Below are 72,089 nucleotides of genomic sequence, written 5' to 3'. Positions count from 1 at the left end.
TCGGTCCAACCCTGATTCTAGTCAAAGCCAGTGCTTTTTTTCTTAAAAAATGTTTCGGGGTACTTGCATTTGGACTCCAGAAAATCACCAGGAAAGGAAGTGAAGCCACCATCGGATTCACAAAATGTTTAGGGGTATGTGCACACCCTGCGTACCCCCAGAAAAAAAGCATTGGTCAAAGCCATTTCAAATTCTTTAAAAATCTGAAAAGTACTGTATTTTTCCGTGGATAAGATGAGTTTTTTTACCCCCAAAATTATGTTTAAAATTGGGGCTCGTCTTATACATGGGTAGTGCATTTGGTGGACGGGTGAATGGTTGTCACTGCGAGCAGGAGATTGCAAGTGGTGATTGGGCGGGTGTTAGGTTACCGCGACAAGTGCTGCTTGCAATTGGCTCCCACTGCGGCAATTGGGAGGGGATTTGTGGCTGCTGGCTGTGACAATAGGTCATTTCGGGGGCATCTTATACAAGAGGGCGTGTTATACACGGGAAAATACGGTAATATAACTGAGTGCCATATGTGAACTTCATCTCAGAACCAGAGCACTTGGGCATCTGATGCAAAAGAGGGAAATACTCTCCCCCTCTTCTCCATCTCCACCCCAAAAGATGCAGTGGAAGAGGCTGAAGGTCTGTCCTCTTGAACCTGCTGCCAAGAGCACCGGCTCCTTGCCACTTCAAGGTTAGGCCAACCCTTCTTCTTTGGAGTTATTATGAGCGTGGAATATGAATTCTCTTGGCACAGAAAAGGGCTCCTTTTGGCAGACCTGTGAATGGCAGAGAGTTCGGTGTGGTCTTCAGGCATTCTTGTACAGCAGATAATAATAATTATACCATCTGTCATTTAAGATTGCTTTTACATGACAGATCTCTCCCTCTCTGGGCGTCAGTGGCTTGGCAAAAGACCTTGCTGAAGACATTCTTGTACACAACTGTGTTCCCACTGGAGCGACTCCTAATTTTAGCAGATGGACAGAATGTACCAGTTTGCAGTCCAATTCAATATTTTGGGATCTACCCTGTTCCCTGCTGTCAGGGGTTCAGGAGCAGAAGGGACGGATGGAGAGGAATCGGAGGGAGAAGTTAGCGACGAGAGCCGACCAAGGTCCCTAAGTCTCTCCAGCGAATCGGAGGATTCACAGAAAGGGGCTCCCGTGGGCAGAGCTGGGGGGTTGCCAAGAGGGGCACCTCAGGAAGGAGGGACCAGAGGGGATTCAGAGAGCAGCAGCTGGAGATCCGGACCAGCTACCCCACCGGAGAGCAGCAGCTGGAAATCCGGACCAGCTACGCCACCAGAGAGCAGCAGGGGGGAGGAGTTCCAGGCACCAGCGACAGGCAGCTCTCCGGCAGCAGCCACGCCTGCGTCGGAGAGCGAGGAAACGGTAGGGAGGAGGGTCGGAGACAGCGCGCGCGCGCCAAGTTCAAATGTAACAGAGGGAGGCGCAATGAGCAGCCCGGAAAGGGAGCCAGGTCCTAAAGCCCGCCGAAGGGAGGGGGAGGAATCCGAAGGGTCCGCATCCGAGGCATCCAGGAAGGAAGGAACCCCGGGGGGTGGTAGGACCCAGAGGCGAAAGGAGAGACGCAAAAGGTGGAGCAAGGCTAGGGTCTTGAACTGGTGTACAGGAGGCGGAGATTCAGATGGGACTTCGCCGATCTAGGGAATAGACGTAGAGACGCACGCTAAGATTTGGAAATGGAAACTATACTTCAATAAAGACTTTATACCGTTCTACCGGCTAGCGTTGGTCCTTTGTGAGCCGGGACCTAGAGGCAGTCTCTGACAGTAAGTCCCATCTCCCAAAGTTTTCATCAGTTCTCTTTGACTCAAGCGACGTGTGGGGAGCGAAGCAGGGAGGAAAGAGGACTGGTGCCTTGGGAGCTCACAAGAGTCAAGCGACATGTCTACTGAAGAGCAAATTGCTTCCCTGCAAGAAGCGGTAACGCAGCTCAGCGCAGAGATACTCGCCTCCAGGAAAAGAGAGGATGAAGCGGCTGCTGCATGCCGAGATCTCCAAGCCAGGTTGGACGTGCTTACTAAGCAGGCACAAGCGGGGTCCAGATCCGAGGGGATCGGGTTGGGGAGGAGAGGAGGCAGCATTGTATCTCACTTCGATGGGAATTTACAGCAGTACCCCAATTTCCGAGCAGACGTGCAGTTTGCGCTGAAACTGCTGGAAAAAGAGTTTAGAGATGAGCAGGAAAAAGTGGGGTTTATCTTGTCTCATTTGCATGGAGACGCGAAAGCATGTCTGCGCAATCTGTGGAGAGATATGGACCCAGCGCTCCAGAGTTCAGCTGCATTCATTAAAGCGATGGATTCTTGCTTTCTATCGAAAATAGACATTGACATTGCCCGTAAGGACATATTTGGGCTGAGACAAGGGAAAGCCAGCGTGAGGCAGTATCACTCCCGCTTTTTTGCATTGGTCAATGCCTTGGGGTGGGACAAGGATTTCCCCCCCGTTAGAGATCTTTATTGGGAAGGATTGAACCCCCAAATCAAGGATGAGATAGCGCGGGGGGAGAGACCCAAAAGCACCCAGGAAGTGGTGGACAGATCGCTCGCAGTGGGGGTGAGGCTGGAGGACCGCCCATGGGACAGAGAAGAAGGGCGTTGGGGACGCACACCAGCCAGAGCGCCCTCCCTCTTGCCCAGGGATGTCGCGCGTGCGCAATCAACGCCTCCGCAAGCAGGGGGGGAGGAGCCAATGGAGATCGGCGGTGCTAGAGCTCAATCAGCCACCAGAGCCTTAACACCGGGAGCAGTCAAAACAAAGCAGCCTAGAGGGAACAGGAAGTGTTACATCTGTGAAAGTCCTAAGCACATGGCGAAAGAGTGTCCCCAGAGGCTCCACAAGCACACTGCAGCTTCAATGACAGTAATGGGAGCAACTCAGCAAAGTGAACCACAGCAGGGAAACGAAGGAGTCTGGCTGGAAACAGAAGCACTGGGGGCCAGCCAGGCGAGTCAGTAAAGAAGTCCCCAGAGATTTTGAAGCCCACGGATCCCCTCCCGCCCAAACCAGTGGTGCAGCTCACCGCATCGCTCCAGCTGCCCAGTGGTCTCACTTTAGAAGTGCCGATTACGATTGACTCTGGCAGTAATGCGGACTTTATCGCACTGGAATTCCTTCAACAACACAACATAGCGCTACTGCCAGCCACACTGCCCCTGAACGTTGTCACAGTGGATGGCAGGGAACTGCTAGGGGGGCAGGTGGTACAGCAGACACCACCTATGGTGATGCAAATTGGGAATCACCGAGAAGTAATCAGCTTCAACGTCACCCAATTGTCGGACACGCCAGTAGTTCTGGGAATGAGTTGGCTACACAGGCACAGCCCAGCATTGGCATGGTACCAACGCCAACTGACTTTTGGCTCCTCCTACTGTGCGGAACACTGCATTCTGCCTAGACCAGAAGGGGAGGAGGATGACCCACAGTTACATTTGGGCACGCTGCAAGCAGTACCTCTCAAGTATTCTGAATTTTTGGAGGTGTTCTGCGAGAAGGAAGCGGACAAGCTACCCCCCCACAGACCCTATGACTGCAAGATTGATCTCCTGCCGGGGGCGACGCTGCCAACAGGGAAACTGTATTCCATGTCTGAGGATGAACTGCAGGAACTTAGGGAGTTCATAGACCACAATTTGAAGCGCGGGTTCATCCGGGAGTCGAAAGCTGTAGGGGGCAGCCCAGTATTCTTTGTGAAGAAGCGAGACACGCCCCAGAAGAGGCTTGTAGTGGACTTTCGAATTTTGAACTCGAAAACCAAGCCCTCGTCCTTCCCCATGCCCAAAATAGACGACCTGCTCGCGACGGTAAGGAAAGGACGCGTTTTCACCAAGTTGGATCTGCGAGGCGCGTACAACCTGATTCGTGTGCGGGAGGGCGACGAGTGGAAGACGGCCATGTTCACACCACTGGGCACCTACGAATACAGAGTTATGCCCTTCGGATTACAAAATGGCTCTCACTGTTTTCAAGCCTTTATGCATCACGTGTTGGCGGGACTCCTTTACAAGAAGTGCGTATGCTTCCTGGACGACATCCTGATATTTTCTGAGTCGCGAGAGGCGCACGAGAGGGATGTCAGGGAAGTTCTGCAGAGACTAAAGGAGCACAGGCTGTACGCCAAGCTGGAGAAGTGCCAGTTCGACGTGACGGAGGTGGATTTCCTGGGCTATAAACTGTCGGACAAGGGGCTCGCCATGGACAGCGCCAAGGTTCGCTCAGTATTGGACTGGAAAAGCCCGCGCAATCGGAAGGAAGTCCAGCGGTTTGTCGGCTTTGCCAACTTTTATCGCAAGTTCATCAAGGGGTTCGCTATGCAAACGGCGGCCATCACCGACACGCTCAGCTCCAAGAAGAAGAAGTTTCTCTGGACGGAGGAAGCGGAGCAGTCCTTTCAGAAACTCAAGCGTCTCTTCGCGTCCGAGGAGCAGCTGCTGCATGTGAATCCCAGCAGACCAATGAGGGTGGAGACAGACGCCTCAGACAGAGCCGTGGGAGCTGTACTGTTGCAACAAGACCAGCAGGGGGACTGGAGGCCGTGCGCCTTCTACTCAAGGAAGCTCAGCAAGTCGGAGCAGAATTACACCATCTGGGACAGGGAGTTGCTAGCCATCCATGCAGCGTTCAAGGCGTGGCGGCACTTCCTTATCGGAGCCAGACACACAGTGCAGGTCCGCACGGACCACAAGAATCTAGAGTACTGGCGCACGGCGAGGTTCCTGAATCAGAGGCACATTAGATGGGCAGAGTTCTTCGCGGACTTCGACTTCAGGATAGAGTACATCCCGGGTGACAACAACATCATGGCGGATGCCTTGTCCAGAAAGCCGCAATACCTCGAGGAGGAGGCACCGTCGGCAGCCAAGCACATTTTCGCACCGGAAGCGTGGGCTTGCGCTTCGGCGACCGTGGATCTGGACGCCGTACGTCGAGCGTTGCAGGAGGACCCCTTCGCGCAAGCCAAGATGGAGGAGGTGCACAAGGGCACGGTGAAGGACGACGAGTTCCAGATCAGAGACGGGTTGCTCATCCGCAAGGGAGCACTCTACGTGCCGGGGAATGACCTCCGCGCGAGGGTGCTGCAGCAGCTACACGACGCCCCCACTGCCGGGCACTTTGGCAGAGAAAAGACTGTAGAACTAGTGACCAGAGACTTTTGGTGGCCCAAGATGCGGGGGGAAGTAGCGGATTACGTCTCGAGATGCGACACCTGCCAAAGAGCCAAGTCAGTGCACAAACCGCCGGCGGGATTGCTGGAACCGTTGCAGACGCCGTCTGAGCCGTGGGAACGGGTGGCCCTGGACTTTGTCACGGATCTGCCCAGTTCGAGGGGAAAGACGGCAGTGCTTGTGGTGGTGGACATGTTTACCAAGATGGCACACTTCATCCCGTGTGCGAAGGTGGCCACGGCAGAACAGACCGCCAGGCTGTTCATAGACCACGTGTTTAAGGTCCACGGTCTGCCACGATCTATTCTATCCGACCGGGGGCGGCAGTTCATCTCGAACTTCTGGCAAAAGTTGATGGGCATCCTGAACGTCAAGATCAATCTAGCGTCGGCGAGACACCCGCAGACCAACGGACAAGCGGAGAGGGTCAACGCCATCATGCAGCAGTACCTGAGATGCTACGCCAATCAGCAGCCTAACACGTGGGTGGACTACCTGCCCCTCGCAGAGTTCGCTTACAACAATACGAAGCACGTGTCGACGGGGGTGACGCCGTTCTTCGCCAACAACGGGAGGCATCCCAGAACCTTCCCAGGTTTAGAGAGAGTGGGGGAGGGGGAGCCGCAGGCAGCGGAAGACTTAGCGTCAGAGTTGCAGGAAGTCCACGAACAGCTTAGGAGGCAGTTGGAACTGGCCAAGCACGCATACAAACTGCAGGCTGACAGACACAGGAGAGTAGGGGAAGACATACAGGTGGGAGATTGGGTCTGGTTAGCAGCGCAAGCAGTGCCGACCAAATCGTTGGCCAAGAAGAAGCTAGGGCATAAGCAGCTAGGGCCTTACCAAGTCCAGGCACAGGTCAATCCAGTGGCCTTCCGGTTAGCGCTTCCGGAGGGTTCCAGAATGCATCCGGTGTTCCATAGATCGGTGCTCACGCCCTACAAAGCACCGCATAGATTTCAGGAGCCAGGCACAGCACCAGATCCGCCCAGAGAAGGACCCAGGGAAGGGGGGTCGCCAAGAGGGGAGCGCATCAACGAAGCCACAGAGATTTTAGACTCGAGATGGGGGGAAGAGGGAGTAGAATACCTTCTTGCCAGAGAGGATACCCCGGCCAGCGCCAACAGTTGGGTGCCGGGCTATGCCTTGGACGAGCCCCTTCTCAAGGAAGAGTTCCATGCCATTTTCCCACACAGGCCCATGCCAGCCGAGTATTTCGACGACTGGCTCTTCACACCCACACTTTCAGGCAGCACGTTCCAGGGGTTCGACTCGGACGAGGAGACGGCACCACACATACGCTCTCCGGAGGGTTCAACCTCGGGTTCTGCCTCAGACCGCTCCTATTGGTGGGATACTCAACCAGAGGAGCAGTGGCGCAGGAAGTGGCTGGGGGGTCCCTGGCAGGCATCACCCTCAGAGGGGAACGGGGGAGAGATGGACATGGACGTGTTGGGGGAGGACGTGGGATTTGAACACGAAGGCAGGGAGATGGAAGCAGAGGAGATCGACGTCGACGAGCGCACGGAGGACGAGCCAGACCTGCCCGATGTGATGTACGACACGGGGGAAGAACTGTATCCGGCACTCACCCCCGCCACGACGGAGCACCCAGAACCCACACCGGAAGGAGGGGAGGGGGGAAGGGGGGGCTTCGAGGGGGGGATGGATGTCAGGGGTTCAGGAGCAGAAGGGACGGATGGAGAGGAATCGGAGGGAGAAGTTAGCGACGAGAGCCGACCAAGGTCCCTAAGTCTCTCCAGCGAATCGGAGGATTCACAGAAAGGGGCTCCCGTGGGCAGAGCTGGGGGGTTGCCAAGAGGGGCACCTCAGGAAGGAGGGACCAGAGGGGATTCAGAGAGCAGCAGCTGGAGATCCGGACCAGCTACCCCACCGGAGAGCAGCAGCTGGAAATCCGGACCAGCTACGCCACCAGAGAGCAGCAGGGGGGAGGAGTTCCAGGCACCAGCGACAGGCAGCTCTCCGGCAGCAGCCACGCCTGCGTCGGAGAGCGAGGAAACGGTAGGGAGGAGGGTCGGAGACAGCGCGCGCGCGCCAAGTTCAAATGTAACAGAGGGAGGCGCAATGAGCAGCCCGGAAAGGGAGCCAGGTCCTAAAGCCCGCCGAAGGGAGGGGGAGGAATCCGAAGGGTCCGCATCCGAGGCATCCAGGAAGGAAGGAACCCCGGGGGGTGGTAGGACCCAGAGGCGAAAGGAGAGACGCAAAAGGTGGAGCAAGGCTAGGGTCTTGAACTGGTGTACAGGAGGCGGAGATTCAGATGGGACTTCGCCGATCTAGGGAATAGACGTAGAGACGCACGCTAAGATTTGGAAATGGAAACTATACTTCAATAAAGACTTTATACCGTTCTACCGGCTAGCGTTGGTCCTTTGTGAGCCGGGACCTAGAGGCAGTCTCTGACACCTGCTTTACTCAGAATTGTCCTGGCGGAATCCATTCTTCATTTTCCTACACCTCTTCTTACTTGCTCACCTCCTCATCCTCCTCCTCCGTTCCCTTTTCCATTTAGGAATGTAAGAAGCTGCCTTATAGTGAGACAAGCCACAAGTCCATATGCTACAGCTTTGTATACAATGCAGCAGTTTAAGACTAGGGGCAGAGGAGGCTGGCACATTAGGGCAAAGGGGATGCACCTCCACCAGCCTCAGCCAGCCAGCCAGCCACCTTCCTACTTAGAACCAATCCAGAGGTGAGCAATGGACAAATCGACCCATTTTTTGTTCTCCCTGGTTCTCATTTTTTCCATCTTAAATTCACTTCTTCACATTTCTCCAGCAATTTGTGTGTGGAGTTAAAAAAATAATAATCTTAGCATTTTAGTGTTAATTTCTCCTAATAATCACATTGATTAACTTATGTATTTTCACAACCAATTTTCCTTAAATAATGCCTTTTGTATGTTATTTTCACTAATATATGCACACTCTCCCCTAATATATACATTTTGGCATGCATTGCTTGGCTGCAAAATTTGACAAAGCGTGAATTTCGAAAGGTGGCTATGTTTCGTCTAGCATATTATTTCACACACTGCAAATACGAAAAGCTCACCTTTAAATGTGAACTGAGTTGAATTCCCACCACCATCCCTACCAGAGGGCTGCACTGGCTGTCAGCTTCCTCCTTCTCCTTGGTCTCAAAGTTGTATTTGTTGCACTTAATATGGGGGACAACGGGAACAAAACTAAAATTAGTTTGCTCTGCCTGCCATTGACTCTGGCCACATTCCCACCATACATTAAAAGCACTGTGATACCACTTTAAGCAGTCATGGCTTCCCCCAAAGAATTATAGGAGCTGTAGTTTGTTGTGGGTGCTGAGAGTTGTTAGGAGACACCCCCTTCCCCTCACAGAGCTGCAATTCCCAGAGATTCCTGGGAAGAGGTATTGGTTGTCGCTCTGTGAAGCACCTGCAGCCCTTTGAGGGGAATAGGGACTTCCTAACAAATCTTAGCATCCTTAACAAACTGCAGCTTCCAGAATTCTTTGGGGACTTCATAGCGGCATTAAATGTAAAGGTAAAGTGGCCCCTGACCATTAGGTCCAGTCGTGACCGACTCTGGGGTTGCGGCGCTCATCTCGCTTTATTGGCCGAGGGAGCCGGCGTACAGCTTCCAGGTCATGTGGCCAGCATGACTAAGCCGCTTCTGGCAAACCAGAGCAGCACACGGAAACGCCGTTTACCTTCCCGCCAAAGTGGTACCTATTTATCTACTTGCACTTTGACGTGCTTTGAAACTGCTAGGTTGGCAGGAGCAGGGACCAAGCAACAGGATCTCACCCCGTTGTGGGGATTCGAACCGCCGTCCTTCTGATCGGCAAGTCCTAGGCTCTGTGGTTTAACCCACAGCACCACCCTCATAGCGGCATTACAGTGCTTTAAATGTATGGGGAGAATGTGGCCTCTGGCTTCACCCACTGTTGGCCTCCCTGCCTTCTGCCCTATCAGTCTCAATGGGTTCCGGCCCCCCTGAATCATTTCTGCTTGGTCCTTATTGGAGACCGCTTACTCTTGGTTAAATAACACACACACACTCACACACCCCAAACAATCAAGTCTGTTAGAACCATAGAATCATAGTTGTCAGATATCTGTGGACTATAAAGGTAAAAAGGTCAGATGAAGCAGCAGCAGTTCAGCACTCGCTTGTGTAATATGCTCTTGAGGTTTGACACTTCCACTGACCTTTTGCAAAATCTCTCCTCCTGCAAAACGTCATATCGCAAAAATATGAAGCTTCATGTTGCTCCAGGGCTAATAATCCAATAAACCCAAATCTCCATCTTGCTTCCTGGTTGGCATCTGATTTTTCTGAACGGAAAGCAGAAGGGTTTAGAGAAAGCATGAAGCATGTGGGATCTCTTTTCAAATTTAAGTACCAAAAAAGGAGAATTATTACTAAGCATTTCTTCGCTTTCAGAATTAATCAAATAACTTTGACAATAAGTAGTAAGCATTTGACCAGGCTTCCTCAACCTCGGCCCTCCAGATGTTTTTTGGTCCACAACTCCCATGATCCCTAGCTAGCAGGATCAGTGGTCAGGGATGATGGGAATTGTAGTCTCAAAACATCTGGAGGGCCGAGGTTGAGGAAGCCTGCATTTGACAATACTCATAATAGTAATATTGCACACTGTTTAATGTTCTTATTCTTAAAGTTGCACAAAAATCACTCTAAGAGCATTGCAAATAAACAGCCTAGATTTTCTAGAGGATGTGCACTACTGTGCAAAATAATAATAAAGGCTTTCCAGTTCTCTGTGAAACTATTTTCACTTCTGTCTACCTTCAGATGCATCATAGTAGGAGAAATTGCTTGAAAAACACTTTCCTACCTAGGCAAAAATTCATACAAAAATGAGAAGTGTATTCTAAAATGCTGGCAAATTTTGTGGTTACTTTTAAAGAAAAATTAACAAACTGATGCAGAAATGGGACAAAATCAGCTTAAGACAGGAAAATAAAAATAAGAACTCAGAGAAATTAAAATTTGTAGGTCTAGCAGATTTGTAGGTCACCTGTGGCCCACCAGATGTTGCTAGACTACCATTCCTACCTCCCTGGCCATTGGTCATGTTGGCTGGGACTGATGGGAGTTGGAGTCCAACAACATCTGGAGGGCCTGTCTTCACCTATATCTAACTCTTATGTAACTAGGATGTTCTGCCAGAATGGCACATTCATACAACTTTGATTCCCATTCGATTATTATCGGAATGTGACTGTCTCCAATATTTTGCATAAAGAAGTCTGGCAGCAAGAAATGTAGAAGATAATTAAATAAATGCTAAGCATACTTACAAGGAAGCAATGCCTAGTGAATTCAATGACATGTAGGCTGCAATCCTGGCCCCACTTACCTGGGTGAAAGCCCCATGGACTCCAATAGGGCTTCTGAGTAGATGTGGTTAGGATAGTGCTGTGGCATCTCAGTAACCACACTGAGGGATGCAAAGTAACTGTCTTAATTATACAAATGCTTTTTTGTGTAAGTCAATCAAAGCAAGACTGGATCTAGTTCTATTTGCACTTCTCCTTGTCTTTTTATTGCGTCTCTTATTTGGTTCCAGAATTGCTTTGCCTTCTTGCACACCCACCAAATGTGAAAAATATGAATGCATTATAATTCTTATGATTATTACTATGGTTACATATCAGAACTTTGCAACCAAAAAACTGGACTGTGTGAGGTCACTGCCAGCCAAAATAGATAGCACTGGACCAATTATCTGATCCTACAGAAGGTGGCTCCATATATTCAGATGATTGCCACAGTCCCCATATCAACAGGAGTTATCAGGCAAGTTGATTCAAGTGCATATCAGTGGCTACTAACTTACCACTATGCCTATGCTGACCTCAGTATCTGTGTTCCAGATCCAATGACAGAGGTTTTTTCCAGAAGATACCCAAGAGTACATAGTACCAGCACCTCTTTTTTGTTGTTAAAAAGTGTGGCACTTACTATAAAAACTTCATTGTGAGTGCCATTTTTCTAGAAAAAAGCATTGGTCAGAAGCAATATGCTTCTGGAATTCCAGGTCCTGCTTCCAGGCTTGCCACAGACACCTGCTTGACCACCATGAGAACTGAATGCTGGATTAGAGAAGCCACTGGCTCGATCCAGTGTGTTCTTAATGTTATTCAGTGTACCCAGGATCAGGATACATATTGGCTGGGGTTGGCATTCTAGCTACTGGTGTGCGCTCACCACATTGCACACTATAAAAGAACCTGTGAGCCACACAACTCCACAACCCCCTGCGAACACCCAACCCACCATTCTTACAAGTGATATCACGGATGGGTTATGGGTAGTTGCCATTGTACTAATTCCCCATTATCATCTGGGCTTGTTTTCCATGGCTATATTAAGCAGGAGGCAACATGTCCTTGGATCTTGTTTTTGCTGCTTGGGTTGTTCCATCAATAAATGTTTCCAGATTATGAAATTTGGTCGCATTTCAGAACTCCCCACATGAATTTGCTTCTTATTGGGGTTTATACTTTCCTTACTAGTGGTCAGCCTCAAAAGGCACATTTAAAACAAAGCCCTCTGTTATGTGTTATGCCTCTTTCTTTTCCTTGATGCCTGGGGGGTGAATTGGGCCCTCAAAAACCTTGTATCTGGCCTGTGGAACTCTTCCTAGGCCAAATACCTTACCTGCCCTGATTGCACCCTCCTTGAATGTTTTGTTACAGCTGGTATGCTTCCTTGGAACTCTGATACTGCTTCTTACTTGTCTGGGTGGAGTTTAGAGAACGGCGTGTGCAGAAACTAGCCTATTATGCAAAAGTAAAATCCATACTAATTGCCTCTGGCCCTGCCCAACACTGGCCTACGGCCCCCAGAATATTGCCCAGAAGGGAAAGTGGCCCTCAGGTGGAGAAGGGTTCCTTATCCTTGCTTTAAGTATCTTTATGAAATGCATTGATGACATTCATTCGTTCCTTCATTTAGAAGTCCATTAACACAAGAAAGTCACCATCATGCAAAAAGTCAGTCTTCAGCATTATGGTAGCTATACGATTGATACCAGTGTGTTTTATCTTCTTTGGCAGTTCCTAAAATGTTCAGTGAAGGGAAACATTGACGTGCTTCCTTCTTTGTTCAAGCACAACTTTGACCTGGGAGTAAATCATAATCTTCTTTTGTTTTGAGATATCCAATAACCTGAGAAAGTGGGTGGAGAACGGAGGGGTGTCTCCTTTTCTCCTAACACTAGAACTCACAGACTTCCAGTGAAGCTGAATGTTGGAGGATTCAGCACAGATTTTAAAAAATGTACTTCTTCACTCATGGTTAAACTATGGAACTCACTCCCACAAGAAGCACTGATGGCCACCAACTTAGATGACTTTAAAAAAGGATTGGACATATTCAGGGAGCAGAAGGCTGTCATTGACTAGTAGCTGTGATGGCCATACTCTACCTCCATGATTGGAGGTATTAATGCTTCTGAATATCAGTTGCTGGAAAGTGCAGGAGGGGAGAGGGCTGTTGTGCTCAAATCCTGCTTCTTGGCTTCTCATAGGCATCTCTTTGACCACTGTGAGAACAAGATGCTGAACTAGATGGGTCCCTGGCCTGATTCAGGAGGCTTTTCTTATGCTCTTAAGCTTAAGAAGAGTATCTGGAAGACCAGCTCCTGGATTTAAAAATGGGACACCTAAATGAAACAAAAAAATATATGAGGGGGGGGAATCCAATGCATGGTGAAACTATGTTTAGATCCCAAGGAATCAAAGCCATCTTGAACTCAACACAGCCCTGACATTGAACCAAGGCTGCCTTGGGGCTCCAGTAAGATGAAAGATGGGACATAAACTTAAACTATAAATAAAGTAATAAATTTTGCTTATTGAGCACAAATAACCATGAGCTCTGTTGCATCTTGACAGGGTCTTATGACAGACAAAGGGCTATTCTGATATGGCACATCAAAGGATGCAAGGTCATGTTTCCTTTGAGCACAGGAAAGCATACTGTAGTTTGATATGTACTTTTTACTGTATGTTTATTGTATTGTTTCAGTGTAAGTTTTGTACCCTGTTCTGGGATTGCCTGTGACTATGGAGAACAAGTAACAATTAAAAAAAGAAACACCAATAAATGAAATGAAATGAAATACGTGCCTGCAATATGTCAGGCTGCAAGCAATGCTTTTGACCCCTGGAGACCAGAACACCTGTTTGTCCAGCTTAATTTAATCCCAGTTTGATGATATGAATCCTCTAACTGCCTTGGGGGTGTGTTGGTCAGAGCAAGAATGGTCCCAGTCTCAGATGAGCAATGCAGCAAAAGCCAACAGGTGCTACAAGAAGTTGCTTAGAAAAGCAGGTCTTCTGAACTATTGCAAAGGAAATCCCTAAATCTTACAGTTCCACTGGCATCTGCAAAAGGGCACAAAACAACTTAAGGAATACAGGGCTCTGGAAAGATAGCTTGCATAAGGAAGACAGAGCAGCCTCCGAGAATGAGACTTCGCCAAGAATGTCAATGCAGACCATTTCTCATTTTTCCAATTTACATTTTAGTTTGCTACAACTCTTCATTGGGGTGGAGGGAGAATAAAGACCTTATAAAATGCATCACATTTTTCCTATATCTTTTGCAAACCATCTCCCCTAATATAATGCATTTGTTTTCACCATCATATGCATTTTTATGCACCCTTTCCCATCATGTCCTTTCGGGTCAAAGAACCGCACCGCAAAATTCAGGGAAGTGCCACTTTCAAAGGATAGCTGCATTTTGGCTTGCTTTTTGTTTCAGGAAATGCAAATTAGGTCAGAAAATGCAAACCAAATTTCTCCCCATCCCTACCTCAAAGCATACTAAAGGGCTGATTTGTGCCAAAGTTGACTTGTACCATTGCAAGATAAGATTTCGATGGGATTACATAGGCCTAACAGCATGAAATCAAACCAGGCAGGCAAGGACACAGGGCTTTGGAGGCGGCAGTAATCAAGTGATGAGTGGTGCTTGCAAACCCTGTTTTTGGCAAAGAGCCCCTTTTTAAAGATACAAAACTGCTTCATGGATTGGAGAAGGTTTCTTCATGACATCATTGCAAAGGAGGCAATCGCCTAGCATCACACCTGCCCCCTCACCGCAATGCATTTGCTTCAAACTTGCAAAAGTTTGTTTTCTTTTGCTGTTGTTTTCCCAGACCTGGGCTCCAGAGAAGAAAGGGGTGACTGGGATTGCACTGCTGCTGGAAAATATTACAATTCTTTTCATCCATACAATGCCAATGCCACCCTCTTACATCAGAGTTCAGCACTCTACCCCACTAAATACAGCTGGGTTATTCAGGATTGCAGAGTGGCTGTGACTGAAATAGTCTTGCTGAATTCTTTACTGCCAAAAACAATCCCACAAAACAGTTAAGAGGCCCTCCAAAATAAACCTGATGTCAGGACGCTACCTTTTTGACTGAGGTAACCAACCAAGCTTGACATGACTCATTCAGGAGGGGCTTTCCCCCTAGTTTAATCGGGGAAGGGGAGAGAACTAGGGAGAGAGAAATTTCAAATATTTTCCAAAAGCAAGTAAAAGACTGCCAAGGAGTCTGTAACCCTGCATGCCATTTCACGCTTTGTCAAGTGTGCAAAAAATATTTTGTGGGTATATTTCTAGAGGACAACAAGGACCAGGCAGAACAACAACAAAAAAAAACACCTCTCCCTCTCTTTAATTAATGAAGCTTTAAAAAGTGTAGTGGTCCTCTACTCCTGTACTATTTGAAACAAGGTGATATTTGTTGAAATAGCACTTCATCCAATTTTGGAAGCATGCAAACATGAAAAAATGTCATTTATGAGGGGGTAGTGTTAGAAAAATAATGTATGCAAACAAGAAAATATATATAGCAATTTAGAATCAGTCATGGATTGCATCCAGCTAAATTTTATTCAGTGTAGACCCATTGAAATTAATGGACATGACTAACATAGGTTCATTAAATTCAATAGATATATCCTGAGTACAACTTAATTGGATACTAGCCTATTTTTAAAATTATTTTAATCCAACTTTGTGCAATTCACATTGCAATCCTATACATAAGGTAAAGGTAAAGGTAAAGGTAAAGGTAAAGGGACCCCTGACCATTAGGTCCAGTTGTGACTGACTCTGGGGTTGCGGTGCTCATCTCGCTTTACTGGCCGAGGGAGCCAGCGTACAGCTTCCAGGTCATGTGGCCAGCATGACTAAGCCACTTTTGGCGAACCAGAGTAGCGCACGGAAATGCCGTTTACCTTCCCGCTGGAGCGGTACCTATTTATCTACTTGCACTTTGACGAACTGCTAGGTTGGCAGGAGCAACAGGAGCTCATCCCATCGCGAGGATTTGAACCGCCAACCTTCTGATCGGCAAGCCCTAGGCTTTGTGGTTTAACGCACTGCGCCACCCACGTCCCTTATCCTATACATTTCTATCCAGAATTAAGTCCCATTGAGTTCAATGGGATTCATTCCTAGGTATGAGTGTATTTCACTATTGCCCTAGGATGATTATCACTTGGGGTGAGACCATAGCTCAGTGCTAGAACATCTGCTTTGCATGTGGAAGGTTCCAGATTCACTCATTGGCAGATAGGGCTGGGAGAGAATCCTGCCTGAAATCCTGGACAGCCATTGCCAATCAGTGTCAAAAATATTGAGCAAGATGGGACAGTGGTATGACTTGGTTAAGGCAGATTCCTGTGTAAGCTCCAAATGACTTGGGAACTGTTATTGCCCAGCATACTTACATGAATGGGTGCTCCTTTAAAAAAAATATGACTTGGCAAAATCCCTCCTCCTTTCCTCAGAGGCCTAAACTTTGGTTCTAGAGCAGCTTGTTGGCATGGCAAACACAAGGGCAAATTTGTACAGATGTTAAAAGCAAAACACCCTTCTCTCCCCCCACTCCACCCCTGTTCTGAAAGTGATTGGGTGCCAAGCTGCAGAAAGAAATCTGAATGCTGTTGCCTTTTCTAAAGCAATGTGTGAACCAAGACATAGCTATCCTTTGAAATTTGCAATTCTCCGAATTTTGCAACCCCACAAAGTGTGGTTGGATTATTGGAGGGAAATGTGCATGAAAATGCAGGCCTTAGGGAAAATAACAAACAAACTTGAATAGTTTTAGGGGAAGCGGATTACACAAATGTGTATATAGACAAAACTGCACACCAAAATGCATTTATTAGGGGAGAGGTTTTAGCAATTTTTCTAACTCTATTGGAGGTTATTCTAAGATTTTTGATCCTTTACCCATGCTTGCTTGGTTTCCTTGATGTACTTCTGCTCCTCCTGTGCCATTTGACTAAATTATTATTCTTAGGATCCCCAGAAAATTGGGAATCTCCCATGTGGGGAGATGTAGTCATTCCCTCAACCTCCACAGACCAAATTTGACAAGTGGGCAGCACTGCCTACTAGACAATCACCTGACACCACAATAATGTCAGGTGACCCATTTTTGCCCACATGGTTTGACACCAACAGACAAAGACACAGTTTGCAAGGCACCAATGATCCACTGGCCAAGTTTTGCAAAGCCTGCTGCACAGAACCCCAAAAACACTATAGATGAAACTCGTCTCCCCCACCACTGCATAGTGCTTTGCAAAGCCTGATAGCTAATCGTCAGGTATTGGGCAAGTTGACCATGGCCGAAATTGGCCTTGCAGGCTGGAGGTTCCCCATCACTGCAATACAGTGAAAGAACTGCCCTTCAAACTATTTTGAACTGCTAGAATAGGCGAGGCATTTAAGAGGACAGAGTCTGTGTTGGCAGCATTACCTGGTTCATATTTCAGGGGGGAAATTGAAAGCACACATTGAGGTAGGGCTGCCAATCAGCACTGGAAGGAGGTTCTTCGTAATGCAAACCATATTCTCCTCTTCCTCTTCTGAAGCTGCTCCATGACTTCACTTCTGCCCCATAGGTGACTCAGAAGGGATAGGAATCAAGAAGAGAATTTTAAGCATGCACTAGCAAAATCTGGAATTAAACAAATTGAAAAAGGAACAGATCTCCTGTCCCCACAAGTCCAAAATCTAAGGCATTTTGCTGTATCTTTTCAGGAATATTACAAGCCACAAGTAAAGTTCATGAAAAAAAGGTGTAAAGAAATGGCTCAAGGCAGAATCATACACAGAATGTATGAAGGGCCATGCTGGATCAGGCCAAAGGTCCATCTAGGTCAGCAGTCTGTTCTCACAGTGGCCAACCAGATGCCCACAAGCAGAACTTCACCACTTGTGTAACCAGGCAACTGACAGTAGAGGTAGAGCATAGCCATCATGGCTAATAGTTAGGTAGCCTAACTCACCATGAATTTGTCTAATCCTCTTTTAGAGGCATCCAAGTTGCTGGCCATCATTACCTTTTGTGGGAGCAAGTTCCATAGTTTATGTGCTATGTGAAGAAGTCCTGAATCTTCCAATATTCAGCTTCGTTGCATGGTCTTATTGGGTTCTAGTATTATGAAAGAGGGAGAAATAACCTCAGTCACATATAGCCTGAGACAACTACATACTCACTTTCTCAATTGCAGGGGGAGGCTGGAGACAATTTTGAAGGTGGTGCTGTTGAGGCTTCACTGTCTCTGATGTAGGAAATAGTAATTTTTAACTAACTACATACATACATACATACATACATACATACATACATGATTAGGTTTTGCAGGTATTTGGTGCAACTTTCCTAAACTGTTAAACTACACATAACAGTGAGATTAGTGTAAACACTGTGGGCTTTGCCCTATCACTTTGGAGGTACTGTCTGTCTACAAACCAAAGCCTGAAAGCGCAGTTTCATTATTTTGTTACACCTTGGGAATTTGAGGGTTACATACTGGTGTGGATAAAGTCACTAAGTAACCAACAAGACTTGGCAATATAATGGCATCTTAAAGTCAGTTCAGACTGAGGTCAATGCGAGTAGGATCACCAGTGCCCTCACTCTGAAGGACAGATTTTCTACCCTGTTTTTCCATTTCTGGTATCTAAAACTCATTGCAAATTGAGCAGTCCAAGCACTCTGCCCCACTGAGCTATGGCCCTTTTCCAAAAGGCAAAAAAGCGGGGGATGAAAAATGGGGGCAGTGATTTAACCAGAGACAACTCCTACAGAATAGTGACAAGTCAGAAGACAGGCTGCTACACAGGTCAGTCCCTCTTTAGCACGGTGCTAATATCCTCATATAAAAGGGGCAATCCAGGGTTGCAATGCGTATGGCAGATCTTCCTTCATTACCTAAGAACCTCTGGACTAAAACAAAAGGAGAGCCACGTGCCGTGGCAGCCCTTTCCTTATAAAACTAATAATCCAAAGACAAATGGAAGTTGTTGTTTTTTAATAGGGAAACATCTGTCCAACAGCTGCATCCGTAGAGCTGATTTCTGGAGTTTATATAATTTGCAAAAGGTTCATAAAAAACAAAACGAGAAAATAATTACCCTTCATATTTATCAGCACCATCACCATCATCAGTTTGGAGAGAAGGGGGAATGAAAAAGACGCTTCTTGGCTTCTTTGAGATTTGGCCTCTCGCATCCTTTTGCACTCCAGGGAGATCAAAGAGACAGCTGAGAAAAAGCAGATGCTGCTCAGTTCTGTTTCCCTGCCTCACAAAGCTGTGCCATTTCTGTGCCCTCTTCCAATGGAAACAGGAAAGCAGCACCTATCAAAGCTTGCAGAAAGGGTAGGTGGCCCCTTTCCAGCCTTCTCCCAACATGCAAATGATCCAGCTCCTTTCAGTGCAACATTCAGATCTCTTCATTAGCATCCATGGCAGCAAGAAAGGAAAGTCTTGCAGAGTTTCTTTTCTCTTAACACAAGGGTGGGAAACCTTTTCCAGCCAGAGGGCCACATTCCCATCTGGACATCCTTCCAGGGACCACATGGCAGTGCTGGATGGCACCAGTGACATGGGGAAATGTAGTAGCCAAACATAGGTTGCTAGGTAAGATTCTTGTAGTGCAAAAGCTTGTTCTTGCCATGCAGTCTGACGTGCAACAATATTTGGTTGTGCACTTTTGTTTGCTTTGCACGTCAACATCCCATCAGCGCAACAAGTATAAAGCAAAGACTTTAGCTTAGGGTACAGCCTATTGCCTTCAGGAGAGGGTGACCTGTTTCCCTCTATCATACTAAACAACCTGGGGTCCCCCCCCCAGCTTTCCCCCTTCTGGTGTTCTTTTTTGTCTGCTAGTCTGTTATTGAATAGTGGCCAGCAGGTCTTGGGTCACAGCCACACCATATATTCAAAGTGTTCTTACAACTCTTTAACAGTCATGCAAAATATCAAGGATCACTGGTTGCCTTACTATTTCACCATGGGCATCTATGCTTATGAATTAGCACATGCATGCTTTATACAGATGTGTCCTTTGTCCTGTTCTTTGTTGTCTTTCCTGGCTTTCCTATCTGCAATCCCTTTTTTAAAAAATAAATAAATAAACAGTTGTGGGAACATAAGACATTGCTTCATACCACTGGCAGTGGCTCTTCAAGATTACAGGCAAGGGTCCTTCCTATCCCTACCTGGAGATGCCAGGAATTGAACCTGAGACCTTCCACATGCAAAGCTAATGTTCCAACCACCAAACTTTCAGTGACTCTCCAGGGACTTTCCCAGCCATACATGGATGAAGATTGAACCTGGGACCTTCTGCGTGCTGCAGTCCTTTGCCACCTCATTTGTCCTTCCTGATTTCGTTGCCTTTGGTCTTGGAAATCTGGACCAGAGACTTTGGAGCCAAGACATGGCCCAGTTCCTTAGCCAGAAGCAGAGCCTGTCCTCAGCTCACTTCAAACCCTTTTCCTGATGGGCACTGACATCAAAATCAACCTGATGTAATTAAGAGTGGCCTTTCTGATTCTCTGTCTGCCAAGAGCGCTGGCCCCTGCAAAGTGCCTTTGGTGAAAGGAGGAAGAGGAACAGATGGGTCTTTACAATAATGATAGCCTCCATTTCGGGATCTGAAACAGCAACAGAAGAAGCTGAAATCACACGGACTGGCAATATAACCCTTAAAGTGATGCAGACTACAGCCACACTATACATTTAAAGCAGTTTCCACTTTTAACAGGCATGGCTTCCCCCAAAGAATCTTAGGAATTTTAGTCTGTCATGGGTGCATGGATCAGGCCAAGGCCCCATCTAGTTCAGCATCACACAATGGCCAAGCAGATCCTCGTGGGAAACCCACAAGCGGGACCCAAGCACAAGAGCACTTTCCCCTCCTGTGGTGTCCAGTAACTGGTATTCAAAAGCATCGCTGGTAGCTATCGATAGCCTTGTTCTCCATGAATTTGTCCAATCCTCTTTTAAAGCCATCCAAGTTGATGGCCATCAATGCCTCACGTGGCAGTGAGTTCCATAGTTTGGCTATGTGCTTTGTGAAGAAGTACTTTCTTTTCTCTGTCCTGAATCTTCCAACATTCAGCATCATTGGTTGTCTGCACGTTCTGGTGTAATAAGGGGGATGGGCGGACTTTTCTCTTTCCCCATGCTATGCATATTTTTATATACTTCTATCACTTCACTGCCTTTTCTCTAGATGAAGAAGTTCCAAACATATCAACCTTTCCCCCCAGGGGAGTCCTTCCATCACCTTCATCATTTTGGTTGCCCTTTTCTAACTATACAATACCCTTTTGGAGTGCTTTGTCCAGTTTTGCACCCCACAATTTAAGAAGGATGTTGACAAGCTGGAACATGTGCAGAGGAGGGCAACCAAGATGATCAAGGGTTTGGAAACCACGCCTTATGAGGAACGGTTGAGGGAATTGGATAACAGAATGTTGTCTGCCTTGCCCCTTGCTGCACCCCCCCCCCCAAGAGGTTCCCCCAACAATCTGGAACAGATCTGCGGAAGATACAGGACATTCACACAAGTAGGGGGGAAGTCCCATTGCTCAAGTGGAAGTCATTCCACTCATGTTAATTTAGTTGAATCGTGTCCAAGCAAAGTGATGATATGTTCCTGGGTTTTTTTTCTTTTAATATTATTATTATTAAAGGAATAAATCATCCCCACTTACCCTAGTGTGGGTTAAAGAAAAAGAACACCAGCCTGAATGCTCAAAACAATGTAGGATGGATGAAGCAGAATTCTTCTCTCTGAAAGTAATGGTAAGGAACAGATGCCTTTTCCTCCGTGTCAATGAGCCTTGGCATCCTTGGCTGTCTCTCTTTTGGACCGCACAACAACACTCACAATTACATAAGCAAACCTAAACTAATCCTGTTGCAGAGTTTCAAAAAATGAAATAAAATAAACATTGTCCTAGTTATAACTTAACTAGTTGGTGGCATCAAAATTCAGAATTGGGGTTGGTTGAGAAATGAACTTTTTAATTTTATTGTATTATTATTATTATTATTATTATTATTATTACAGAGATGTCACCCTGGGCTCCTTCGGGTAAAAAGGAGGGCTATATATGTGAGAAATCGATCAATCAAAATAGATAACCTTTCTCAGTTTGGGGAGGGTAAAGCAAAGCTCATTATGAGCTGAGCCGAAAGGCCCTCTGAAATTTGGGCTTGGCTTCCGGTAACCAGCAATCTTTCATAACCAGACTTTCTGGACAGTCTTCTTTTTGACCTCATTTTGATGGTCCATAACAGGCCATCCTACTGAAGGTCGCATCCACAAAAGGCATTGAAAGTGCATGGCTTCTGCTGAAGAATCCTAGGAGCTGTAATTTGTTAAGGATGCTAGGAACTGCAGCCCTTAAAGGGATAAACTACAGTTCCCTCTAGGCAGAAGCCTTTGTGGCTTAAATGTGCTTTAAGTTATGGTTGCCACATTTCAAGAAGTACAGATCCAAACACAGTTCCTCCCAAAAAAGTTCTTGAGCTTTTTTTGGGGGGGGGGATTGGCATTGGCGGATGCTGGGGTGGTGAGCGGACTTCATAAATCATCATCTAGGAGGCAACAAGGAAGCGACCGCCACAGAGCGCTTCTGTTTCTGCCAGGGAACAGACAAAATCCCAGCCATTTACTATTATGTTGAAAATTGCCCCCGGTCTCCAACCCACCACCCTCCACGGACATATGGAGACCCCTCGGTATATATGGTTACCCTATTTTAAGTGTAAGGCGTGGCAATGTGGCAGCACTTATGCTTTGGAACTCACAGCTAATTTTGCTTAGGCATGTCAACTTGTTCTAGATGCCTGCTGATTCCCCGTTCCCCCTTATTTCAGATAAATAGTACAGTCATCTACATTCATTTTTAAATATATACTGGTTTTCTTTGTGTTTTAATTATTATTTTACGTCTTACTAGGTTTTTTCTTTAAGAAAAAGTTGTGCGGATTTTACCTGTGTTCCATCAACAATTTTATAATTCACAAAACTTAGACAGAAATTTGAATAATGAGTTTACGAATCTTTCTAAAAATTAATAATCAGATACCAGGTGATGGGAATGACCGCCTGCCTGAGCCCCTGGAGAGCTACTGCCAGTCAGAATAGAACAACACTAGGCTACACAGACACACAAATTCTTTCCAAACCATCGCTATTTTGTGGTGGGATTCAGTCATATGTTGGCAATTCAGGTCATGCAATTAGAGTCGATCAGGAGGTCTTGCACAACAAACCTGCTTCTCCCTAATAATCAAACTTTTAGCAATAAGTGATGGGGAAATGCATTGACAAGGGTGGAATTGGAATAGCATTTACTTTGGTGTAGGGATGGGCAAATCTGTTAATTTCAATTTCTCTTCATTTTTCATTTTTCCACTCTTAAGTTCAGTTCTCCACATTTCCACATCCACTTGCTTTTACTTTTTTAAGTCCTCATGAAAGTTCTTCATCATCTTGGTAAAAAATCCTCCTAACATACACAGATTTGTGTGCACTTCTGGACAATGTAACATATTTGCAAAATTTATTTTGTCTAACATATTATTTCCTCTAATATAATGCACTTTTGTATGCTGCTTTTGCTAACGTACACCTTTTTGTAACATACAGCTTACCTTAGCAAATGCATTTCTGCACACATTATGCTGCTGCAGAATGCCATTGCAAAATATTGTGAATTGTGAATTGCAAAATATTGTGAATTGTGAAGAACAGCAGTGTTTCAATTTACATGTTGCTTCAGGAAGTGATAATTAGATAAAGTAAAGGTAAAGGGGCCCCTGACCATTAGGTCCAGTCATGACCAACTCTGGGGTTGCGGCGCTCATCTCGCTTTATTGGCTGAGGGAGCCGGCGTACAGCTTGCAGATTATGTGGCCAGCATGACTAAGCCACTTCTGGTGAACCAGAGCAGCGCACGGAAACACCGTTTTTTTACCTTCCCGCCAGAGCGGTACCTATTTATCTACTTGCACTTTTGGGTGTGGTTTTGAACTGCTAGGTTGGCAGGAGCAGGGACTGAGCAATGGGAGCTCACCCCGTTGTGGGGATTTGAAACACCAAACTTCTGATCGGCAAGTCCTAGGCTCTGTGGTTTAACCCACAGCACCACCCGCGTCCCTGATAATTAGATAGGTCGCCTTTAAATATGAGGTTTTCCACTGCCCCAGTGAGATCTAACCTCCTTGTAAACAAATGAAACTGGATCAAATAGCCAATGTTTTCTAGTCTCCCTGCAGACAAATGAGGATGAATGCTCAGTAAACAGGTCGTCTCACTTGGAGGTGCCTATAGCAGACCTGGTATAAGGCAGATTCCTAAAGGCAGAGGAGAACTCTTGCCTCCATTTCCTAGGGATGGGTTGGCCGTGAGAGGTACAAGCTGGCATTCGTTTGACTGCCTGTGCTGGCATCTAGGGACCAGCTGCACAGTGGATCACAGAGTGCCCTTTCTCTCCCGGCTGGAAAGAATCCACCTTCCAAAATAAGAACACTATTAAGGAAAGCCTGCAATTTGGAAGGAGAGAGGTTGTCACCTGCTCAGCTTCTCTGAATGTTCTATATTAAAAAACCCAGCCCTCAAAGATTTACGAACATTCTACTCCATAGCATTCTGAGCTGAAAGGCTTGTGTGTCTCCCAGGTTTAAATTAAATACAAAACTCTCCAGAACTCATTGCTACGACTGCTTTCAAAGGGAGGAGTCAAAGTGGAGTTTTGTGAAAGGGAAAATGGTGGTAAATCTCTCCCCCATCCCACAAATGTGTAAAGTTTTGTTGATGTATCAAGAGTGGTGTAACAATCAATTCCTCTTCCCAGTGAACTCTGGGATATAACTTCATAGACTAAAGGAATCATAGAGTTATAGAGTTGGAAGGGACCCAAAGTGTCATCTAGTCCAACCTTCCTAATAGCATCCTGAACAAGGATTTATTGTTTGAGGGAAGCCATGACTTTTTAAAATGGCATCATGGTGCTTTAAATGCATGGTGTTCAGGTTCCCTTAATTGGGCCTTCATCCTAATCAAACAGGGCTCTTACTTTTTCATGCAACATTCCTTTTTCAAATGGCTGGTTATGGGAAAATGACTCATATTTAGATTCTCAATTTATGAATTGCTAATATTTGGCTTTGAGGATCAAATGTTTGCTGAAGGATGCTCTTTTTATAAACTTTGACCAGCCTGCCCACTGAGAGTCCTGAAGGAAGCCCTTTTCTGTCACAGTCAGGGAACACTTCCCTGCACCATCTTCCTGGGTTGCTGTTTATATTTCGGCTGCTGGCTCTTTGCTGGAGACCCCATTTCTAAACACTACATCCCTAAGAACAGGCATGCACAAACCTCTCTGTGAATTTCCCCTGGTGCTAATTTTAAAGTATGGATCACAGAGCAAAGCAAGGGGTGCAAAGCAAAAGCTTTGCCAGCAATTCTGCCATAGCTGAATGCTACATTCTGCAAAAAAGACCACAGAAAAACCCTTCATTTATTTACTGAAATCACATATTTTATTTTTTTTAAATGTTGGCAAGCTTGCCACTTGATATAAACAAGGCAATCTATAAATCTGTTAAGCTGGAAGATCCGGATATAATAAGGAGTTCATGTTAGGACACTGCAGCTAGGAAATAAAACAGCCAGAGAAACCTTTGCTAATCCAATGTTTTGAACTACAGTTCCAGTCAGCCCCAGCCACCTGAACTAAGGTGATACATTTTTACTGGGATAGCTTTGTTTCCTGTTGGACTACATGAAATTTTCAGATGAACCGGGGATCTTATGATCAGAACAAGTGAAAATTCATTCCTTGCTTGACCAGACAAAGCAAAGCTGGCTACAAGTGTCAAAAACAGTGTGGCTCAGTCTTATCAATGCTACAAAACAACTAGATACTTCAGGCTCCATTAGTCCAAAACATCCTTGCTATGCTACATGTTTCTGTATCTCTAAGAAGAGATTGCTACAGCTCACTACCTGCCTGAATGCACGTGTGTGTTCATTTGTTAACTGCGAGGACACCCTCCCTGGAATTTGAATCACAAGTATATATGCCCTGTTGCCCCCCAAAAGTGAATAGATAAGAATACTGTATGTCAGGAAGAAGAAACTATTTTTCAGCCTGATGGCTGCATTTCATTCTGGGTGAACTTGGGGGGGGGCACATACCAGTGGTGGGTGGGGCCAGAGGCAAAATTGGGTGGAGCAACACATGGAAATGTTCCTTTTATACTTTAAGCTAGTTTCTACCCCTCCCCTCTGTACCCTGCAAGCAAGGGTTGTCACTAGAATTAGAGGACATATTCCAGCATGACAAGAACTCTCAAGGAAGGCACAAAGCAGAGGCAGTGAAGGATGCGGTCTGGGGAAGAGTTCTGAGGGCAAGACTGAGGGGTCTGGAGAACTGAATTCATTCCCCAGGCCTGGGGGCTGACACCCCTGATATATAAAATAAGAAGATGAGTTGATTTTGTTCTGTGTGACAATTCTGCAAAAGCCTTGAAACAAACCCAACAAGACAAGATATGAAACAAACAAGCGCTGTGCTAAATGGTCTCATTTAATTCTCAAGAGTTTTATTTCCACAAATGTCATAAACCAAAACAGCCGGAAAACAGTCTGTTTTGCTGTAGAGATACTTTGCTGTGGTGCTAGAGAATCAGTCTGAAATCCTAGACCCATCGAGAAGACCATGCAAAGCTAAAACAAAGTCATTTACAGTAAACTTTTTTTTTACAAAGGAAATAGTAAAAAATACATCATTTTTCATAGAAAAAAAGCAAATATACAAAAAACCAACCCTGCAGGCCCTTGCAGCCTACAGAGAAGAGATCTATTCAGATCACGCATCCAAAATAGGCAATCATGAACCCAGGAATGGAAAGGCTATTCTTTGTTGTAGTTGTTCTATATCTGAATGCACCCGCTGGTATATTTTGGATAAAATAACAATGTCTGTGTATTACATCCCCCCCTTCCTTTGTTCAAAAGACTTTTTGGAATATTAAATCAGTTTATGGGGAACAATTCCTGGGGCAGCTATGGGGGTGGGATGTAATTCTGTTTATCCCTAATTAGCACCACTTTAGCACCACAGCTGACAAGCATTCCTTGAAGTCCAGGATCCCAAAGCTCACCAAGGCACTGACTTATCTAATCATCTGCATCACTATTTTTTTAAAAAAGCAAAGAAACAACTATTGCTTCCTGTAAAGATTCACTCTAAATAAATAGAAAGTAAATCTTCAGATTATAATCTTTGGCAGAATGTGATATGGCATGAGATGAGACGCCAATATTCAGAGTGTCCTGCAATAAAATGTTGTGGCGTGGGACACTGTTCAAGATTTCTACTGCTCCATTCCATTTCCCCTCATCCATGTTTTCTGACCCACCCACTCTTAGTCAGCATTCCATGGCAAATGAGCATGACCAGCTCTCATTGCCTCTTTTCTACTTTTTTTTAACCTAAAGATATATTGAACCTATGCAGACTTTGGGGCTCCCTCCAGATCCACTGATACTTCTGTTATATATGGATGGTGTCATTTTGGTTACATAAGTGATCACATTAGTGCTCGGAATGAACTACTTCACTGAATTAATCCAGCTATCTCTGAACTACACCAGAAAGCAGTTCCTATAATTTCCAGGTGAACCAAATAATTAATTTTTCCCCACATTGCACTGTGTGTGTGTGTTTTGTTGTTTTCTTCTATTTTATACCTCTCCAGAGCAGTTTTTAAAAATTCTGGTGCCTAGAGAGATAGAGGAAAAGAATAGCACCTGGGACTACATGAAGGAATTATGAATTATTATAAATATGTTAATTGAATCAGAATGGAATTTGTCCCTCTTTGCAGGGAATGAACTGGAACTGGAATGAATTCCTTAAAATAAAATAAAATAAAAATTCAAGCTCTCTATGATACTCAGAGCCTGGACATTAGAGGAACTGCTATGTCCAAATTCCCAGCAGACAGACAAAAGCAAACTCTTTGGATCCCAGCTGTGGATTGGGCTGGATTTTAAAAGGTTTTAACAGGGGGGTGAGAATGATAAATGATTAAAATCCAACCCTTGAAATACCTGGGTGAATGTTACAACTCCATTCATCATGGAGACAGTTGAGATCTGCATGGGATCTAAATATATACTTACTGAATACAAGGAAACAAACCAGATCTATTAGTTCTCTAATATATATGTTGTGGTTAACCCCAACATACATAATATATATAATAATAATAATAATAATAAAATAAAGCCCCACATCTGTACAAAAACAGGGGCAAAGCAAACGCTCTGTAAGTTTCTAACAAAATAAAGATCAACTTCTAGAGATCACTGCATAATTAAGATATGACCAGCTCTGCTGAATAAAATAAATTGTAGGTAATTGTAAATAAAACAATGCTGTCTAATGTACTACCAATCGAAATGTGCCTGGACAGGGGTTCTAGTTCCTTGATTTATTTTAACACCCCTAACCTTCCTAACTTCCTGCAATTGTTTGGCCAGCAAACCCAGCTATTCCACATTTTTTCCCTTTGTTTGAGAGAAATTCCCGGTTTATGGAGATGGTGCTCTTTTGAAAGGCAGCTTTGTTTTTCCGACAGCTAGGTGTGTCTTTTGCACTATCCACAGAACAGTCTACCACATGTTGTTTCAGCACTGCATTTAATGGACCTATTGTTGACCCAAGAAAAGAATCCAGATAGACTTGGATTCTCTCTCTCTGTCTGTCTCTTGCACTCCAACACACCCAATCACACATACAAACTATCACACACATAGCAAGGCCTCCATAGTTATTCAACCTAACATTCACCCTTAAGCGGCAGGTTCATTCCATGAAGTGCAAAACTCTTGTCTTTGAGCAATATAAGCTGTGCACCAGGAAATAAGGTGTTGAACACTCCGCTCTCAAAATCTGACCCTAAATATTTGAAAGTAATATTAATAATAATAAGACACTGAGCTGACACCAATGGGATGTGGATAGTTAAGTCAGAATGTGATTCCGGCAGCAGTCTTTGTCATCCGTGAAAGAGTTTTGACCAAGAGGACTTCGTCGTACTGCATGCCAGGACCGACCACCATCATGTGTGGGCTTCCCATCACCTATGAATAGCGCCTCCTCCTCCCAAAAGACGGGGTTCCGCTTCTTGGAAATTTATTGCTTCACAGCAAAGATTCGGAAGGCGTTTCCTTCTGTCTGTGTCTTTAAGCTGGAAACAAGAAATAAGACAAAGGGAAGGCATAAGCAGTTTTTCCATTACAGGAGTGGGGGGGGACCCCTACATCTTCTTTTGATTGTTTTAAATAGTTGGGAAATTGCATAAAGTGATAAACAGGTCTGACCCTGTCATATTTTCTTCATAGGAAGCCTCTTGGGGACCATATCTCCAGTATCTGGTCTTCTGAACAGCTTCTAAGTAGGGATATTCTGGTCTTATCTATGATGGCCAAGAATCCATTTATCCTCCACACTTTTGTCCAGTCCCCCCCCATCTCACAGCCAATAGGAAATTCTTTATATGGATTCCCCCACCCTGAAAAGACTGGGGGGGGGAGTCTCAGGTGACTCTCCAATGGCTACAAGAGAGGTGATAAGATTCAAAGTAAACCCAGCAGGCCGCATCTGAAAAGCTTGGCTCTTTAGGTTGGCAGTGGGGAATAGCAGTCAATGTTTCTTTGCTAATTCCTCTGTTCAAACTCATTTAAAGGCAATGCGGATTTTATTCAGTGTTTGAAACCCTGAAACCAATTTCAAAATTTAGATGGTGGCTGGCTGATGCAGACAAATTTGTTATTTACAGTGGACGCTCGGGTTGCGAATGTGATCCATGCGGGAGGCACATTTGCAACCCACAGCGTTCGCAACCCGCAACGCCACGTCTGCACACACATGGGTTGCGATTCGGCACTTCTGCGCATGCGCAAGCCCCAAAACCCAGAAGTAACCAGTTCCGGTGCTTCCGGGTTTCGGTGCATCCGGAACCCAAAAACGCGCAACCTGAAGCGTCTGTAACCCGAAGTATGACTGTATAGGGTTGCTTGCTTTAGTAGGTAGGCTACTTCCTCCCATCCACATCCCCAGTGGATTTTTTAATGATTTATATTGAAAATGACCCTTGAATCCAAACAGTAAAAACATGGTTGGCTGACTGAGGTCCCATCCACACCATAGATTTAAAACACTGTTATACCACTTTAATAGTCATGGCTTTCCCCAAATTACCCTGGGAATTGTAGTTTGTTAAGTGTGCTGAGAGCTGCAAGGAGATCCCTTATTCCCTTCACAGAGACACAATTCTTCCTCACCATGCTCAGAGAATTCAAAAGTTGCCTTGCTGACTCGCCCTCCCTTTTCGCTTCCATCAAAGGGAGAAAAAAGCAACAGTCTTGGAACCAGTCACAACCCTGAGAGTTTTGGCTTTTACAGAAGTCCCAGTATGAGCTATCTTGGGATATTCCCAAAAGCCTTTTTCCTCCTGAGGGAACAACATAGTGAAGCTTACGCAGGACTGAGAAGAGCAGGGAGGGAGCTATCCAAGATGTACTCTCCCAGAAACCCCCATGGGATCTAAGGCAAGAATGATGAGGCACCATGCCTGGCTGCTTGATGTCATCTGAGATCTAGGGGCCTCCCCACAAACTAACTCATAGAGGTGTGCTTAGCATCCTACAGGGTCAGTGTAAAAAAACCAAAACCAATTAGAAAAGCCAGTCAGTGTTTCACTGCCTTGTTATATGCTTTCTAGAAGGAAAATTCTTCTAATGGTACATCAGTTGCGTTCCATTGAACAAGGATGGGGAACTTGTGGCTCTTCAGATAACATTGGACTACAACACCCGTCATCCTTGCCTATTGGTTGCACTGGCTTAGGCTGATGGGAATAGAGTCCAACAACATAAGAACATACGAAGTCAGACCATTGATCCATCCAGCTCAGTGTTGTCTGACTGGCAGCTGCTTTCAAGGATTTTGGGCAGGGTTCTCTCACAGTCATAGCTGAAGATGCTGTGGATTGAACCTGGGACCTTCTGCTTGCAAAGAAGATGCTCTCCCCAGACATCTGAGGATCACCAGGGACAGGCCATAGCTCAGTGGTAAAGGCCATGTTTTGCATGCAGAAGGTTCCAGGTTCAATCCCTGCTGTTTCCAGGTAAGTCTAGGAAAGAATCCCACTGGAAATCCTGGAGAAACACAGGCAGCATGACTATATAACACTGAGCTGGATGCTCAGAGCATGAGGCAGCTTCCTATGATTCCTATCCATGCCAAAGGACCATCACTATTGTAAAAGGAAGTATCAGAACAGGGTGATGAATCCCTCCAAATTTCTGTAAATACTTGCTCTTACTAGTTCTCTTTTCAGACAAAGCGGAAACATGGAACATGTCTGAACACCACCTTTCTTTATCCCCCTTAATCACTCTCAAGAACAATACTGTGAATCAATTCCTTACTGAATACTTTGTCATACAGCCAATCACTGATTTATGGAATTTGTTGTCAGAAGATGTGGTGCTGCTCAGTAAATCAGATGTGGAGGAAAGGACAAACTCATAGAGGAAAAGTCTTGCCAGTGACTATTAGTCTGGATAGCTCAGATGGTAGCATGGTACTGATAATGCCAAGATGTTCTGTACGGAACAGCTGCATATTCCTGCAATGCATAGGGTTTGGACTAGATGGTCCTCAAGGTCCAAATCTATGATCTATCAGTCTATGATCTACTTGTCATGGTGGCCATATGGAGTCCACATGCTCATAAGCGCTCTCTCTCTCTCTCTCTCTCTCTCTCTCTCTCTCTCTCTCTGAGTAGCAATTGTGTGGAACAAATGTGAGAATTGCTATTGTTTCCTGTTTGTGGATGTCCTGTAGGCATCTGACTGGACACTGTGAGATGCTGGGTTAGATGGACCAGCAGGGCTTTCCTTCAGTTCTTAGGTTGCAGAATAAGGAAGACAACAGAAGAACCATTTCATAAAGAGCCCAATCAGGAGAGGAGTGACTGCCTTACCTTGCAGATTGGATCCCATTCTTTGAAGAGCCACTGTAGGATTTCTTCTTCTCCACAGGCATCACGTCCACGTACCCACCAGCGTTGTCCCCAATGACCCCTGCATGCACAGCAGCCTTGCAGATACTGGAATTCTGAAAGGTCATAGAACAACCACAGTCACTTACAAAGGGGCCCAGAGGCTCAGAGGCATCGCATGGAACTCAACCCATGTTGCATATTAGCTGGGACATTATTCACACAAACACAGTTCCAGGTTATCATTTTGTTATCGCTAGGCCTGTGAGGGCACAGGACATTCAACACCAGCCCCAGCGCTCAGCATCCTGGTCCAAAATTAATCCTCAGTTCCCTCATTATCAACCATGACAGCAATGTCCACCCCGGCACCTTTCAAAAAGCAGCATTAATTTTTAAAAATAAAATAAAATACAGGCCCATGTATACCTTTATACCAGGTTAATTCCAGGTCACATTAAAGTTTACCAAAATGTCAAGCCTTACTTGAGAGAATCGCAACAGCCATTGATGGATCACTGCATCTTAAAAGCTACCGTATTTTTTGCTCTATAGGAAGATTTCCCTCCTAAAAAGTAAGGGAAAATGTGTGTGCGTCTTATGGAGTGAATGCAGGCTGCGCAGCTATCCCAGAAGCCAGAACAGCAAGAGGGATTGCTGCTTTCACTGCGCAGTGATTCCTCTTGCTGTTCTGGCTTCTTAAGATTCAGAATATTTTTTTCTTGTTTTCCTCTTCCAAAAACTATGTGCCTCTTGTGGTCTCATGCGTCTTATAGAGCGAAAAATACGGTATTTGGGAAAGAGGGAAATAGCACGGAACACCAAAGCTGTAGGGAAAGCCAGTCTTTGGATTCAAAAGGATTTGTGGATAGGCAGCTACAGAGGAACAAAGAGCTAAAGCACACACACACACACACACTGGAGATCATGGTCTTCCCTCCTTCTCTCCCACCCAAGCCATAAAAGGCAGGTTCTCTTTCATCCCTTTTAACATTTATCACTGCCTCTGTGCTGGCAGCTCTGCCCATCCCGTTTGCCAGCTTGATTTGGGGGCTTCTATATATGGTCAAGGAGAGTGGAGGAACACAGCTGAAGCAGATATGCTTTGAATTTGCCTGAGTATGCAGCCACAAAGCATCTAAAACCGGGACATTAAAAAAATATATATCACCCTGTCCTCAAGGAAGTCAGACAGGCTATTATTCTGCAGCTATGCACTACAGAAGCCTCCCTTTCCAATAGTTCTTTCCAAAGCCTTCATTTCCGGGCTGTTCTGCCTTCCGAAATTCACCTCCGGTGTGGTCAAGGCACACCCCTTCCACCCCCTTCCACCCCCTGGTGTTGCCTGTCGCTTGCTCCCAGCAAGAGTTTCTTATCTTCACTACCAAGTTGCAAAACTGTATAAAGAGGATAAGCCCCAGCACAGGAAGGAATCTCCTCCCTTCCTTAAAAAACAGCAATTATAATATAAAACGATGGCCAAGCAGCCTCAATTTCTCTATCCCTAGCCTGGAATGCATCCACACCATGCATTTGATAACTTCTTTACTTGTAAATTGATGGAGAATAGGGGGAAAATGATTTTTTGGGCACAGTGCTGCGGGAGGAACAAAAACCCAGTGCGCACCATTTCAGCAAAACCACTTAACCAACAGAAATGGAGGCAAGAGAGAAAAGAAATCCTGATAACACTTTACTGAGCTTACTGAACAAAAGCTGCATATAGGTTCACTAGAAAGGAACAGAGAGATTTTGACTTTCTTTGTTCCAGCCTTGTACATAGCAGGGAAACATACAATCAAGCATGCAGCCTGTTAATTCTAAGTTTGCATGCAATTTTTATGCAAATATGTCTCCTTTTTAATCTTATGGGGGGGTTGCATTTTCTCTTTGTTGGCAATACAAAATGCCACACCCTTCCAACTGCTGTCCGCTGTGTTGCATTTTACTATTCTTTAAAGTCACTATCAACTTTATGAGTGAATAATAGAATATAAATATGCTCCTCCCAAAGTTATTAATTTCAGCAACCTGCTTGTTCAGTAGAGCCTTGGCATTGTCACTATTGTCAAACAACCGGGAATCAGAAACCCTTGTTGCAAATCAGATCCCACTCTACATTCTGCCGACCCTTAGCTGTTGTAAGCTTGTATTTCAATATGGTTTTCATTTCTTTTTCTTCCCCTTCCCCTTGGTCTGTTTTAGAAACAGCTGAGCACCATCCCTTGCTCTCTGCAGGGTGGCAGAATGGCATTCTAACTCAGGAAACCACTTTTATGCAGGGTTTTGATGGCCCATCTGGCTTTGATGATAAGCTTTCACTACTTTCGACTGTTTGCTTCCTCAGTTCATCCAAGCCTGGAGTGCGCCTCCGGCACATTTGTGGTCTCATTATTTTGCCACTGATTACAAGCACTCTGGCTCCTTGAGCTCTCAAGAGCGTTTCCAGAGCTATCGTGACCTCTTTCCCTGCAAACATACCTTTCCCAAGGCTTCAGTCCTGAGCCAGCTAAAATAGTATGCTGGTTTCTATGGGAAAAAAGTGAGCTTGTCTTTTTTTTTTTTATTCAAGTCACACAGGCCAGAATTAAGTGTTCTTTGTCCCCATGGAGGAAAGCACACCAAACAGGTCTCAGGGGGAGGGGGAACCAAAAAAAGCTTCAGTCTTTATGGGGCTGCAGAGGGGAAAGATGCCTCGAGTCCAAAGTCCTCTGCAAAGACTGGTTCCTACTTCCCTATAGCCCTGTGCCATGATCAGAGTTCATTTTGGATACACTCAAGCAAATGAGCTAAATTAGGGATTGGCAAGCTTTACCAGCCATGGGCCGGATCATTCCCATGGAGATCATCCGTGGGCCAGACTGGTGCAGCGCAATGCTGGAAATCATGTCTGTGCATGTCCACGGCACCGAAAATTGCTTTTGTGCATGCCCAGATGCTGAAAATCGCGTCTGCGCAGAAGCGATTGTCAGCGTCGGACATGCACAGAAGCGATTTCTGGTATCTGCGTGTGCACAGATTCCATTTCTGGTGCCACTCGGTGAGTCCCTGCACTGCGCCATGCCACTTTAGTGCAGTGCATGGGGGACTTGCCAAGGGGGCGGCTCAGTTTGCGGGCAAAATGATCTTTGTGGGACGCATCTGGCCCATGGGCCACACATTGCTGACCCCTGAGCTAAATGATGTGTAAAGAGCAAAATTTAAGAACCAATATGGAAATCTGCTTGGTCTCCATTTTGCAAAAAGTCACCTGCCATATAAAGAACAGGGACCAGTTCACACACGGTCTCTGCATGCTTTGATCACTGCATGCTTCTAAGCAGTAGTAATATAGTGTAGTCAATGTGGTGCCCTCCAGGAGTTGCTGGACTACAAATCCCATCACCTTGGACCCCAGGCTGTGCTGGCTGGGGCTGTTGGGAGTTAGAGTCCAAAAACAGTGGGAGAGTGCCAGGTTAACTACTCATGTGGTGGGAATAGCAGTAGTAATAATGAGAGAGAGTTTTGTCTATGGTGCCACACAGTCTGTGGAATGGTCTCGCCTCTGAGATACAGAAGGCATCAACTCATACCCTCCAACATTTTCATCCCCCAAAATCACTGGACCTTCAGCTTTGGCCCGTCCTTGCTGACTCACGCCAGAGTAAATTGTCTTTTGCTCCAGTAGTCTGACACGAGGACTCGCACCAGAGTACTGGACCAAAAACTGGGACATTCCAGGATGCAACAGAAGTTGGGGTTGCTTTCTGTGATTTGGGGATGTCCCGCTTAAAATGGGACAGTTAGGGGGTATGTCAACAGTGATGAATTTCCAATAGTTATTGAAAACAAGTCTTCTTGCCCAGGCATTCCCTGGCCTTTGATACTTGTTTTAACAATTCTTGGTTCTGTATGTGTAGATTCTGTCCTATTTTTCTAGTTATTGTAAACCACTTTTAGTTTATTAATGAAAGGCTGTCTAAAAAAGAATTCAAGTAAATTAGTACTATTCATTCATTCTTTATTGGAGAGAGAGAGAGAGAGAGAGAGAGAGAGAGAGAGAGAGAGAGAGAGAGAGAGATCAACTCAACCACTTGAGTGCCAATCTTTATGTGTTGGAAGTGCAATGGAAATCCCAGAGCCAACCCTCCCATAAGGCAGAATGAGACCATGACCAAACTGTGTGTAATCATCAGTTCATCCTGTAGGCACTGGCATATATTTCTTTAGCACAAACCTTCCCTGACGAGCCTTCCATCCTCTCCTTCTACCTTATATCCAATTAATTCCACTACTCATAACTGCCAAAGCCAAGGCAGTTGAGCAATCATATTTGGGTGGGAAGCCATGCTTCCATTCAACCCATTGCTGAAGATCTGGCAGAAGAGTGCTAACTTAGGATCTAAAGAGGAGTTTAAAAGAAACCAGTTCATACAAAGAAATTGATCTTATGCTAAGGCCACACAGTGTCCAAAATGAGCTTTATCCCTTGCAGGGAAACAACCGTAAGTTTTTGTTTGGGTTTTTCTCCTTTTTTAAACGCAATTCAAGAAGCTCTACAGTAGGAACAAAATCATCAAATAATTTGGACCATTCTAGCTGTGCAGTAGTAACTTTATTCCACTGCCAACCCACACGTTGATTAAACACTGTCAGGCTCTGTTGCCAGCCAACAATTTTGGAGAGCAAAGATTTGGTCTCCAAACAAGATGGATGTTGTTCTTGAACACATCCCTAATTCAACAGGGAATAAATGTTTTTGGCTCCTTCTCCTGAGTCCTAAGAACTCCTGGTGTGTTAAGCCTCTGTGCTATAGACATGCAGAGGATGTTCACCTTCTGGTATAGAGTATCTCATGGTTTTTCTGTCTGCTCAAGGAATCATAAGAATTACAGGCCTGCTCTGTAATGTCCCTATGCCAACCTTCACCAAATGAATGGCCTCTGGGTGCTTTGAACTACAACTCCTCTCAGGCCCAGTCAGCATGGGCCTGCTCAATGCTGTTCAATGCTGTTCCAGCTCAATGCTGTTAGCATACAGAGGATGCCACTCTTCTAACATTGACTATATCATGATTTTTGTCCACTTACTCAAGAAATCCTGGGAACCGTAGGTTTCCCAAAGTGCTGAGAATTCTCTTCTGGCAATCCTCTGGCTGCCAGTGAACCACAAATTCTGTCACTTGCCTATAAACTATGAGTCTGCCTCCACCTTACATTTATCACATGGAAAGCAGGTTTGCAGCCACGTCTTAGCTCAATGTGTTAAAACACCTTTATGTATTTATTTATTGGTAAGCCACTTTGAGATTGTTTGGGTAATAAATGGAAGGAATAAACCTCATCCAGCTTTATCTGCCTCTCTTCAGGAAAGCCTTCAGATTTCTCAATGACACAGCCTGGCTTGCACTCTGGATGTGATATACAGCACTCGTAAGCGGGCTCACTTTCATGATCGGTGGAACGTACCCTGTCATTCATAAAACTACAGAAGCTGAAAATGCCACAACAGCTCCACTGTGTATGTACAGCCCATTTTGCCAAGCAGGATGAAAAGAAGGTTACTTACATCTGCGTAAATGTTGGTGCCATACACCGGTGCCCAATAGGATGGCTCATCTTTGCAGTAAGCTGGGCAGTAAGACCTGAAAGGCAATGCATTGAAATGAGCATCTTGCACCACGGACAGCCAATGAGTTTTTGGACTCGACCTCCTGTGAGCCACAGAAAGCCTGGCCAATGGTCAGGGATGATGAGAGAGTTGTGGCCCAGCAATTTAAGGAAGGCACTGTAGGAGAATAGTTCTTTCCCTACAGAGCCACCTTTACTACTCCTTATGTTACAACAATGAGCTTTTAGGCAGGAAGCTCCGGATTCTGTCTCCCACCACCCTACAAAATTTGCCTGGCACATATATATATATATATATATATATATATATATATATATATATATATATATTTGAACAGCCTTGCTAGATCAAACCAAGAGTCATTGTCAGCTGGTGAAGGAATTCGCTCCTGGGAGTCACCAGCTACTTTTTTTGCAGTTACTGGGCCAGATGGGGAAGAGAAATCCTTACCACTGACTGGTGAGAGGCAACAGGGAGGCAGGATTGGCTCAGTCAGCACCTTCCAAGCTCTGTGGCTACTGACCGGCTAGCAGCTTCAGATGATATTACCACATTGGGAGCTGCTAGTCAATCAGGAACTGAATGAAAAGCCCCTGCTACTCACTTACCTCCCAGTGAGGGAGCTGTTTCTCCTCTCTGTGGTGCTGACTGTCCGCACCAGAGAACCATCCCACCAGCTACTGCTGTTTGCTGTGGGTTTTCCCAGCCTTCTCTCTGCTTTCACCAGTCTTGCTTTTGACTTCCAGGTGTCTCTTGAATATTTTTTTAAGCTGACAGGCTTATACCATTGTTTAAAATGTCCTATGAGTGGCTGTTCATTTTTATGATTGCATCATAGTGCTTTTAATGTTTCTGCGTTGCTGATGTTTTGCAAGAGTGCGGCATATAAATACTTTATAGGAGTAAAATAAAAAAATGAATTTCCCTTTCATTGCAATGGGGACTCATGCAGGGGGAAGTCCTGGGCCACTCATACCCACTAAGTATAACTCAAAGCATTTACCTTGGGCAATGAGTGGCTGGCTTCTTGAACTGGCAAAGCTCCGCTACTGTGGTGTAACAATCCAGAGTCTGCACTGTGGAAATGAACACAAGGTCAAGTTGTGAGGTCCATGGGATGGAAGGAAGCACTTGAGACAGACTCCCCATGCACACACCACCCATTGCATATTAAGAGGACCAGTTCCAGGGGTGAGAAGTCTTTGGGCAAAGGGTCCTCTGGTGCTGCTGCAGCAGGATCAAGCAGAGAGAGGAAATATGCATCCTGAGTAGGAGCTCCTGAGTGGCTCAGTCATCCCCTTGAAAGCCTTGCAATTGCTGATTGGAAAGCAGCCTCTGTTGATGTCAGGAACTGCTAGCCCAGGCATAGGCAAACTCCAGCCCTCCAGATGTTTGGGACTACAATTCCCATCATCCCTGACCACTGGTCCTGTTAGCTAGGGATGATGGGAATTGTAGTCCCAAACATCTGGGGGGCTGGAGTTTGCCTATGCCTGGGCTAGCCAGTCGGTGATAAATGAAACACCCCATGCCGTCCCTGGATCACTAGTAAGGGAGGACCATTAAGCATCCTCTGGTGGACCCCTTCTGTCAGCTAACCCGTCTTGGCTGCTGTGAACCAGCCGGGTCCAGCCACCCTTTACATTTCCTTTGGTGACACCAGAGTGATGCAAATTCCATGGGCATGGTGGGAAATTTAAAAGGGAAGCTAAATCCAGATATCTGATACTGTTGAAGATCAGAAGCAAAGAAAATTTCAGGGGCCATCCAGGGAGGACAGCTGGTGCTTTAATGGGCGTTAGGGTCCTGGAAGCAGCTGGAAGGCGGAGTGCTGAAAGATGCCAGCCCTGCACATCCAAGTCCCTTCTCTTCAAATAGTTTTACACAAAGGAGACATTTCTGAGAGTCTTTATCTTGGAGACTGGCTAAACTGCAAAAAGATTCCTTCATTTAAAAGGAGGGAAGGAATCCAAGTTTTTCTTTTTTTTAAGTGGCCTCATTCTTCCTTGTAAGTGTCCTGTCCGGTCTGCAGTCTGTTCCTGGCAGATTATAAGTCGCATCCTAACTTTAAAAGGCTTTTGATGGCATTGCTTTTGAAAGTCCCTCCCCCCCCCTTTTCATCTCTAACTTTCTAATGCCTTTGTTCAGGCAAACAGGGGTCTGGCACACACAAAAAGCTGTGTTTAGCCTGGATCAGAACTGTAACTGGATGGAAAATGGGTCTGTTTCAGGACAATGCCAGAGTTAGCTTTTGAGTGTTTGTGTATGCTCTTTTTTTCTTGGAGCTTTCATGCTTTGCTCTTGTCATAATTATGAATATTGTTTTTACAGGCACATGAAAGAGACACACATCTTGATGGCTGGGGTGGTGGGGGAAGCCAAGAGGAAGAGATTGTTTCAGTTCAAAGTAAATTGCAGGACACATTTTGGACCAACCTAATCAAAACCGGGATTTTGAAAGCAGCTCCTTTGCTGTTTCTTGTCACAGATTGACAATGCAACTAGCAATGTTCATTAGTATTATTATTTTCATTATTATTTCACCTAGACAACAATTTTTACTTATAATGTTCTTCACCATGTTTTCTGTAAGTCTTTGCAACACCTCTGCAAAGTAGGTCACTCCTAATCTCATTTTAGAGATGAGTAACAGCCAGATGCCATCAGAAAATCATTATAATGGAAGAGATTGTGGCTACTTTCACAGCATTCATTTAAAGGACTATGATAGTACAGCCATGGCTTCCCCCAAAGAACTCTGGGAGCTGTAGTTTGTGAAGGGTGCTGCGAGTTAATAGAAACGCCCCTGGTCCCCACACTGTGCTGCAATTCACAGAGGGGTTTAACTAGGGTTGCCATACGTCTGGAATTTCCCAGACATAGCCAGAATATGGCAATAGGAAACAGTGCCTGGGCTCAACAGCCTTTGTGTCTAGATTTCCTCTTTTAGAAATATGGCAACCCCCAAGTTTAACAGTAATTTCCTCTTCACAGAGAACTCTGGGGACTACAACTCTGTGAGGGAATTATCATCCACCAAGTGGCATTCTTGAGTGGAGCTTTGAAATGGGTTCAGCAACACCTGACAATAAGTTGATTGTTGGATCAAGAGAAGCTGTCTTTCGAGTGCTGTTTTACAGAGTGGCTTTGCCAAGCCCTCTGCAAGATCCCCTGTTCTGCCCCCACAAGTCCACCTGTCAAACCTGGCCCACAAGAGGTGGGGGAGAGAGCAACCTGACCTGTCTGCCAGATCCCATCCCCCACATCCTTGATGTAAACCAAAGGCCAGTTCTAGTATAATGTACAGTTCTAGGAAGCTTTTCCATGCCTAACAAACCCCTGAATGGCATAGTATCTTCTCAGGTATTATAGGCTCCCCATAAAGAAAACTTACCTGTGACTTTCGAAACAATGAAGGAATTAGAAGGTTTGAATTTGCTGTGAAATGCAAAAGACAGAAAATAAAAAGTATTAACTGGCTGTTTCTAACTAAAAGATATGCACTGAATAAATCAAATCTCCATGCACCATTATAGGAGGACCAGCATCTGTTAGATATCGGAAGTAGGCAGGATATCGGATGTAGGCAGGATAAATTCCAGATTTTGTAACTGTTAAACAAGCCCCTGCTGCTGGGCGCATCACAAGTTGACCTGCAGCCACCAGCAGGAGTGTCTGTTTGTGTATTTAATGCCATGAAAATACTCAACAGCATTTATTTATTTTTCTGAATTATACTGCAGTTAAAGGCAGAAGAGTAAACAGGCCATTTTTCTGTGATCATTTGGCCACCCCTAAAGGAGTCTGAAGTTTGGAACTTCAGGTTTCTCAGATTAAGAATAGTATGTCAGGAACTCCATTTCATAGGTGGAGAAGGGACCAATCAGAAGATAACGGAAGTCACACACATAGCCATGACTCAACATTTCCTTAAAGCGCATCACTGCTGAACCTGGAGTTAGACTTTCATTTCTACAGATCCTGATTTATTCCCTCTCTCTTAATACTAGAACTCAAAATCTTCCTGTGAAACTGAATGACAGGACATTTTGGATGGGCAGATGAAAGTACAGTGGTACCTCAGGTAACAGACACTTCAGGTTACAGACTCTGCTAACCCAGAAATAGTACCTCGGGTTAAGAACTTTGCTTCAGGACGAGAACAGAAATTGCGTGGCGGTGCGGCGGCAGTGGGAGGTCATATTAGCTAAAGTGGTACCTTAGGTTAAGAACAGTTTCAGGTTAAGAACAGACCTCCAGAACGAATTAAGTTCTTAACCCAAGGTACCACTGTAGTTTTTTGCAGAAAACACAATTGAATTCACCCCCAATTGCTTAGATACTTTAAAGGGGAGATAAACAAATTCACAGAAGATAAGGCTATAAGCCATTAGATCTAAGCAGAACCTCCACATTCAGTGGCAATATACCTCCAAATATTTGCCCATGGGCAACAGAATAAAGGGAAGGCTTCTTCTTTCAAGCCCTACCTGTAGGCTTCCCAGAGTCATCTGGCTAGTCATTGTAAGTAAACACTATCCTGAGCTAGATCTGGCTAGATCGATCTTGTGATGTCCATATGCCCTTGACTACAGAGCCTTCCAGGCAGCTCAGTAAATGTAGAAACCAACTGGTGAGTGCAGCAGGCCCAAGTTAAAACCCACCAAAACCATCACCCAGAATATTTACTGCTCAGATTTCCCCCCCCCCCCCCGTGGTAAATTACCTTGATGATTGGATGCCATTTCTTGAAGACTTCACAAAGAAATCTGCTCTGCCTTTCCTGGTGATGTCTACCAGGCCTCCTCTGTTATCCAGCACCCCAGAATGGATGGCAGCCCGACATATACTGGATGACTGCAAGGAACATTATTTTTACAGAAGACAGTTAATAGAGTTTATTTGTAAGACTCTTCCTAGCTGATGGAATAGCTTGCATTTTTGGTAGCAGTCTGTCATTAATCCAGAGCAGGGGTCATCAATGCAGTGCCTCTGGGTGCCACAGTGCCCTCCAGTACCCTCCTATGGCACCTGGAAAAGGCCTCAATAAATATTCTCCCCCCAAAAAATCTGTAATGTATGGGAGACTGTTTGCTCTTCCTGCTCAGTTTCTGTTTGTTCTGGCTCAGCTTCTCCCACATTGAATACATCCCCTTAAACATGTCCATGTGCCATCAGATTCCAGAACACCCTCCCTCCCTTTAGTTCTGAACAGAGGAGAGGCTGAAAGAGTTTCTCTCTATGAGTGAGTGTAGTGGTGATTGATGAAGATGCTTTTTTCCAATGATTGCATCAATTTGTGGCCCTCTTTTTCTGCTCTTTTAGATCTGAAAGCCATTTTTGTTGTGTCATGTCCCTATGGCAGCAATCTTGTAACCCACAGTGCTGTCTCAAAATCCTGAATTGATCTAGTGGCATTTGCCATTCATAGCCTACAAGCCACAATTAATATGGAGCATAGCTGACAACATTGATTTTCAAAATACTAGCACACACACACACACGGATTGGAACAAGTACAAGGGAAACCTGGACTTCAAGGGGTGGAATGTAAAATTTGTTGATTTTATTTGCTGATCACTAAATGAATGCTACTGTTTCTGTGCTTTGGTTTTCTTGTTGATCTTTTAATTTTAGTTTTATTATTACAATAATAGTCTTTAAATTGTACATTGCCCTGGAAGTTTATGTTGAAGGGTGTGGCTCATACATTTTGTATATAAAATGTTTGCTGTTATTAGAAACAGAGCCAAGAGGAATGTGACCTATCAGGAGTAAGCTAGAGCAGTATCTGTCTGGATGGAGCCAAGGTAAGGCCTAGCTAGTGATGCATGATGTCTAGCAGAATTTCGAGCTCCAATAGAATCTGGAGCTTCTTCATTCTGCAGACATCCCAGTTTTGGAGGCCAGACATCATGCATTTATTTATTTTTTATGGGAGTGGCCCTATTGAACTGAAAGCCACCTACACAGAACACAAGGCTGTGATTGTGTGCTTGGCTTTTATCCAGGGTGAGTATGCCTGGTGGTTCTATCATCACGCAGGTCACTAAGGCACATCATTATCCTCCATTTCTTGGGACTTGCAAATATCTCTCTGTTTATTACTTTATTACTTACGCTTTCATAGGTGAAGGTTCCGAACACTTTTGCGTTATTGTTCAAGCAGCCAGCAGGACACAGGTATCTAGCAAAACAAAATGTGTATAGTTAGCCATGTAATAGTCTTCAGGCCTTTCGGAACTATCTGTAGACCCTGCCTGAAACAGAGAACCCACTTTTTATTTTTATCATACATTCTGACTTGCCCATTCTTCTCTGTCTCTCTCTTGTTCCTCCTCCCTCCCTTCATTTTCCCTCCTTCTTTGAACCCCAAATGAATAAAACCTTCCCCTGAAATGGGGTGATAAGGATTTGTTTTAAGTTTTCATGTGTGCTGAAACTCTTAAGTTTGTTTGTTTTTTAATCATTTAACCATATCAGTTAACAAACATGGATACATATGCTATAATGTTATTGTTTTAGTTAAATAAATTGTTTAAATTGTTATAAAGGAAATGATTATTTTTCTCCTTGCAATAAAATACAGCAGAAAAGTTGTCCAAATATAAATAATAATTTCATAATTACCTGTCTTTGTATTTCTAATAGTATAACCAAATCAGTGATTTTTTATATAACTGTAAAAACTACTTTGAAAATTAATTATTCCAAAAATGAAACCTTCATTTGGTTGTAAATATTAAGATTACACCAGCAAGAATAGGTCTTTCTGTAAAAAAAAAAATGATTTAAATCAAGTCTTACTGACTAGTGACTTAAATGGACACGGCATTTCAAGAAGCACTTTTCAATGGCAAAAAAAAATTAAAAAATCCAATAGAGCTAGGCTGAGTGTGGGCTATGTTGCAAAAGCAAATACTCAGACTCCACTGATTTTCAAATAAAATGTTGTGCAGCCTTACTAACCTCATTTGAACTACCCACGTTTTTAAGGAGAAACAATAACAAAAAAAAAGCAATGCATAAAAACGGAACACCATCCCCACTCTACGTTTTCAAACAACCCTCTCTTTAATACCAATGTTTGGTTTGGATTTGGCATGCTTCCCTCCCCAGTCCCCCCCCCAACACACAAAAAAACCCCAAAGTGATAAACTGTACTGTGCTTTAACTAAAACCATCACACGCAGGCTTGGTGGGTGGAGGCAATTGATGGTCCAGCTGAGATAAGTAAACATTGCTAGAGCGAGGGTGCTGAAAGGTCAGTGCCAACATTAGCCAAACAGTGTCGGCCACTTTGGGAACTGCGGGTTACACATCGCAGGCACTTACACGAAATCAACGGAGGCCCCTTAATCTTGGCTGAATTTGGCTGCATCATTTGCATGAACGGGCCCTGAAAGGCTGGCTTCATAGACAAGGGGCTTCTACACAGCCACTGGATCCGTGTCACAACAAACAGAGCACAGCCCATCTTTTGCTTTGAAAATATAGTGCGACTTTGCCAAAGATGAGGCCTCTGCTTTCCCAGCAAGGTGGGGAAAGGAAAGAGAGGGAGGGGGTGATTACCTGTTGCATGTCGATCCTTTGCATTTATCCCTCATTTTGGTGTCACACTTGATCACTTGTGCTGGAAGGGGGAAGAGGAAATATAGAACCATCAGCAGGGCAAGTACTGTAACACATATCCACATGGTCACACTTGTGTAGATGAAGCCTTCAAGCCGTTGCTAGACTACAACTCCCATCATCCATGACCATTGGCTATGCTGGTGATGGGTGTTGGAGTCCAACAAGATCTGCAGGGCCACAACTTCCCCAGCCTCAGTCTAGAAGCTTTAAGGGGGTTCTCTCTTTAAAAAGCTACAGGTGACCAAAAATTCCCTTGCAGGTTTGTTTGATATATATATATATACATATATAAACAAAAGCATCTTGAAACTTAGGAGACGGAGACAGTAATGCTCTCTTACTCATGTAAGACACAGCGGTTGGCTTTTCTTTCACAGGTTTTGTGGCTTTGGGCTTCCACACAGGTTTGCTGTCCGACACCTGGGGCGTCTCCACTTCGTTGGTCTCTTCGGTCTCGGGTTTTTGGACGTAACCGTCATCTTTTTTCACCCCAGCAGGTTGAAAGAAAAAGCATCTTGTTAATATTTAAGGTCAGTGGGGCAGGTGGTGGAGGCGCAGGGGATGGAGCGACTGCTCCCTTTAATTTACTTAGAGGGGTTGGCTGCATTGCCTAGAAGTTCGCTCCTGCTTGAAAGCTTAAAATGCAAAGCAAACAGAAGGGGAAAGTGGGTCGTTCTCCTCTAAAGGTCACATCCACATCACCACAGCACCTCTGTGGAGAGTACACTACAGATCCCAAGATTCTTTGGGGAAAGCCATGTGTTTTATATTTACGGTGTGGCTTTGACTGGAGTATGAAGTAACAAACAAGACCTGTACAAATATAAAAATTACTAGCTCAGGCATAGGGAACCTCACACCTGGGGGCAGGCGTCAAATGGAGACCTCTATGCCTCTCTGTCCAGTCCATGAGATATCCCCAAGGCACGCCCATTTATCTTCCAAGGCCACAATCTCTATTGGCCCCGCTTTGCACCCTCTGGGAGTATTTTTGCCTGGCCGGCAATGTGCCCTGGATCTCTGATTGTGACTCATGCTTTCCTAGATGGGGACTAGAGAAGGGTATGCGAGTTGGGTGTAGAAGCCAGCCACAGCACATCAGTAACCCTGGCGTTCATTGTGTTGCCACTGGCAAAGTTCTACTCAAAGTAGACCCACTGAAATTGATGAGCCTCAGTTGGTTGTGTCCAATCATTTCAGTGGGTCTGCTCTGCGTAGTACTAACATTGATACAGCCCATCTAGTCCAGCATCCTCTTCTCACAGTGGCTCACCAGATGCCTGTGAGAAACCTGAGCGCAAGTACAGAGCTCTGCGCCTCTTCATCCATGGCTCTCAGTGAAGCATTCAGAAACATTACTGCCTCTGACTGTGGGTCGGAACCATACAAAGGGAGAGCAGGTGGGCCTTGAAGCTAACCCATCAACAGCAAGCAGCTGGCCAGCAAACTGACCAAGCACACAGATCCCCCTCCCTTTGGTCACACCCTTAAGGGGGAAATACAGTTCTACATTTGTATCTATGCATATGCATTAGCATACACCAATTCTATTGACATCTTGCCAACCACTTAACCACGTACCTTTGTAACAGAGATTATTCTGGCACCTTCCTCCATAGCTAGGCGGGCATTCAGAACACGGCCTGCCGTTTTTATAAGGTGCTTCTCCGATCCAGTTGCCTCTGAAAAGTGAGCACACATTTTGAAAGTTCCTTAATTCCTCCTCTCTCAAGCATCCTCTGTTCCACACTTTAACATATGCAGTTGCTTCACTGGACTGTTCCAGGCCAGTTGCCTGGATCTTTACCCTCCTGAGGCCTCTAAGCACCGTGGAGCTACAGAAGAACTGAATGTCCTTACTGTACTTACTCATTGATAGATTACTGTAAATATGGGAAAAGATTACTCCCTTCCACAAATGTATAGTTGAGCAGCACTCTAGCGATAACTTGGCAGAGTTCAGAAGTGAAGCTGCCTTTTTATATACCTCACAACCAGCCAGTCACTGACGGGCTTTTGCCACTGGCTCCCCCTCGCTAGTTCCACAAAGCCGTTAGTCAAGGCTGCCTCCATTTCTTTCCTCACAGGACATTCAGGTGGCTGGAGGAACTTAGCACGGATGTTCAGGTCTTCCCCACTCAGGAACATGTTCCATTCCCCATCCTGGAGAGCTTCCGAAGAGTCTTCCAAGAGATCCAAAATACTAGCTATGATGTGTGAGCCAGACAAATTGCCAGTGTCTGGGAACATCAGACTCACACAATGTTTCCTTCATGCTAACCCACTCATCCTTACTGGGCAGAAATCACTCAGCACCAAATTTGTCTTCAGGAGAAGTGAGAGACCTACGTTTGAGCCACGCCTGTCCAGAAACACACTTCTCAAAACATTCAAAGGAGCAGGAGCTGCCATTTTGATACAAACAAGCCCACAAGAGGGCCTGTTCAAGGTTTGGATTAAGGATGCCTCTGTTCTACCTCCACTGTCAGGGGTATTATGCTTCTGGGTGCCAGTTGGTGGGAATCACAGGTGAGCAGAGTGCTGTTGTGCTCATGTTTGTCTTGCAGGCTTCCCATAGGCATTTGACCAGCCACTGTGATGCTGGAGTAGGCAGGCTATTGGTCTAATCCAGCAGACTCCTCTTATATTCTTAAGTGATGGAAGCACTGGTGGGGTCCAAAACTGATTACATTTCCTCAACCCAGCCTGGTGTTCAACATTGGTCTTTACACTATGGGGCTGTCTCCAGTGTTTGCAAGCATGAGGGCGGGCTCTTGCTCCAGCAGACAGGTGACTTTAAATATTGTGCAACAGAGAAATTGAATGTAACAGTTGCTCTAGCAATGGATTGTGCAATCTGTTGTGCAACAACGTTACCAGCAATCTGATTATCTGCTTGCACAACAATGTTCTGCTGGTGCAACACATTTGGCCAGCAGATAAGTATACCACTAAGTGACTTTAACTTAGCGTTACATTGGATACAATCCCCTGTCTTTTATGTCACCAGCAGTGCCACTGTCCCTAACTGACCCATTGGGCTTTGGCATTACTCATAACCAGAAAGACAGTTGGAAATAGCCTGCCCAGTTGCTGCCAACTGAGACAAAATAGGCACAAAACTGCAATTACTTCAACTTGCATCCCTTATAGGGACAGGTGAATCAGTGCCTATCAAATTCTCATCTTTCCAGCCTTAAGTTCAGCTCTCCACATATCCACATCTGTTTGTGGGTTTTTTGAAAACAAAAGTCCTCATGAAAATTCATCACCCCCTCATAATGTACACATTTTGGCACCTAATCAATTGCATTTTTACATATTATTTTCACTGATATATGCAGTCTTTACCCTCCTTTTGTGCATATTACTTGGCTGGAGAATTGCATTGCAACATTCAGAAAAGTGTGAATTTCAAAGGATCGCTGTGCTTCAGTTCACATGTTGTTTCAGAAAACCCAAATTTGTTAGATTCCCCTTTAAAGGAGAACAGAAAGGAATCTATAACCCTGTTCCCAATTCCTTACTTAGGAGAGTAGTTGCAGACCAGGTAGACAGCATTCTCCCAGATTTGGCCCCACACGTCCATCCTTTTGCAGACGTTCACAGCACAGCCAACCTTATTTGTCGTTGCCCAGACCACCTGCAAATGGACACAAGGGCACAAATTATGTCAACACTTGCCACACGAGATCAGTCCCCTAGCATTTTCACATCTGCCCACATCTGGCAGACTTGCAAAAAGAAGCAGCAAGTTCCAACAGAAGCCCTGTCCCGCTTCCCTTACCTGTGTGTAGTGGGTGCACATCGGTCCTGAACATCTCTCTGGACACCAGGGATTACATTCGTGGGGATAGGGATAGGTATAATCTTTCACTTCATCGTACCAAGACTGGACATGGAAAGCTGGAGAGCGATACCTAAGGAAAAGAAAGATATGTTCCAGTTCTGGTGGAAGATTTGGCAGCGCCTATTCCTGCAGCAAGGGATGCAGGTGGCGCTGTGGTCTAAACCACTGAGCCTCTTGGGCTTGCCAATCAGAAAGTCAGCGGTTCGAATCCCTGCGACAGGTTGAGCTCCTGTTGCTCGGTCCCAACCCCTGCCCACCTAGCAGTTCAAAAGCATGCCAAAAGTGCAAGTAGATAAATAGGTACTGCTCTGGCGGGAAAGTAAACAGTGTTTCTGTGCGCTGCTCTGGTTTCACCAAAAGTGGCTTAGTCATGCTGGCCACATGACCTGGAAAAACTGTCTGTGGACAAACGCCAGCTCGCTCGGCCTGTAAAGCGAGATGAGTGCCGCAACCCCAGAGTAGTTTGCGACTGGACTTAACTGTCAGGGGTCCCTTACTTTTTATTCTTGCAGCACCTAGTTAAACTATGGCACTCACTCCCACAGGAAGCAGTGGTGGCCTCCAACTTGGAAGGCTTTCAAAGAGGAGATGACAAATTTGTGGAGAAGGCAATCAATGGTTACCAGCCATGATGGCTATGCTCTGCCTCCACAGTCAGAGGCACTCATGCTTCTGAATACTAGTTACTGCATGTTGCATGAGTGGTCTTGTGTTCAGGTCCTGCTTGCTGGTTTCCCACAGGCATCTGGGTGGCTACCATTAGAATAGGATGCTAGACAAGATGGGCCATTGGCCTGGTCCTACAGGCTCTTCTTGTGTTCTTAATTTGACAGAGAATACCATTGCCTCTCTCAGTGGCGTAGCGTGGGGGGTGCAGGGGGGCGGGCCGCACCGGGCGCAACATCTGGGGTTAGGGCAAATCCACGGGTTAGGGGGCGCAAATCCACGGGTTAGGGGGCGCAAATTACTTGCCTTGCCCCGGGTGCTGACAACCCACGCTACGCCACTGGCCTCTCTTAAGTATTTATGGCAGAGTACCTTTCCCGCACTGCCAAGAATCCACAACAGAAGAAAAGCCCAGCTGGATCAGACCAGGGCCAGTCTAGCCTAGCCTCCTGTTTCCCATCTTGCAAGAGATGCACCAAGAATTTCTCCACAAGGCTTTTTTATATGCCACTTTGCTGGGAAAAGAAGTGGAGATGAGCCCTGGACTGACTCCAGAATGGTATAAGTGTGGGCAGGTTGGGACTGATGACTTTTAGCAACTGAGCAGAATGGAATTTCGCCCCCTAAAAAATGGGATTCAAAGTGAGTTGCATTATAAAGTTCTGAGCATGAAATCTCCCACGCTGTTTCTTTTTAGGAGCCCTCTCATTCTCTGGGGACATTAGTGAAATCTCTTCAGAAACTCAGGGACTCTCTCTGTTCACCAGGCTGCAGGTGTAGCAAAATAAATAACAACTTCACCATAAGGCTGTGTGGGAAGTGGAAGATATAAACCCTGAATTGAAAGTAGGGAGTGGAGCTCAGCCCACTCTCCAGTTGGCAGCCAGTTCTTCAAATTAGGAGCTGGCAAAAACATTCGGCTGCATCAACAAACATGATTTCTTACCCTGCCCAGTGCAGTGTTAGGATGAAGCCTTCAACTGGGATTATGGAAAGTACGCTCCCTCTTAGTCCACGTTATGTGCTCACAATCAGGGAATGAACCCAAAGTGGGGAGTACAGAGCCTAGCAGGACATGGGATGACACTAAGGATTAAGGAGCTTAGCCATTTGGACGTCGTGTTCCGTCACCAAATATGGATTTCTGTAGGTTACAGAAGATTCTGCCCTGGCTTCTGTCTTGCTACTGACTTTCTGCTTCTTTTTGGACCATTTCCCTGCGTGCAACACATCACCAGCACTCTTCCTAATGGAGAAAATTCATGCAGCACAGAGTAATTTAAAAAAAAACAAAAACACAAACACATAGGAAATGTGTGTGCCAACAACAGCTCTGCAATCCTGGAGTATGAATGGTCTGGGCATTTAGACCAGGATACATATCAGAGACATTTAAATGCTGCTCCCTGTTGCATGGTTGAGCCACTGCCACAGACCAGGAGGGGGGCATCTAAAAGCTGCACATTGGCAGTGGGAAACTAAACAAGTTTCCATTGATGAGTGAAGCTCAACACATGCAGAGGCTCTATTGATAGGAAGAGTGTGTGGAGAGAAGACCTTTATTTAGAATAAACCTTCCTATGGCATTTCCCCCTGCCTAAAGGTAAAGGTAAAGGGACCCCTGACCATTAGGTCCAGTCGTGGCCGACTCTGGGGTTGCAGTCCTCATCTCGCTTTATTGGCCGAGGGAGCCGGCGTACAGCTTCTGAGTCATGTGGCCAGCATGACTAAGCCGCTTCTGGCAAACCAGAGCAGCGCACGGAAACGCCGTTTACCTTCCCGCTGGAGTGGTACCTATTTATCTACTTGCACGTTGACGTGCTTTCGAACTGCCTACACACTTGTAAATTTGCCATATGGGCGTGGTCTAAAGGCTTCTATACTACAACCACTTAACTACGTACTAGTAAATCACATTGAATCCAATGGGGCTTGCTCATGAGTAGATTTGTGTAGAACTGTGCCTTGCTTGGCTTGGTAGCCATCTTAGATTCATTCATTATCTCTGTTCATAGTTAAATTCTTATCCCACCCTTTCTCTCAAAGGAGCTCAGGGCAGCAAGCACAGACACCATAAGACAATTAACACATCTTACCTGCCCCAGTGAACAGCCAGATTTTGACCAATAGACCTAAGGAGGGTGGCAGGCCCATGATCCCAAATGCATTCATGGGCCCAGGACTCGGCCGATCTCTCCAGCTCATCGTCCCATCTCTATGTGGAAGAAAGACAGAAAGGCATTAGAGTAGAGTGCTGGAAATAAAAACAGAAGGCAAAATGAAGTTCTGGTCGCAGGTGGTGGCATTTTCCAACCAAGCCTCAGAATTAAACCCAAAGAAGCAACACATCGAGTGTATCTCAGTAAGGAATGTTGCAGAGCATCCTTGCATTCCAGGAAAAGAAGAAGTGCTTATACCGTAATGTTATTTCCGTATTGGGCATCCTGTCCAGGTTGCTTTAACTGTTTAGAGGTCATGCAGGAAGACTAGCACTGGCAGCCTGAATACCAGAAAGATTGGGGAAGAACTTGAACCAGTGGAGGCTGGTCCTTTGGTGTGAATGGGGCACTGACCCACCAACCTCAGTCCAACCTCAGTTTGCATCCACCTGCCCAGCCATCTTACTTAACAACCAGTCCAGAGGTGGTACTGCCTGTTAGCTTCCCCCTCCTCCGTCTCAGCACTGCTCCTTGTAGAACTCAGCAGGAAGCAGGTTGGAACAAAACTGGAATCAGTTGGCTCTGCCAGTCGCTGGCTCTGATTCTGCCCACCATTGGCTCTTTGTGAAGGTGACTTACAGAAATGCATTGCGTTAGGGAGGAATTGCTGGCCAAAAAAAAAAAATGCATCCCATAATTTCTTTTTCTTTTTTAATGGAAATAAATTGTAATTTCGGAGAAATGATGAAATAGTTATGGGCATCATATGGTGACTACAATGGAAATTATGGGAAGGTTGGTGCCTTTCCCCCCCAAGGGAACTGACTTTTATGATAACACAGGGATGATGAGGAAACCAGTGCACTGCTAAAGCTCCCATCATCCCTGACTGCTGGCCATGCTGGCTGGGAGTCCTACAACAACCAGAGCATCACAATCCTGTGCTATAAGAATCATCATCATCATCCCACTTGTGCTAGAGTGCTAATTGGGACATAGGACTGAGTTCGGCTTTACTGGGACTGTTTTCTTCTTTAAAAGAAAAGAGGTGTTTCACAAGCATATAAAATTGGCAGTGCAGCATCGAATCATTGGTTCAACATAAATGTAAACCAAGCCTATGCCAAGACAAGGTAAAAGTACCTGGCTTTCTGGCAACCCTGCGTTGTGTTTGGGTCATTTAAGTACATCCCATGCTTAGATCGTGTAACTTTTCTGAGCCAAAGCATGGTGAGGAGTTGGGGAGGGGGATTTGTTAAACTCGAGCCAAGAACACATGTTCTTGCAACACGCTTCAAATTAGCACCAGCTCTAGTTGGAAGCATTTGCTATGGGCGTGCAGAAAATAAAATCATTTGCGATTGCTAATCCCCTCTCTGGAGGAGCTCCTGGACTGAAAAAAAAAGCACCAAGGACTCACTGGCTTGTGTGTTGCTTGCACTGAAACACAAAGGACTTCAAAGCTCCGTTTGTATTCCAGAGGTGAACGCTGATGATTTCCAAGTCCTATTAGGTAAATATGACTCGATGAAAGGCGGATTATGAGCCAGCCCCAGGAGAGTCGTTTAGAGTTGGCCTTTCTGCTTGGTCTGTGAGACTCTTTTATAGGCTTCATGGCCCCCAGGAAAAAAGGGGGGGCGGGAAACACATGAGACAAGCACACCGAGCGAAAGCAAAACATGAAGCTGTAACCATGCTGGATGAGCAAATAGACATTAGCCTGAAGAGTCTTCTGCTGCTGCCGCTGCTGCAATGCTGAGCTGCAAGGAACCCATAAGCCAAGGAAAATACGTCTCAGCTGTGTGTTTACTTTCAGAGAAGCAGCAGGGCCATTTCTGCCCTCATAAGCATTGGAACCGCCTGCTGTCTGCCCAGCCGTAACTGAAGCTGTGATTCTAAATAGATATGCAGCTGGAGACTGCACACGACGGGGACACCGTGTCTTTCATGCACCTGGTTACCAAATTATGGAGAGCAAGAGATCACACCCAATTTAACATCCTGAGGATCTTAGCTTTCATTGCAAAGACTATAATTGTGTGTGTGTGTGTGTGTGTGTGTGTGTGTGTGTGTGTGGCGCGCAAGACTCTAGCAGAGCCATGCCAAGTGCCTGAAAGGTAATCCAGGGATGGGTAACATGTGGCCCTCCAGATGTTTTTGGACCATGTTGCCCATCAGGTTCCATGAAACACTTGAATTGCTTTTGACACAATAAATCGTGCCCACTCGCCCATCAGCTAACATTGGCCGATGTGTGGGAAGACAGTGTATTTATTAATCCTGTATCAGCCACAGCACCTGCTTCCAGCAGGGAACAGGATCCTGCAGCCCAGACAGCAGGATTTAATCTCAGAAGTTAAAGCCGTTTCCTTTAAGTGGGGAGATGGGTGAAGTGCAGAGACTGCCTTGAAGCGCTTGGCTGCAGAGATCAACAGCTTAAAAGGAACAGATGAGCGTCTCTCTCCCTCTCCTTTTCAGATTGAAGCACAGGGAGTTTTGACAAGTGGGCAACCCCACTCATCTCTCAAATTTAGCCCACAAAGCAGATCTTTTGGAGGATCTGAGCCATGGAGCAAAAATAGTCTTCCCACTCCTGCACACCGGCCTTTTTGTTGTAGTATCACAGAATTTGGCTTCCTGATTAGGGTAGTCCTTTACACATCAACACCACCCCACAAAAAGAGAAAACCCATTACTTTAAAAAAAAGAATGAAGAAGATGCCAAATTGCATAATATTGGCATGTGCTAATTTATACATTTAGATGCAAATGAAATAAATCCCTCAATTCCTATTTTATTTTTCATTTTTATATGCTTTTATGTTGCTGTTTTGCTGGTTTTAGGTTGTACTTTTGTTTTAATGATATTGTTTCCTTGTTTCACATTGTATGCCACTTATTATAAAAAGATTAAGTGGCTTATAAGTGCTTTAAAATAAATTAAATGAATTAGTTATTTAAATACATACAGGAGACTTTGCCTCATAGCAAGGAAGACTGCGGCCAGTGTGCCTGCTCTTGTTGACTGCTGGCAAGGTGCTGCAAATTATCGGTGGGCAACATCAAGACCCACCTGCTCTCCCCTCTGAAGTGTTGTTTACCTTAAACCACCTTACGTCACCAAACCTTTATTAGGCATTACAAATATAGGCCATCATAAAACATCCATATATAAAATCTTAAAATATATACCTTAAACCAGGCATGGAGCAAACAGGACATTCAAACAGAGGGCTCTCCTCCTGCCAACAGAGGACACCTTCAAAGAGAGAACTGCTCTCTATAAAGTAGGGCACATGGACGCTTATTCACATTCTGACTCATTAGTCTGTGGAAAACTGGACCTATGTCAAATGCATTCCAAAGCCTTAGGATTTCCACATAAATGTGTTAAGGGTGTGTGGGTGTGTGGGTGTGGGTGTGTGTCTCTGTCTGTCTGTGTGTAATAGAAATTTCTTGGAAAGGATTTATAAATTCCTCTTTCACTGACAAAACCTGGATGACAAATAGTAAAGGACTTGGAAAGCTGCTGGGCTAAAAATATTTGTTTTTCTGTTTTCGCCATATCTAATTTTTAAGGTGCTATTTTTGAAGAAAATAACAGTGCTTCCTTTTCTCCCCGAAAGGTGAGAAACTCAACTCTGGTTCTTATGTGGGAAACATGAGAAATGGTGACCCTGCCACCTAAATTGCCTCTGGGAGGGAGAGGAGGGTGAGTGAGGAGCAATGCACCTTGGGTGTATATAGCCTTAGATGTGTATCAAAGGGCTTTGGCTCAGTGGCAGAGCACCTGCTTTGCATGTGGAAGGTCCCCGGTTTGGTCCCCAGCTTCTCCAGGCAGGGCTGGGAAAGACTCCAGCATGAAACCCTAGACAGCATCTGCCAGCCAGTGCAGATGATACTGAACTTGATGGGCCAATGGTCTGGCCCCTATAAAGCAGCTTTCTATGTTCTATGTATCATCATTTTCAATAACGGACATTCAAACAAGCCGGCTGAGATACATGCCATTCTTCCAGAATATGCCATTTCTAAATCAGGGACTCCCATCTTGATGAGCCCAAGACCACCCAGTGGACTTCATGGTTGAGCAGGAATTTGAACCGAGGCCTCCTTATCTGAGGTCCAGCACTCTGGCTGCTACTACACACTGGTCCTCTGTGTTATTCAGGGGTTCTCTGGGGAGGGGATTGGGCTCAACAGGTCCATAGTCACAGCCCATCTAACTTTACTTTCTCCTCCAGAATTCATTGGGAGGCATTTAGCACCAAGCGTAGACCCACCCTCCTCATCAGCATAGCTCCACCCTGAGTTTGACAGCTTGGCCAGGCAGGCCATGACAGAGCCCTGGCAAAAGAGCCTTCTTTTTTTCTAGCAAGAGAGGTTGAGCGAATAACCAAACTATGCAGAGGGTAGCCCTGGGTTGACCTGACCTACTAACAGTTCCTTTCCAGCTGCAATGACTCAAGAAGCTGCAATCTGAGCTGAATTTGCTTCAGGAAACCACTTGAAGGAGAAACTCCTTGTTACTGGAATTTGTTAACAGGCATATGGCCTAAATGAGACCAAAAATAGGTTAGTCTCCAGGGCCAGGCTGAAGAATGGAGATACAGTCAATACAGGGATGGCACCCAAAATGTGATGCTTCCCTCCCCTCCTAATTCAAGGTGTCCGTTATGAAGCTGGGCCACAGCTTGAGGGCCACACTCCCTTCTGAGCAACCTTCTGGGAACCACATGCTATAGATGGCCAAGACCAGAGACAAATGTGGTCGGAGCAACACATAAGAATGTTACTTTTCTTCAGTGGGTCAGTTTCTCCACATTCACACATCACACTCTTATCTTCCATGCTTTTTCCTTTCTTTTTTGAAGAACACAGGAAAAGTCTGCATTTAACATATACGAATTTTCTATGCACTTTTCTTGCCCCAAATACCCACTTTTCAGTGCTTTCCAATGCATCACCTGTGACATATGTAAAATACATATTTGGGGGGCGGGGGTTTGTAGTTTTTATGCATCACACCAGCTTTGCAAAATCTGGTGAAGGGCATATTTCAGCTGCACCTGTCCCCTGCAAAAGGTGGTCCAAACGAATTCCTCCCTAACCCTATGTTACATATTGGAAATGTTTTTTCTGGGTCTGGTTTTAACATCTGCCTTTCTTGTTAACATTCTGCTAACAACCAGCTATTGATTGTTTCTAATTATAGAAAGTGGTACAACTAGATATAGGAAAGGGAAAAGGGAAAGGTTTCTGTTGCCATGCTCCACTTAGTTCATTTCTTCCTGTTGAGTGTGGCTTGGGAGATAAGTGATTAAAGCCCCCTCATGAGTGAATTTCCTTGTTCAGTTAAATTACTGGTGACCTTTCATTCCCCACTCTTTTATATAACAAAATAAGGATGATTGTTAATCCCTCAGCCACACTCAACAAGAAGCAATACAAGTTTCATTTAACATCTGAAAGCCCTTTTGCTGAATAACTCTGGGCGGCTGAATACTCTGAACAGTACTTACCTGTGAGTCTCAGCATTATAAAAGAAAATTGGACACAGAAAAGGGCAACACTAGATAATATAGCACTATATTAAATTATACATGGAGGCATCATTTTTATTTCACCTCCAGCTGCTTGTGGAAAAGCAATTCCTTAGCAGTGCTAAAGCGCAAAGTTATAGGAATCAACCATGATGTGTTTATTCACCCTCAGTAGTGGCAGCCAGTGATGTGGAGCAAAGATGGGAAAATGCACATCATCATGACAGCAGGAAGCTTTTACTACACATTACAAAGGGAATATTGATGCAGGCTTACCAGTTTGGGTGGCTGTCACCCAAACAGGCAAGCCTATATTAAGTCTCCCTTGTAATGTGTAATAAAACCTTCCTGTGCCCTGCTTCCATGTAATTGTGTATTACCGTATCTTTGGTCATCCTAATGTAATGACTGGGATCTTGAAGTCTGTGTATCACCAAAGCTGCAGCTAAACATGGTCTTTACTTGCAAGCTGTGCAAGAAGAAGGCTTCTGTTTGTGGTGCATATTTCCTAAAAATTCATGTCCAGAACTTGGGGGAGTAAGCACAAATGGCACACAAAGGAGCAGGAGTGGAAGGGAAATTCTGAGGCAGAGCTAAGCCTCGCTTATCGTTTTGAACTCACCATGTATTCCATGTTGGATGCTGAAGGGTAGACTTGACCTCTCAGTTTATTGTGAAGCATTAGAATCTCTTCTTTGTCCGATCGAGAAATGGCTCTCTTGGTCCTTGAGTGGGGCTGCTCCTCCTGGTATTTACTGAGGATGCTTTCCAACTCGGTAGCATTGGGCAAGAAAAAGCAATGGATTCCATGGACTAGGAAGAGTAGCCCAAATGGTACGACAGTCCAAGTCAGAGTGGGACTTCTGGCCATGTTCTGCTCAGTGGAATTGGGATGAGAGAAGAAACACTCCTCAAAGGGATGTCTTCTTGTCTGTGCAACAGATCTAGAAAGTGAAGAGGGAAAGTGAAGAAAGTTTAGTTATTCTCAGCCTAACACTGGGCAAGCTCTTGGGCTTCTAGGCTTCTCTGTGTTGCCTTCATGACACTACCCAAGCCACACCCTCTTCCTAGCCACACCCCTCACCATCACCCTTTTATGTTTCTGGCTGGCTGAAACATGCCCTTGAACTCTGATGTTTTTGCTCGCTTGGATGGAGGGTGTGAGAGTGTGAAGAAATTAGGACTACTGTCCTGGAGAAAAGGTAAAATTCACATCCGCTGCTCTATCCACTTTTTCCTCTGACCCTGCCCACCCACCACTGGCATGTCTCCCTCAGAAGGGAATGTGGCTTGAAAAAGTTTCCCTACCCTAATGAAGGAAAAATGTAACAGATAAAAGTATGTTATATAATGCAGCAGGAAAGGGTGGGGATGGAAACATCAAGGAGGAAGGGTGGGAAATCAAGTTATAAAAATTATTTTAAATTTGTATTAAATTAGAAGTTAAATTGTTAACATCTTTGAAACTCAATAAAAAATAATTGGAAAAAAGAAAAGTTTCTTTACCCCAACTTATAAAATGGGGCTCTTCAAGCTGTCGTGTTTTTCTCCATTAAATGAAACAGAAAGCTTACATTTTTTCAATTATTGTTATTATTATTATTGCGATAAGATTTAGCTGCCCATTCTGACATTAGCTGCATGGAATGGGGGCCTCAGCAGAGAAGGTCATTCATGTTTTGGGGGTAATGGCAGAATTCCCATTCAACATGAGAGGAATCCATTACTTGGTTCATTCCCACATCAGTGCCTCTCCTCTCAGACAGGGCTGACCCAAGACATTGATGTCTGAGGTGAAGGAGTAGATGGCACCTTCCCATGACATATTCAGGAGCCAACTGTGCTAGCAACTGGCTCTAACTTCCAGACTGATGACAGCATCCTTTACTGTAACTGAGGGCAGCAAGCTAGATTAGGTGAAAGGCAGGCTGCATGGTACACAAACTCTGTCCTCTGAGATTTTACTACCCCTTGCACCAAGCATCTGCTACCAGAGGTGCTTCATCCTGCCTAACAGTAGGGCCAGCGTTCTCCTAGATGTTGGTAGTATTGTCTACACTGACTGGCAGTGAGTCTTGGGGTTTCAGATCGGGACCAGTCCCAGTCCTACCTGGAGATGCCAGGGATCGAACCTGGAACCTTCTGTGTGTAAAGTAGATGCCCTTACAATCTATACCCTGTATAAGCTCTTCAATAGCCCCAATCCCTGTTGATTTCCAGGCCAGCCCAGACAGGAGAAGTGGTCCTGCCAAGTATTGTTATGGAAGCAGAATCCCATCTTAATGGAAAAGGACAGCAGACATTCCCAAAGAGCCAGGTTGAAGAGGTCAGCCACGAGCTATGAGCTGTTTCTGCCTGGCAGAAAAACAGACACAGAACCCTCTGCCAGCTCCCAAAATCTGTCACCAGCAATATCAGAGCAAATGAAAGATCCATTTTGCAAAGGAAGCATCAGGATTTTCTCCTATTTACTCTATTACTTATATGTCACTTTGCTGGGGAAAGACATGTACAAGGGTGCTGGACTGGCTCTAGAATGGTATCAGTGAGGTCTGGGGATGGAGTTGGACAAAAAAGATATTTAGCTGCAACAATGTAAGATGAGCCCTGATGGATCTGAGATGTTGAACATTTTTAACAGTGACTTAGAGAGCACAGGAAACATAGGCATCTGCCTTAGTTTTGAACCTGGAACAGTCTGCATGCAAAGCAACTTCTCTACCACTGAGCTGCAGCCCACACTGCATACAAAGACCTTGTGACATTCCTTCTTCAGGCAGCTGGAATGGAAAGAGTTGGCCATTGGAAAGCAAGCCAGATGCCTACACTAAGGGCTCATCCAGACTCCTTTTGTGCCATGTTTCTAGGCACCAATCCGGGCTTTCATGCTCCATGTCTGAGTGGTTTTTCTTTTCTTTCTTTCTTTTTGTTCCAGTGAGTTCCCCAGAAAACCTGTGTTTTACTGCTGAATCAGAGCAATCAGGTTTTCTGTGGATTGCCGTTTGCTCCAATTCAGCGATAAAATGCGGGTTTCCCCAGGGAAAGGGCCAGGACACAAAAGGATGCCTGGATGTGCCCTAAGTCAGTGGTAACAATGACAGAGAATGGCTTTGATGCAGCAAGTACTTGTGTCTTGCATAGTCAGATTCCCTCATAGTGAGGTGCTACCCATATATTTAACACATGAACAAACACTTTTCAGCTAGGCTTTTTACCCAAAGCCATGATGCCATCTTGCACAGATGTACTTTCCCTGCTAAAATTTCCAACTTTCCAGGCTCCTGATAAAATATTTTCATTGCCATGCCTGATGTTTAAGCACACATGTTTATTCAGCTATGCTTTGATTACATGGTTCTTTTTGTTTGTTTATGCACTGTGTTCTTATAACACACTATATGATATATTGTGAAATATATCATCACATACATATATCATATAATCATATATGTACATATAATCATATATAATAACTGAAGTTGGGATGAATGGAACTGTCAATTTCAGTTTCTCTTTGTTTCTCACTCTTCCGGTCTTAAATTCAGTTCACATTTCCACAGCAAGCTGCATTTTTAAAAGCCAACAACCTAGGGGCTGCCACTCCTGCTTGCTCTGCCTGCCAACCCCGAAAACCTGTTTGCCCTCCCTCTGCACCTGACCAACCCTGCCTTTACACCTCACTTACCCCCTCACCTCTCCCCACATAGCTCACCCCAAACCCCACCCCCCATTTAAAGAAGATGGGAGGCACTCCAGGCAGCTACTTGCTAAACCATTGTGTCAAGCACCTCCTTCCCTTCATTAAACTTGTTTCAGATTGGGGGGAGCACTTCCCAGCCTCTCCGTGACCACAAGAACTGCAAAGTGTGACTTTTGTGTATATAAGGAGAAAAACCGTCATGGAAATTTGTCAGCATCGTAGTGTGATTCTCTCCCCCCCCCCCCCCGCCCCATATATTTGTATGCATTTCCCCCCAAAGGGAAGCATTTTTGCCTCAGATTTTCAGAAACCTATGCATTTTACATGCATTTCCCCCAAATATATGCATTTTCGTACACATTGTCTGGTGGGAGAACCACGTCGCAAAACTCATAGAGGTGCAACATTCCAAGTATAGTGTTTGCCATAAAAAGGCAAAGAAAACCAAATTCCTCTCTGTCCCTAAAGGGACTGAAGACAGCCTTGTAAGACACATTAAACATTAAAACCCAAGCATCTGGAGGCTGACACTTCTGTATAGTTGAGGGGAACTTTAGCAAGAAACATTTCTTTTTAGGCAATTTTAGCTGAAGAAAGAGAGAGAGGGGGGGGGAGGGAGAAGGAGATTGAGATTTTCTTCCCCTGCAGAGGAAATCTCTTTGAAACAAGCTCCCTTTAAAGGGGCCCCTGCCTTCTAAGCTCTGTGCATCTAAAGCATCTTCTCCACCATTCATTCTCTCCCCATCCAACTGTCACTGATAAACCTAAGGCAGCCACCCTCTCTCCTTTCTCAAACTATGTGCCTGTTAGCTTCCTGGCCGATGAGTTCACTTTTTTTCAGGGCAAATATTGCCTTAACCTCATTCTCTTTCCAGCATTATTTGGTCCTGTCCTCGTCGCCCAACTGACACACACACCCTCCTGCAAAACCCCACTCAAGCAAGAGGCTGGCTTGGTGTGGCTAACCTCAAGCTGTTACTTTTGTAGACAGTCTGACCCACTTCAGGGGAACAATTCCTACTTTCAGAGGCTTCTCTGAGGGGGTTATAAATAGATGCTCTTCTGTAAAGCGTCCACAATGTGGCCTTTTAGCCTGGCCCATTGCTCAACGCGGACAGCTTTTTAGGTAGGGAAGCAGACGGTTACCATAAGCCGCGTTTCCCCCCCCCCCCGCCCCATCAGACCTCGCAGGCCGTCTTGACTCTCTTTCCCAAACAGGGCCAGGCCTTTGCTCACTTGCTCTCTCTGCAGTAAAGTTACAGAGGGAGCAATGTGCCAATCTGATGTAATGTTTGTTGGCGCTCTCTCTCTCTCTCTCACACACACACACACACAGACACGCAAGAGGCAGCAAACTAGCTGCTTTATGTAGGCACACTGAGGATGGAGAGCCTGTAGGATCGGACAACTCAGCCAATTTTCTTTAAATCCTTCCAGCAGCTAGACCTTACCATGTTAACAGACAGGGTATTGTCCTTGCAATCATCCACAACCATACATTTGAAGCACATTTAAAACCACTTTAAACAGTCATGGCTTCCCCCACCCATCAAAACATTATATGTTTATTAAGGGTGCTGAGAGCTGTTAGGAGACTCCTATTCCCATCCCAGAGCTGCAGTTTCCAGATTAACAATCAATCTTTCTTCACAGGGAACTCTGGGAACTGCAGCTCTGGGAAGAGAATAGGGAAGCTCTGAACAGCAAACTACAGTTTCCATAATTATTTGGGGGAAGTCATGACTGTTTAAAGTACAGCGGTACCTCAGGTTAAGTACTTAATTCATTCCGGAGGTCCGTACTTAACCTGAAACTGTTCTTAACCTGAAGCACCACTTTAGCTAATGGGGCGTCCTGCTGCCACCGCGCCGCCGGAGCAGGATTTCTGTTCTCATCCTGAAGCAAAGTTCTTAACCTGAAGCACTATTTCTGGGTTAGCAGAGTCTGTAACCTGAATCATATGTAACCTGAAGCGTATGTAACCCGAGGTACCACTGTAGATCCATATTTGTATAAATATATGGTGTGAATATGACCACTGTCTCTTTGTTCCCAGAGGTATTATTCGTCTCTGAATGGAAAATACCAGATAATAATGGATCGTACAAGCAACACCTGACTCAATGGAGGCCACCAATTTAGTTTCCCACAATGCTCTGGAGCAGCGCTGGTTTAAAAGGGAATTGTGGGGGGTTTAAAGGGCAGCAGCCCATCATGCATCTGTGTACCTGCTGGAACCAGGTAAGCCTGGCGGAGGCCCAACAATATAGGAGAGTGACCGCCCAAAACCATTTTGCCAAGCACAACTTCAAAGCTTGAGCTTGCTCCAGGTGCACTTTTCAGGAGAGTGTGAACCCATCTAGAACAGGTAGGGAACAACCTCCCAGTTTCGATAAACCATCCATCTAATGGATGCCTCTGTGGTAGAGCAACTAGTCTGCATGCAGTTGGAACTGGGAATGTTCCCCATTTGAAACCCTGGATAGCTGCTATCAGTCAGCGCACACAATGCTGACAGCTTTCTGTGTTCCTTTACACCCACCAAAAATCCTTTCCTGCCATCTATCAGATTTAGGGACCCACTGCAGTTAATTTTGGGGGACAGGTGTCAAAGTCCAGTGGTCGAGCACACATTTTGCATTATTGAGGTTGCAGGAGATGCCTTATCTGGTCAGACTATATACTGGCCCATCCAGTTCAGTATTGTCTGCTCTGCCAGCAGCTCTCCTGGGTCTTAGAAATAATTCTACTCTATCACCTGGCTAAATCATCCCCTTCAAATTGTAGATTCCAGGGGTTGAAGCTGTGGCTTTCTGCATTCAAAGCTGGTGCTCTGCTATTGAGTTTGGTTTCTCCCACCCCCTCAAAAATGGTATCCAGTTCACTTATAAGAAAAGCAGCAAACTTGCACCCCTGCAGATGTTCGGGTCTCCAACAACATCTGGAGGGCTGGAGGTCCCCAAGTTAAGGACTCTCAACAGAGCTGCTGGGAACCATCTCACTGTCTAAGACCTAAGATAGCTGTTTTAGAGTGAGCAGCTCTCCACGTGATGACAACCACCACGTGGACCAATTTAAAGCAGCCTCCAGATGGCAACCATCATGTGTCGGAACCAGCTCTCAGAGGGATTATGAAAAGAATACGCTGAGACAATCCTCTCTCCGGTTGAGAGTGCTGAGTGACTTGCAGTGTCCTGCATGAGTAATTTACAAGAAGCAGAAAGTGCTTCTCTAAAAGGAGGAGCCGGTTCAAGACTGATAAAAATCTGTGGAAGAAGAGAAGTAAACACTGGCCACAAGTTCTCTTTCCCCTCTCAAGTCATCCAGTATCCTGTCACTGACAATGGCCAGAACCAGGAATTTCAGCAATGACATGATTTAAAATGAAATAATGAAATTGTGCGCCAAGCAAGCATTGACTCGTCGGCCAGTCTCACATTCCTTGACATTCTCCAGAATCCAAAGGCTCAGAGGATCAACCTAAGGTTGTGGAATGGAATCTGGTTCAAGAAGTGAGATCCCGAACTTCCTCTGCTGAGCCTAGATCAGTCATAGGCAAACTCGGCCCTCCAGATGTTTTGGGGCTACAATTCCCATCATCCCTAGCTAACAGGACCAGTGGTCAGGGATGATGGGAACTGTAGTCCCAAAACATCTGGAGGGCAAAGTTTGCCTATCCCTGGCCTAGATCCTGCTTCTGATCAATTCTCCCTAATCTAGCTCTAACTTCAGCCTCCTGACCAGCTTTTAACTCCTCAAAAGAGCAGTGGCATGAACAAAATCAATATCCCTCTGCTCCAGCTCTATTGTTCAGAGGCAGTATTGGTCTGAACACCTGTTGCCAGAGACAGCAACAGCAAGAGATGGCTATTGCATTCATGCCCTGCTAGAGGTTTCCCAAAGACATCTAATTGGCCACAGTGGTAAGCAAGATGCTGGACTGGATAGGCCAAGAGGGCACCTTTTATATTGCTTGCTGGATCAGACCACAACCTTCTCTCAAGTCCAGCACTCCGCCTCCAGAAAGGAACAGGGAGACCTGAGTTTGAATCCCTCTCACTCCATGACCTGTGTTGGTCCCTATCTCTTAGGCTAACCTTCCTCACAAGGTTATTGCAGATGTGTGTGTGTGGAGTAGGCACAGCCTTAAATGTTGTTTGGAGAAGAGTCCAAACTCTTTTGCAGAAGAGTTCAATTTGACAGTCCTGAACTTACTTGAAACTGCAGTTCTGAATTTTGTACCCCTTTGAATTTTGCAATGCAGTTTCCACATTTTTTTAAAAAATGCATGTTTTATAGTTCAAATGCATTTCAGGCAAGTGTTTTATGGGGAAACTGCACTGGAAAACATTGGAAAATGTGTCTTTGAAGGAAATGCATGCAAACAATGTGTCCAATTTAAATGCAATCTTTTCATGCATTCTTTCAAAGAAATCTGCACAAAACCGGATTGAAGAGATCAAGGTAGGACGCCAGGAGAAATGAAATGGGGTGAGCTTAGGCTGACCCACCCACCCCTGCTTGGTGGACCCTATGAATGCTGCCCAGAGCAACCTGGAGGAAAAGCATCATAAACCTAGCCAATGCTATCCAGCACTGCCCAGTGGGATTTCCTGTTCCCCTTCTCTTCATGCACACAAACCCACATCCCAAAAAATCTCCTTCAAAAGGTTCTCCAACCATCTGGAGAAAATTTTGAGGGTGTATGGTGCTGGGACTGTGGGGGAGAAATTAGATGGAGGGGATCCCATTGTGCCAGTGGAAGTCTGCCATGCAAGCCGAAAGGCAACACTGGATGCAGCCCCATATAAATACGTTCAGAGAGAAAAGTCCTGCTGTGTCACACACAATCCAGATGTGGGGACAGGCAAACACTTTAATTACTCTCCCCTCCTTATCCCATCCTGACCTCGAAGGGAACTGTCTGCTCTTTATGCAGCTTAAGCTAACAGCACTGTCTAGCGTTGGCCTCCAGCTGGGAGCTTGGCCGCTGCTCTTCTGTCTTGTGATAAAGGGGAGCAGAAGCAGAGTTCTCTCCCAGCTTATGATTTCCAAGGTGCCCCTGTGCAGGGAAGCAGAGGAATGACCCGCTATTCACTTTGGAAGACTCGAGATCATTAAGCCACAGCAGGATCCCCTGTCTCTCTCTCTCAATCAATCAATTATGTAGCACAATGGCTAAGCTGCTCATCCCCCACCCTGAATCTAAGCCATGCCTTTCACTGCCGCATTGGGTCAGGTGCCTGGTGGGTCAGGAAGAGGTTCCCCATTCCTTGCGCTACAGTGGGGGGGGGGGGTAAGGGAGAAACCTGATAGACCAGACTTCTCATCAGGTGGTGGGTCCATGGACACCACATTCCTCCAAGATTTGCTGTGCTTCCTTTCTTGGATAAATTCATTCCCAAGGGATGCCTCCTTCCAAGATGCCCAACAGCTTGGATGCCTTTTAAGGAGGATCAGGCCAATTCATGGAGGATAAGGCTATCAGTGGCTGGGTTCTGCCGCCACTATTGGAGGCAGTATGGCTCTGAATACCAGTTGCTGGGAATCACATGCAGGGAGAACACTGATACCACTCGTGACCTGCCTGTGATATTCCCAGTTGGCCATTTTGAGAACAGGATGCTGGACTCGATGGGCTATTGGCCTGACCCAGCAGGGCTCTTCTTACATTTCTAAGGAGTCTGCATTGGTCTGTCTAGCTCAGTAATGTCCTCACTGACTGACAATGGTGCAGCCTGTATTTGCCAGTATGTGGTTGAATCCCACCTAAGAATGGTGACAGCCTGGCAGCATCAGTGGGGTCATGGTCCAGGGTTTCTGCAGCAGGGTCTCTGTCTCCAGCATCCAGTCAGCATGAAACGGGAGCCTTTTGAGCCAAAGCTAAGTATTTAAGAACACTGAGAACAGAAGGTGCTTCCATTTCAAAAGAATGGTGTGCCGCTTCTGTTCCAAACAAGGGAACTTCATGGAAAACATGTAACTCCAAGAGAAGATGTTGGATTGCTCCAGGTCATTTGCCAATGTATGTGTACAGAAAATAGTAGCTCTAGCTGAACAGCAACACATGGAGGTTCTGCACTAATTTTTGCAAAGCACCCCTAATTATTAATATTGTATAATGACAATATTGTTGTAGAATCTTAGAAAGCTGCATAATCTTGGAAGGGTGTGAGGGGACTTGATGGTGACTGTCACGAAGGTATCCTGTGCTTCTGAATTGGCCACTGCACTCCTGGGAACCACGATTAAATCGGAAACAAAAGCAGAGCAGGAGCAGCGTTCGCTGTTGTTGCTGGCACCCATCTGTCTCAGGAGACAGTGGAGTGCAAGAAAGCAAAAGTAGCAGAGTCAGCAAAGAAGGATGGCTCCAAAGGCTAAATACAAAGGTTCTTCCCCTGGGATAAAAGAAGAGTGACATACAAACCAGCGGCGATAGCAAGCAGGCGATCACCAGAAGGATCTTAATAATTGGGTAGGGTATGCCTGGAAGAGGCCCTTTCTCCGGTATACCTGGGCTCCCAATTATTTAGGGCTTTCTATACCACCACCGACCCCTCAAGTCAAGCTCTCGTGGGCTCACAGCATTTGAGATGCCTTCCAAAAAGAAAATTGCCCAAACAAAACTGTGTTTGTGTTGGAAGTTTGTGGTATGCGCCTGAAGTTCTTTTGAAAGGATCTTGCTGCCATCTAGGCAGCTGAATAAACTTTGCTTTTGTTTTAAGCAAGAGGGTGGGAGTGGGGAGGAGGAAGGAGGAAACTGTAGGAGCATGGCCTCCTTTTCAATCCGTCGGGCTTAGGCTACGGATGCCGCGTCAACATCTGGGATGGATCAGAAAGCCATGAGTCGGCAGAAAAAATGCCTCCTGGTGCAGACCCAGGAGAAGCCTCATGTGGAAAAAGAATCTGGAGGGATGGAACAAAAGGGAAACCTTTGCTATGATCAGTTGAAGTGATATTTGATCTGGGAACAAAAGCAGAGTCACCCCACACCCCTGGCTTGAGGCAGGATTGGCCAATAAAAGAAGCCCCTGTTCTGCCACACTTACTGCACAGAGTCCCATCAGCTACAGATTCCCAAGAGCAAACTGCCTTCTTAGAAAATAAGGCCTGGTGGATCTGTGCATGAGCACAGCATTCAACAGGTGAAACTATCAGATGGATGCTTGGCCAAGTGCTAAGCTCAGAGCATCGTTCTGGGTTTTTGCAAAGAGATTTCAATCTATGCTGTACATAGAATCCTGAGAACTGGGATTTGGAGAAAGGACTATAGCTCAGTGGTAGAGCACTTGCTTTGCATGCAGAAGGTCCCAGGTTTAATCATCAATGGCATCTCCAGGTAGGGTCAGGAGAGACTCCTGTCTGAAACCTGGGAGAGCCACTGCCAGTCAGTGTAGGCAATACTGAGCTAGGTGGACCAGTCACCTAACTTGGTATAAGGCAGCTTCTTGTGTCCCTGTGTCTGTATTTTATTGGGGAGGGAATGTAGATGTTTTGCCTGCTCTTTGAGGAGAGGGTTTCTCTGCATTGTCAGTTTGTCTTCTGTGAAATGGGTATATTGACAGATTCTGAAATGTGCCCCCAATCTCCCTCCAGAAAGGTTGGGGACCCATGTCTTCATATTACAGATCTGTTTAAAAACTTGATAGGTATTTGAACTGTGCAGCTCAATAAACAGATAATGGTTAATTCTCAACTGGGAGATGGGATTAATCCTTCCAGCAGCCACAGCAGCCACAGCAGCCCATGCTGAACTCACATTCTCAACACACAGATTTGTCCCATGTTGAAATCAGCCCATAGGATCTAATAATCCCTTTTAAAATTATAGCCCACTTAGCTCATAGGCCATAGAAGCCTATTCATTCTACCCCGGCCCAAACAGTCAACCCTTCTGATTCTTAAGAGTACATAGCAACCCACTGAAGAGCTGACTAGTTAAGGATATTGTTTTTTCCTTTTTGCATTTAGCAATTCTTACACCATTAACCAAAATGAACAACATGTTCTCTAGTTGTTCTTCAGCATCAGCTATGTTCCCGCAAAAATATATTTTAACCAACGATAGCTGCAATCCTGTACATGTTGTTCCAGGAGTAAGCAAGCCCCACCAAACAGAGTAGGAGTTAGGCTTGTGTAAACATGCATAGCCCTGGATTAGTACAGAGCAGTCCTAAGCATGTCTACTCAGAAGTACCGTTTAATGGAACTTACTCTCAGGTAAGTATTTACAGGATAGCAGCCTAAGTCGTGCGAATCTGCTAAAGACTGCCATCTGCCATGGGTTCCTAATAGCATGATGGAAAATGAGGAGTTTCAGAAGGGCTGAATAGATGGGAGATGTTAGGATGTGCCAGCTTTAGAATGAATGATGCTGCTTTAATATAACTTGTAAGCAGCTTGCTATTTCACACAAGTAGCAGTTTGTTTAAGGCAGGCAGTGCAGAACCTGTTGGACTTTACCCTTCATCAGCCCCAGCCCAGAAGATTCATAGCTCAGTGGAAAAGCCTCTGCCATGCATGCAGAAGGTCTCAGGTTCCATCCCCCAATGGCATCTCCAGGTAGGGCTGGGAGAGACCTCCTGCCTGAAACCCTGGAGAGCTGCTGCCAGTCCGTGTAGACACTATTGAGTTAGATGGACCAACGATCTGACTCAGTGCAAGACTATGTTGTATGATCCTATCATAAAGGGAGCTGGAATCCAACATCTGTGCAGTCACAGGTTCTCTCCATCCCTGATTTTTTTTAAACTCATCCAACATCTAGACAGGTAAATAGATTATTGCTGAGAACCAGTGTGGTGTATTAGGACCTGGGAGATCAAAGTTCAAATCCTGTCAGCCAGGAATATTGGTCCAGTCACTGTTTCTCCGCCTAACCCACCTCAGAGGGGTGTTGTGAGGAAGAAATGGGAGAGGGGAAGAACTATGTCCACTATCTTAACTCCTGGGAGGAAAGATGGGGTTTAAATGTCAGAATAAATAAATAAAACTATCCAATATTTTCCAACAGTTATTCAAATTACTACATCTTGGGTCTATTGGTACTCAAGTCAGGAGTTTTTAAATGAGCTAATGTGGGAGGAAGAGAAAGTAGGTTGTATGCAATGCTGTCCCTACTCAGAGTAGACCCATTGAAGTTAATGGGCATGACTAATTTTAGGTGTATTGATTGCAGCAAGCCTACAATCAAGCACAATGTAAATTCATTACATCTTCACTGAAGCATTTACTAGCAGGCAACGCATGGAACAAAGGTTATCCATGCATAAGATGAGGAGAGGTGAAGATTGCACCAGATGCTCTGCTGTGTTCCATAAAACATTGAGCAAAAATGATCTGGTTCAGGAGACAGACATACCAAGGACTCAGCCCTTGTGAGGAAGCAAGTATATAGCCTAGCAGACACAATGTTGACTTTTGGACTGGGTTCAAGTCATAAGTGGACAAATATGAGCCTGTCAGTCACACTCTTTCAGTTTGCATAGAGCTGGCATGGATGGATGTGGATGCATGTGAGTTCCATTTAATAAATAAACTCAGGCACCTTTTTGTTTAAAAAAATACACACAGCTATAAAACAAAGTGGAAATACAACTAAATGTCAGCTCAATCTAATAATAATAATTGCACTTGTATGCCACTTTCTTTAAAAATAAATAAATTCTCAAAGGATGTATCTAGAGCCAGTATGGTGCGGTGGTTATAGCATTTGACTTAGACCTGGGAGACCAGGGTTCAAATCTCCACTTAGTCATGAAGCTGAACCTCACAGGGTTGTTGTGGGGATTAAGTGAGGAGGGGAAGAACCATGTATATCTCCTTGAGCCCCTTGGAAGAAAAGGTGGGACATAAATGCAAATTTTAAAAAACCAAGTGCTCTTTGGAGTAGACCCATTGAAATTAATGGACCCAAGTTATTGGTGTCCATTCATTTCAATGGGCCTAGCTCTAACTTAAGTTGGATGCAATCCAAAGAGCAGGCTGAAAATGCAATCAAATAAAAGCATTACACAAAAAAAGAAGACACAAAAATAAAAGCACAGAGCCAAAATGGACAAAACTACCCCATCCCTCTGAGGAAGCAGATGAGGGGAAGGAGTCCGGATTCACTGGCTATAAATCTCCAGAGCCCCTGAGACTGATCTCTAAGGATCAGGCTTAGAATTCTCACTTGAAATGCTACGCCCTCTGGATTCTCTAGGGGCAAGAACACCGATTGTAAAAAAAATTAAAAATGCTTTTTTTAAGGAAGAAAATCGGCACTCACCTTTGCAAAATATGAAGGAGGAGGGGGAAAGAGACCCTCTTTGTTATATTTACTCCTCTGGAACCTGCGGGTGGCGAAGTCTCTTTTTTCAAGTATTAGGAGAGGCGGACAGACAAGAAGCGGGAAGAAGAGTGTGTACTCTTTCTCTCTCCCAGGACCTCAGAGCAACTGTGGCAGAGCAATGTCTGGTCTCTTGCTTTATACCATCCTGTCTTTCCTCCTCCTCCTCCTCCCCCCCTCCCCCCCTTACTTCCCACCCCTTATGACAAGATACGAGTGAATCATTTCTCTTTCCCTGGAAGATGCGCTTCCTTACCAGCATCTGAGCCTCCGCAGGAGAGAAGGGGCTTTGCACTGAAGGGGAAATTCAACAGATTTGACTGAAACTCCCTCCACCAAAAAAACCGCCTCTCCTCTTTTCCCATCCCCGCAGTCTTCCCTTGAACAGAACCTAACGTGTGAAGTTAAAAGGAGACGGTTAGGGCAGCTGAATAATTGCTGCCATATTTTTTTCACTGCAATCCTTTCTCCAAAAGTGTTGCACTTGCCCCAACAAACAGCGCCAGGGAGAAGCGTAGACAGGAGCAATCCATTTTGGTAACCAGAGTGAAATGGGCAAGCTGGCTAGACGTCTCCTCCTGCCTGAGAAAGTGGATTGGCGAGATAAGGGGGCGAGGGAGGGACCTTAGACCGAGAGCGAGCGAGCGAGCTTCGGGCTTGTAGTGTTTACTTTGCGCGTGTTTTACTAGAATCCCCAGATCCATCCATCACGCGGACCCAGGCGCAAAAGCGCTCGGAGTCCAGGAATTGGTTTTAAGCAGCAAAACTGGATGTAGGAACTCACAGTTCTGAGTTCTCCAGCAATTTTATTTTTATTTTAATCTACTTCTGCTAGTCCGAACTATCTTCATTCCAGCAGGGCAATTTTAGGGCGGGAAGAAATTGGGTGGAAAGCATCCTGAGATCTGCGGGTAGATCCCCGATCTGCCTGCCCCTGCCTTCACTTTCAGAGGAAG

At 45.3% G+C, this 72,089-nt stretch overlaps 1 protein-coding gene across 2 annotated transcripts; it reads right to left on the bottom strand.

Annotated features, from left to right (window-relative positions):
* Positions 1-26,131: 26,131 nt before the first annotated feature.
* On the bottom strand, positions 26,132-71,676 carry CRISPLD2 (cysteine rich secretory protein LCCL domain containing 2). 2 transcript variants are annotated; one of them, XM_083625924.1, is made up of 15 exons: positions 71,074-71,676; positions 57,726-58,047; positions 51,498-51,616; positions 48,673-48,805; positions 48,413-48,528; positions 46,467-46,567; positions 45,227-45,364; positions 44,823-44,883; positions 43,371-43,437; positions 41,977-42,107; positions 40,645-40,688; positions 38,254-38,326; positions 37,188-37,263; positions 31,623-31,756; positions 26,132-28,820 (listed from the first exon to the last, which is right to left on the bottom strand). In XM_083625924.1, exons 2-15 carry the CDS (start codon positions 57,972-57,974, stop codon positions 28,766-28,768), a joined length of 1,497 nt encoding a protein of 498 aa, XP_083482050.1. In that variant the 5' UTR covers positions 57,975-58,047; positions 71,074-71,676; the 3' UTR covers positions 26,132-28,765. The 2 variants fall into 2 exon arrangements, with proteins under 2 accessions (XP_083482050.1, XP_083482051.1); XM_083625925.1 differs by having other exon boundaries at positions 57,726-59,209; positions 70,213-71,245.
* Between the last annotated feature and the right edge of the window lie 413 nt (positions 71,677-72,089).

The sequence above is a fragment of the Podarcis filfolensis genome (genome assembly GCF_964270895.1).
Source record: "Podarcis filfolensis genome assembly, chromosome: 8".
Classification (NCBI taxonomy): Eukaryota; Metazoa; Chordata; class Lepidosauria; order Squamata; family Lacertidae; genus Podarcis; species Podarcis filfolensis.
Note: the sequence above shows the minus strand (reverse complement) of the source record. Positions and strands in the feature narration are given on the sequence as shown.

Bases quoted from the DNA above. Each gene is read 5' to 3' on its own strand.
- CRISPLD2 (XM_083625924.1), bottom strand. From the start codon at position 57,974: ATGGCCAGAAGTCCCACTCTGACTTGGACTGTCGTACCATTTGGGCTA. The intron at 44,884-45,226 runs GTAAGAGAGCAT...TCCCCCTTCCAG, and splicing joins AACCGCTGTGTCTTACATGA to CACAAGTGATCAAGTGTGAC. The intron at 42,108-43,370 runs GTAAGTAATAAA...TGTTCCTTGCAG, and splicing joins GAACCTTCACCTATGAAAGC to TCATCCAGTATATGTCGGGC.